Genomic DNA, 72,089 nt, shown 5'->3' on the forward strand with positions numbered 1-72,089 from the left:
GGATGAGGCTGTGCGACAGGCAACATTGTCATACATCGATGATATCTTTGTAAATGAGAGTCTCATGCCTGCCCAGTCAGTCAAAGAGCACTTCAAGAACTTCAGACTGATATGCAAGGAACTGGAGCATGTGTGAGACAGGGCAAAAGTGCAAAAGTGCACGCGAGAGGTGGTGACACTGGAGGAGAGGTGGTGGCATTCCTGGGGTCCGTCCAACATCACTTGTTGGAGTGTTTTTTCTGTTTGTGGAAAACTGGTGGGCCACTTTCCTGTGTGTCAGTGGTGTCCATGAAACAACGTGCAACATTGTATCATCAGGATGGGATGATGAAGTGCACAATGCCACTCTACGGAACATGCTGACAGAGACTGTGGCCAAGATGACTTGTAACGACCCTGTGTGAGGGAAATGGTGCACTCATCAGTAGATAACCGATGCATTGTCTGGAAGAGCATGGCTGACCACATGGGCAGCGAGTGAGATGCTAATACAAAGGCACTTGCCACCCTGGTCGAAACCATCAAAGAGCAGTCCTGATTGTAGACGTAACATTGATCAGGTCTGCGATCAACAGAGCAGGGTTGCTGACATGAGTACCTAAACAGTGGTTGCTGGCTGATACCCGGAGAGGTTCTGAGATTCTGCAATGACAAGTGCAGCAGTCGAGTGCAATGTGGATGTAGATCATATCATGGAGATTCATCAGCAGTGCATGCACCCTGGGATCAAGCGGACCCTATATTTTGCCAAGATGATTGACTCAAAAGTAGGAAAGACAGATGTTAGGAGAACAGTAAAATGTTGCAAGGCATGCCAATCAATCGACTCAGCTCCAATACAGTAGAAGAGGGGGCAGTTGGAAGTGAGCAGTATGTGACAGAGGGGTGAGCATAGATGTCACACATTACGGTGGCAATCACTTCCTCACCCTCATCGACTGTGGACCTACGTGTTTTGCGGTCTGGAGACTACTCAGGCATCAGGGTGCCTTCTACATTATTCACCAGCTGTCATATGTGTTCTTTGAAAGAAGCGCGTCTGAAGAGGTGCTGACCGACAATGACCCAGCCTTCTGCAGCCATCACGTCAGGCAGTTCCTAGAGGAGTAGGAAGTGCGGCTGTGACTGCAATGTGCTTATGTGCCATCTGGCAATGGTATTGCTGAGAGAAGCCATCACAGCATCAAAAGAATTGTGGCCAGGAAGCAGTGCACCATCTTGGAAGCCATGTATTGATACAACATCATGCCGAAGGATGGCATCTCTCCAAGAACAACGCTTACAAACGCAATCTACCAATACTGGGTCTGGGGAAAAGCATACAATAATCCTTTCAGATGGTTTCTTTCAGTGTATGGGATTGCTTTATCAGTCTTCTCATTTCCATGTATGCTCATGTGGCTTGGGGTCCAGCAGAACATGAGATTTCTGTTATGTCTTTTGTTTTTAATGATATTGTTCGGGAGTTATATCCCTTAAATTATATTCAAGTTACCTGTCCGAAATTATACTGGTAAGAGAATGGAGCTCTTTAATTATGATGTTTAGAAAAAAGATATTCATACATGCATAATGCAGAATTGAAAATCGAGGTTTGATCTCATTTTGGTATTGGTCTGAACTGTACATTTTGACATGGTTTTCACGATTGACTTGTTTACAATCAGATGTCCGATTGACGGGTTGCAACTATGGATAGATATTCAACTATGATCGTTTTAGTCATCTCACATCTTAGCAGAGAGAGAGAGAGGGAGAAATATATATATATATATATATATATATATAGAGAGAGAGATGAAGAATAAAAACTGTATAATATAAGCGCCCAAGTGTCAAACAATATAAAGTGGAAGAGGGGGAGAGTAAAAGATGATTGACTTGGTGAGCAAATTAAAAATTACGGCTAATTAGAATCAATCAAAATGAATTAAAAAATAAACATAACTCAATCCCTAAACCAAAGAAAATATTTTTATTGCCACCCACAATGATGCTCACACTTTGAATTGTGACCCATTAAACTCAAGTGCAATAAGATAAAAGCATTGAAACTAGCTAAAGACTTATAAAACTTCATATGTCTTTGAGATGCTAAAAAATATTGCATTTGTGATTTCAATAAATAATATGTTTAGATTTAGTATTAGGGTTGGATTTAGATTAAGGATTGAAATGGCAATGGGAAATTTAGCCTACTTAAACCTTCAGTAATTTCTGTAAATTTTGGAATCACTTTTTAACGTTAATTTTCTCCTAAACATATTTCCCCCATTTAAAATAACTAAATGAATAATAAATAAATAAACAATAAATAAACAAATAAATGAAAATCTGAAATAATAGCAATAAAAATTATCAAGTAATGTTACAGATAAATATGAAATAATAATAATAATAATAATAATAATAATAATAATAATGATGATGTATAAATTAATTTTAAACTTCATAAAGAAAAGTGTGGATTTAAAAAACGGATGGCTGTAAAGAAAGAACCAGGAAATGCTCGTTGGTGCAGCTGTTTCATGGACTTTTGGAGTGGCCATTACAATATCGAAACATAAATTATAATGGATTCAAATTTTTTTATATATATTTATTTTCGCAAGTTTATTTTTATTTTGCAAAACAATTTAGCCAGCTCTCGGACTGCTTAGCCAGAAAGATATCTGATGAAACTGCCTGACGTTCCGAATGTAGGCTTTTTAAAATTTGGTAGTCAAAAACGATTTTCATCAAATTTTAAAATCAAAATCACATTTTATCAAATGTTGAATTATGTATTTAATATTATATGTAGAAGAATCTTAATGTACGATTGAATCAACAAACAATTTATGTTTGAGAAAATAACACTTGCAATGTCTTTCAACATAAACGCTTCAAATCTGTACAATTGACATGTTTTACTGTACATTCATCCGACCTTTATACTACCCATCTGGATTTGTTTTAGGCGTAACATGTCAGTAGAATAGATTGTTCCTAATTGCTTGATTTCATTCTGTATTATAACAATAATAACCTACAATAATGTATAATAATCTATACTATAAATCTCACCTGTTTGTTTAAATGTATGTATGTATGTATGTATGTCTGCTTAAAACTTTCGACAGAGAGGACGGATTTTCACAAGATCAGTATCGTATTGAAGCTCGACCCTTCGGACGACAAATATTGAAAGATTGGCCAAAAATATTAATTCCTTCACCTGCAACTGGGCACTTTTCTTCAAGGAGGAGTTGTTTTTTTCGCCGATATTTTCGAATATCATACTCTCTTTTCGATTGACTAGCCTTAATTTAAACTTTTGCCACTTCCAGTTTGGCGATGGATGCAATGGCAAAGATATCACTTTTTTTCACATTCTTTTCCTCCTTCGTGGTACAGGTTTGAGCCTGTCTGCCTACTACCCCTTATTTTATTTAGTTCTTTATTACATTTTTTGCTCAACACACACCTCCAAACACCAAGGCTAGTATAATATAAGGAATAGAAAATGGATCTTGGGTCTACTTTCGGAAGCCTCGTAACCCTTGCTTCCCTTATTTTGTTCTTTAGTCTTCATATTCCATGAACGATATTTGTATCAAAGGACGAAGAATTGCTGCTATCTGGATTAGAATCTATTCCATGTAACACTTATTGTTGGCTAAATTTTTGATCTTGAAGTAGTATTTTTTAGCTTCTCACATCAAATGGATTCATGAAAAAAAAAAAAAACACTAGAAAAATCTGTTTATGTATTAAAAATAGTTTTATGTTGACATCAGGTCAAATTTAGTTTTTATATTTTTCAAGCGTGATTTTCTCAATTTTAGATGCATAACACTAACTGAAGTTTTAATGGAAGTGATTTCTGTAATGTTTACAATTAAAGGGACATAATCCCGAAGAGTTATCTACCTTACATAAGTGTGCACAGTAAATAAATAAGGCTTGCTAGCCATATTAATGGCAACCGAGCTGTAATCAACATGTGTCTGTATCTTGTCTTGTTTTCACAACTTGACACCCGTGAGCTGGGACACCCACAATATCAAATCTGGCAACGAGGTAAAAGCGAAATCTCTCATAACGAACTCACACCACAAATTTTCGGAAATATTAATAATGACCAGCGGCAGTTTACCAGTTTTCCCAAATTTCAGTGTCCATGCAAACCAGATCACGATCGCCGTTCATAGGAAAAAATGAACAGACAAGCTGGAAAATCTATTCGTTCCTCTGGACATCGACAACAACAAAAAAGAGGAAAGCAACCCTTCTTCATTATGCAGGAGATGAAGTTTTCAATTATTTCATAATTTTACAGATCGGCAAAAAGAAGTAGGCACAACCACCATCTTAGACAATGGTTTGGTAGTATCGAACAAGTATAAAACTACAAAAAAGTCATTGGACGATCATTTTATGCCTCAAAAATATACTTCGTACAAAATTTTCAAGTTTCAACAAGCTATGCAGAACCTGGATAAACGTTTAGACTCCTACCATGCATGGCTACGGACTCTGGCTTCCACGTGCGATTTAAAAAATACCGATAGGATGATCCTAGCCCAAATTCTACAGGGATGTACATCGTCTAAAGTTAGAAGAAATGCTTTAAGAGACAATTCTACAATGAAACAAGTTCTGGACAAAGCTAGAGTGATTGAACTGGCTCATACATGTACTACAGACATGGAACAGAATGAATTACACACTTTATAGCAGTGAGAACTACACGCGTCATACGCACAGGAACAGTGCTGTTTTCTGGGTCAGAATCTATACCATCTAACACTTATCGTTAGCTAGTTTTTGACCTTGAAGTACTATTTTTTGTAGCTCCTTACGTCAAGTGGCTTCATGCCTTGTCTGGAGTGAGTTCCAAAAAAAAAAAATAAAAAATGGATATAAAATAAATCTTCCTGATGTTACAAATATATGCTTTATTAATTTAATAGATGAAAAATATTTTCACAAACTTTTAAATTTAAATCTAATATTCACATTTTGTCAAATGTTGAATGATGTCTTAATTGAATAAATTTATCTATTTATATTGCGACCAACTGAAGAGTCGGGACCCACAGTTTGAAAACCCCCTGTTTAGATGATTTTCATAATAGTTTATCAGGTCAAATAATCTTTGTGTTTCTTTCTTTCTTCCTTCTTTCTTTTTTTTTTTTTGAAAATGATTGGGTTAGTTTTGTCTTTGGTCTATTTGGTTAATTCAATAAACCCAAAGTAAAAGACAAATATTTATTTCAAGAGGCAAGGCAATGCAAAATTCGAGAGGTCCAATAAAAGAACTTATTACTTTAAATTAGGCACCGCCAAAAATGGCCGCAAAATCAAGTTGTTGTTGTTTTTTAAAACTAAATTACATTTATTAAAATCCATTATTTCTGAGTAACTTTTTTTTTTCCAGAAAGATAAAACCCTGAATTTTATCATATAGAAAACAGAATAATGTAAAACTTTTTCTACTATTTGTAATTCAATTTTAAATGTTAAATTTTCCCAAAAAGTTAACAATTGACATTTTTTGTCTTGCACAAAAAACGTATTTAAATATTTAAAAAAAAAGGGTTTTTGAAATAATTAATTAATTTATTTATTGTCTAACTAAGATTTAGGATGATTTTCTAAGAGAATATGCAAAAATATTATAATATAAGTACCGGAATTTCAAATAATTCCACTTATTCATATAGGTAACCAGATATTTCGCATCTACGTAGAGTTCAGATCGACTCTGTTTACGTTTTCGTTTTGATAATAAGAAAACTATGGAAGACCAAACAGGCCAAAAAAACTTATTTTTCAGTGACGAAAATTTCAATGTATTATTAAGCTGAGGCTGGCCAGTACCAGATGGGTGACCATTTGTATGAGTTTGGTTTTTAATGTGTATGTGTGTGGGGGCTAGGCTCCCCAAAATGGGGGGGGGGGCAATTTAAAGCAGAATAAAAAAAAAATATTTCAGCGCGTTTGGTCCACCGTAGTCGAAAGGCGGCAAACGTTTTCAAACGGGATCGAAAAAAATGATGCTATTTTTAACACAAAGGGCACAATATTTATCGAATGTTTTTTTTTTGTATCGATTATTCAAAGCATGCCCTGTTTAATAATGGTCATGCATTATTCGGCTCGCTAAAAAAAAATTGTTAATTTATTTATCAAAAATTTTAAAATGGCTTTTTTCGTATAAATATTAAAAAAAAATTTTTTTTGTTTTGCTTAACTTAAATTAATTATTTTACTTAACATATTCACCGAATTTCACACTTCAAAACTCAAAAGCGGGATAATTAAACACAATCGAAGTTCTGATATTCAGACGTCAAAATAAGGTATGCAAACAATTTTTTTTTTTTTTTTTTTTTAATCTATAATTCTGTCCGTTACAACAACACAATATGTTTTGTTCAGTTTCAGATGATTATTTTAAGCATATTTGTTCCCACTTCAAAACAAGGGGGGGTTTTGTAAGCAAAAAAAAATATATATATAAATATCGTTTATGAAAAATAAGTACACTGTTATAAAGTTCATTCTTCTCGTAACAATCGCTGAAAATTTCGTATTGATCGGATAATTACCTGATTTTTGGTAGATTTTTAAAAAGACGGTCCGTCAAAAAGTACTGACCTGCCCCCCCAGTTTTGGCGGTGCCTACTTTAAATACACGAGACCGTGGTTGCGGTGGGGGTGAGTGTGGAGTGATTGTGATCGAGTTGTACGTTTCTTTCATATTAACCAAACCGTACAAAGTGCCCATCTTGTAAATAATTTAAAAAAGGAGAAGAATGACGTAACTAGGGCTTTCTTGGATGTTTTTTTTTTCTTTTTTAAATGTTCATTCATCATCCCCGCATCAAGAGTGACTCATAAAATATGGAGGAGGGAGAAAAACAATTGTCAGAATATTTACATATAAAATTGATCATTAGCTTAACAAAACAAAATAAAACAAAACGAGAAAAGACATTGTTAAGATGCGTTCATTCATTCTGCGTATTTTGCAGTAAAAATGATATCATCATCATCATCATCATCATCATCATCATCATCTGCTGCTGCTGCTGCAGAGATGGAGACGTGTTCATGTACATCCAGAATTAAAAGACTGTTGTGTTAAAATACAAGGAGCGTCCCAAAAGTAATGCCTCCTGTTTTATTTTGTTTTTTTTTTTGCCTGAATGGATCAGAAGGAATTGCAAAATTTGCATTTTTATAACAACTGAACTCATGCATTCATGACCTGAAGGTTTCATCACTCTGTTGCAGATATTGATGGTGTGAAACTCTAAGAAAGCAACCCATGTCATGGACGTACATCAGAAGCAGAGATGCATCGTTGAGTTGAACTGATCAACATCCACTGGCGCTTATTGAACGTTTACGAAGCCGATGTAGTTGATGTCATCATAGTTAGGAGATGGGTTCGTCGATTTCACACTGGTGAAAGAGATGTGAGTGACAAAGCACTCTCCAGACGCCCATGCAATGCCACCACTCCATCGCTGGCAAAAGAGCATTGAGAATGGTGGCGACTATGTAGAAAAGCACAAAAGATTGCTTGTTTAAATGGTATCACTCTCATCTTTGTAGCTGTTCAACTTTTTCATTTTAGTTAAAAAATAGGACGCATTACTTTTGGAACGATCCTCATATTTAAACCTAGCTATCTATCATATCTATTTATCTATCTACTAAAACTATGTGGATTCTACTTGCTTGTCTTGTGCACATTAAATTATCTTATTATTTCATGACGTCATCATTTTGGTGGATAACAGGGCACGGTTGATGATGTCATCATTTTGTGAGATCATTCTGGAACATAGTCAGACACAGTGATGACGTTACCCATCAAATCAGAGAGTTTTTTTTTTACATGGAGATCACCACTTATCAAGGCCCGAAAGCCACTCGGGGATAAGGGTTATTTTGTGTACAATAATCAATGGGATAATATCATAGTAATAGTTGGTATTGGAGATTTGATAAGGTGTCTTACTTAAGGGGGCGATTAATCAGGAATTTGTTTATGTTGGACTTGAAGACGTCCAAGTTGTAGTCAGATGGGAAACAGGTAAATGGAAGAGAATTCCACAGGCGTGCACTTCTCAGAGAAAAGCTTTGTTCATGGAATCTACGTTTTGATTTAGGCACAGATAAAGAGTGGGGGAAATTATTGACAGTGGTTTTAGCTAGACAGGTGTTTATCATGAAGGGTTGGCGAGGGGGGACCAAAGATTGAAGCTCGGACGAACACTTGCCATGGAAATAACGATAAAACAAAGACAGGCTCACAACGTCTCTTCTGTGGGAGAGAGGTTGCAGGGAAGAGAAGAGGGCATCCCCCACTAAGCCACAAAGTCTATTTTGTACTTTGTCAAGGCAGGATAGACTGTTTTTAGAAGCTCCTGCCCAGATGTGGCAGCAGTACTCCATCTTTGGACGTACTTGGCTTTTATAGAGATAGAGAATTGCATCAGTAGTGAGATATCTTCTGGAGTGGTAGAAGGATCCCACCATTTTCCCAGCGGCCCGGGCAACAGACTTGATGTACATGTTCCATTTCAGATCAGGAGTAAAGGTCAAACCTAGGAGCTTGTCAAAACATGAAGCCTCCCCAAGACGAGAACCATCCATTTCAATTGATGCTAGATGGGGAACAGAGCGTTGATGATGTAAAGTTAGGAGCTTGGTTTTGGATGCATTAAAAGTAACCAGCCATCTCTTCTCCCACTGAACCACACGCTCAAGATCAGAGAGGAGGAAATCAGAGAGGTGGGGCACAAGTCGTATATCTATCTATCTATCTATCTATCTATCTATCTATCTATCTACGTGATCATATCTATCTATCAACTAAAACTCTGTCTATCTTATTTGCCTGTCTTGTATACATGGGGTAATGTTATTATTTCATAATCTTATCATTTTGGTGAATAACTGGGTACAGTGGATGATGGCATCATTTTATGAGATTATTTTGGGCAAAACCAGGCACAGTAGACGACGTCACAAAATGATGACGTCATTCATCAAATCAGAGAGTGGGATAACAGATTGTTTACTAGTTCTGTTTGAGGCTTAACCATGGCATACTGAAGAAAATGCCATTTGAAAATTAATCGTGACAGACCAACGAAACTATTATTTTAAATTTAAGTGTGACAGACTGACCGATATACAGAGAGTCTTATAAATAAAGATGCTAAAATAAGATGTTTCCATTCAATCTGTCCCTGTTTGGTGATGGAAATGCTATTTAAAGCATGACAGAACCATGCAAATACTATTTCAAAATTAAGCATGACAGACCAACTGACACACATAGCCTCTTGTAGAGATGTGTTGAAACATCTATAATATAAATCTCACCTGTCTGTTTAAATGTATGTATGTATGTATGTATGTATGTATGTATGTATGTATGTCTGCCTAAAACTTTCGACAGAGGAGACGAATTTTCACGAGATCGATATCATTTTGAAGCTTGACAAATATAAAAAAAATTGGCTAAAAATATTAATTCCTACATCTTCAACTGGGCACTTTTCTACAAGGAGAGGGTTGCTTTTTTCGCTGATACTTTCGAAATGCATCCCCTCTTTTCGATTGACTAACCTTAATTTATACCTTTGCCACTTCTGGTTTGGCGATGGATGCAACGGTAAAGACGTCATGTTTTTTTTTCACATTATTTTCCTCCTTTGTGGTACGGGTTCGAGCCTACCTGCCTACTACCATTTTTTTTTTTTTTGCTCAACTCACATCTCCAAACACCCGGGCAACGCCGGCCACCCAGGCTAGTATAAATTAAGTTATGTCCATGCAATCCATTCAGTTAGCAATGAAATGTTATTTAAAAAATCTAACAGATTGACAGACTAACCTTTTAACCAGGAGCAAAATGTAGAATCTATTCTGACTATAGACTTCATCTTTTCGGTTAGTGAAGGAGAAATCCTTCTAGATTAAGGCAATTTAATTTTTATCCAAATCAGGTGTAACCTTTTTTGGGGAGCTGGATTTTCCCTACATTGAAGAACCAACTTTGTGTCTAACTAAATCTCGTGGAGAGACAGTTAAATAGGGACCGAGAACCTTCCTTGGCATTTTAGCTAAGAGTAAAGTGTAGTATCAGAACAAATGTCCTCAGTTGGTGAAGGAGAAATCCTTTTAGATCGAGGCAATTTCATTTTTCTCCCAATCCAGAGTAACTCTTTTATGGGGAGTTGGATTTTCCCTACATTAAAAACCGAACTTGTGCTATCTCTCCCTTCCCTCGTAAGGAGACAAGTAAATAGGGACTGACAGACAGAGCCCTTAATATGATTAATTAATAGATGAGATGGCGCATAATTAATTAATAGATGAGACAGACAGAGCCCTTAATATAATTAATAGATGAGACGGACAGAGCCCTTTAATATAATTAATAGATGAGATAGACAGAGCCCTTAATATGATTAATAGATGAGATAGACAGAGCCCTTAATATGATTAATAGATGAGATAGACAGAGCCCTTAATATAATTAATAGATGAGATAGACAGAGCCCTTAATATAATTAATAGATGAGACGGACAGAGTCCTTAATATAATTAATAGATGAGACAGACAGAGCCCTTAATATAATTAATAGATGAGATAGACAGAGCCCTTAATATGATTAATAGATGAGACGGACAGAGCCCTTAATATAATTAATAGATGAGACGGACAGAGCCCTTAATATAATTAATAGATGTGATGGCGCATCTGAAAAGGAAAAAAATATATATGCATTTTGAACGTAAGAACATCGTCCTCCCGATTCACGTATCTTCTTCTTCTTCTTCTTCTTCTTCTTCTTCTTCTTCTTCTTCTTCTTCTTCTAATCAAACATCCCTTTTCTGTCATGTGGTACTCGGCAGAAATCTAAAGAATAGTTTTTATCATACATATACAAGATAAGTCTATAAAAGCAATTTGATGTCTTTGAGATGTCTTTCTTTTTCTTGTTGTTGCTGCTGCTGACGCCGTATTCAGTCTCCTCATCATTCATAGTGAAACATCAAAGTATGAGGATTTATGTTAAAAAAAAAACATAGAATTAATTATGTAGCAAAGTGGCTTAGCAAAAATCCAAGAGTATTTTCAGAAAGAAGGGTAATTTAGAAAAGGTGTGCCTTCTTTTCTTTTTTTTCTATCAATGTTTTATTTTCTTAGTTCTCTTCATTGGAATCCAAAGAGAAAGTTCTCATGAATATATGAATCTGTGTAAAAATGGATTTCAAGGGGGAAAAAAAAAAAAAAAAAAAGAAAAGAAAATATTTTACTTTTCTGCATTGTGGTTTCGATAAAGATTTTCCCTACAAACCAAAATAAAAATAAATTTCACAGCAGCCTACACAAGAATAACAGAATTTTTGGGTTTAAATTATATCTACAAAACTACACAAGTACAAAAAAAACTTCTCAATCACTGATTCCCATAACAAATAGCATCCTATTTGCCATCTCATCAAATACATTAAGTTCATTGCCAAAGCTGCTGCAAAGAAGGTGGGCTTCCTCTACCATGCTAGAAAATTACTAACTCCAGAGAGTATTCTATATCTTTATAAAGCCTCAATTCACCCGTTCATGGAGTATTGTTGCCACATCTGAGTTGGTGCAATGGTGCATTTATCACTAATCTCTCACTCTTAGACAGGGTCCAAGTAAGAACCTCCAATCTGATAAGTCCTACACTATCGACCAAGCTCCAACCTCTGTCCCATCGCTGCAATGTTGCATTCCTGTGCCTGTTTTATAAGTATTTTAATAGAATGTGCTCTGATGAATGTATAGCAATTATGCTCCCTCGATGTACATACTCCCAACTAATGGAACAAGTAGAAAAGTACCACCCCTTCACTTTTGAGGTCCTTAAATGCTGGAAAGTTTTCTACTCTAATAGTCTCCTACTACAAACTGCTAGACTTTGGAATTGCCTTCTTGTTTCCTGCTTCCCTGACTGTATTAACCGGAAGAAGTTTAAATGTAATGTCCTGCACTATCAGCCAAGTTCCAACCTCTGTCCCATCACCACAATGTAACATCTTTGTACTTGCTTTACAAGGACTGTAGCAGAATGTGTTCTGATGAACTCAAAGTACCTCTGCATCCTCGATATACATACTCACGACAAACCCGACAAACTGCAAAATCTCATCCTTTCACTTTTGACGTTCCTAGATGCTAGAAAGCCTTCTTCTCTCAGTCTGCTAGACTTTGGAATCCCCCCACCACTATTTCCTGCTTACCTAACTGTACAAATCTGCAGAAGTTCAAATGTAATATGAACAGACATCTCGCTGCTCAACTCCCCACAATCCCCAGTTAGAAACCATTCCAAATATTAGCTCTTATGTCCAAGTGGAAATATGTCTTATTTAGCTTGAAAAAGAGTAAAAAGAAGAAGAAAAAAGATTGGGTAAATTTTATTCTTGGCAAAAACCAAAGAAATAGCATTATGGCTTAGTTCATTTCAGTACAGCAAATTGGAATATGAATTTCTGGATCATTGGTTGGAATTGTTTTAAAATTAACTCTCCATCCGAAGGTTGTAGCTGATAGTAATGTTTTTCTTGAAAAGGACAATTTATCCCAAGGTTGTAGTTGATAGTAAGGTTTTTCTTGAAAAAGGAGAGTTTCTTCCAAGGCTATTGTTGATAGTAAAGTTTGCTCTGAAAAGAACAGTTCATCCCAAGGTTGTAGTTGATAGTAAGGTTTTTCCTGAAAAGGAAGTTAATCTCAAGGTTATTGTTGATGTTATATAGCGCTCTATATAACGAGTGTATATATAAATACGTTTCTGAGAGTTACACGTGTTCATAGTAGACGGTGTCTAGTGTTGTGCTCGTATATATATATATATATATATATATATATATATATATATATATATATATATATATAATGCGTATATATACGTTTATGTTTTTAGGAGCTCGTTTTATATACCGCCATATAACCGTATGTATACATCAAGATGTATGTGTAATGTGGCGCATGTAGATATTCAAACAACAGTTCAATAGACATAACAGTTCAGTAAACAGACTACTAACCTCAGTTCGCCGTTGGTTGGTACTTGACTTGAAATTCTGCAAATAAATACATCTTCCTCCGAAATAATTCTTAACAACAAGTTATATTTTCTTATAGTTTTGTTTCACTTCCCTCGGAGTTACACATGTCCCTAGAGATCTTACATTTTCTTTTACCCGTGCCCACTGAATCGCTTCCATAAACTGATGGGCAACTCTGATTTCACTCCTCTTGTGAACTGCTACACACTGATCGTCTGACTGACTCTCTCTCTTTCCTCCTCTCCCTCTCTGACTAACCTGCATATATAAAATAACCTCTTCATTGTTAGTTACACACTTTTGCGCAAGCCTTACGCCAAAGCTTGTTATTGTTCTAAAATTCGGCCAATCTTTTTGTTTAATTTAAATACTATTGTTTATGGTAAACTATCATTTTATTTCTTTTTAAAACAAAATTTCAAAATCTTTCATTATAAATATCTAACGCTCACACACACATACAAACATCTTACGGACCTTTTAATAAATCTTCAAAATGAGATCACGAGCTTGGAGTAAAAAAAGAAAAAGTCACATGATGCAAAATCAGATGGTTAAGACGGTTGTTCCGGTACGGTGATTTCTTTTTATTTCTTGTTTTGCGTTTATCATTCAGTTGCAAAAAAAAAAAAAAAAAAAAGAAAAAAAGAAAGATAAATAGATAAAAATCGGCACATCCAATCCCGTTTCTTTTCAGACACATATCGTAATCTTAAGCAAAACAGTGCAAATATACGTTCTCGTGTTTTTGTTTGTTTATACTTTTGTTTACTCCACACCTGAAAGCTTTCAGTGACATATTGCCACTGAAAGTTTTCAGTGCTACAACACAATGCTAAAAACCAATGTAAATCACTCCAAATTTAAACAGAGGAACAAGTTCTCAGCTCATGAAATGAAATAATAAAATGAAACTGTCATCTTTTTATTTAAAAAAAGAAAAACAGGAAAGATTATACTTAAGATGTGTCCATACAATCTGCGTGTTTAAAGATGAGAATGCTCTCTTTTACTAGCCACAAACCATTTAACAAGACTAAAAGCCACTCGAGGATAAGGGTAAATGCTATTTATAACTTAAACGTCACAGACAAACGAAAAAGCTACTTCTAACTTAAGCGTAATAATCAAAATTAAAAGCTACTTCTAACTTCATTTTGACAGACAAACGAAAAATCAGTTTTCAACAAGCTTGATAGATAAAATAAAAAGCTATTTCTAACTTAAGCGTGATAATTAAATAAAAAGCTATTTCTAACTTAAGCCTGATAAACAAAATAAAAAGCCTATTTCTAACTTAAAAGTCGTAGACAAACGGAAAAGCTATGTTTTTAAACTTAAGTGTGATTGTTAAAAAAAAAGAAGCTATTTCTAACTTAAGCGTGATAGTTAAATAAAAAGCTATTTCTAACTTAAGCGTGATAGACAAACTAAAAAGCTGTCTTTAACTTAAGTATTTCAGATTTAAGCACGGTAGACTAGCCTATTTTTTTCTTTCTCTTGTCCATCCCAAACAAGACATATTACTTGGACGTATATGGCTTTTATTTGGGATCATGTTTGCAGGGGACTATATGAAGAGATGAGCAATATGTCTGTTCACATTACATTTAAACTTTTACATGTCAGTACAGTCAGTGAAGCAGGAAACATTGGGGTGGGATTCCAAAGTCTAGCAGTCCGAGGACAGAAACTATTTCAGTCGAAAGCTTTCCGGCCTCTAGGGACCTCAAGTATATATATATATAAGTGTATGTTTTTAGCAGCTTGTTTTATATACCGCAATATAATCGTATGTATTAGGTTGGTGCAAAAATAATGTAATTTTTTGACGTTCAGCTTCAAAAGATCATAACTCCTTTCCTAATAAACTTTATTAATCGAAATAAGGACCATTAGAATCGACACATTTTTGCCAACGAGAAGCAAGTTTATTTATCCCATTAGCATAGAAATCCGGAGTTCTAGAAGCGACGAAGTCATTGAAGACCGATTTAGCTTTTGAAGTATTTTCGCACAGGAAATTGTCGAGATGCTTGAAAAAGTGATAATCGGTGGGTGAGAGGTCCGGTGAATATGGCGGATGAGGCAGAGTCTCGTAGCCCAATTCGTTCAGCTTCTGCAGGATCAGTTGAGCAATATGCGGGCGAGCGTTGTAATGGAGGATAATTGGTCCCTTCATATTGATCAATCTCGGCCGCATACATTGGAGCTTCTGGTGCATTTCACCAATTTGTTGGTAATACTTGGGAGTTCGCTTCTTGGTCGGGGTGCGGTATGTACGTCAAGAAGGCACAAGTACAATGAGTTCATCAGAACCAATTTCATTAAAGCACTTGTAAGACAGGCACAGGGATGCAACATTGCCGTCAAGGTTGTAGTATATACTAAAGGGGAGGGTATTACAAATATAGACTTCAAGTCTACATTTATATCTGTCTGAGTCCTTACGGCAGATTAGGAGGTATCCAGCTGATTGATAGAAAATCTTAAAAAGATGAAAATAAGATGCGTTCATTCAAACGTTTAGGAATGAAAATGCCTCTCATAGAGATGTCAGATAAAACGATAACCTATAAATACATTGGTGAATCAGAAAAACGCGTCTGTAAGCCCGCGGCAAACGGTCTCAGATAAAAAAAATTCGCATTTATATATATATATATATATTTATATATATATATATATATATATATATATATATATATATATATATATATATATATATATATATTCCACTTACTAAATTGGACCTTTTTTTCAAAATATAATATATGAGTAGGGAGACCCGACGTTTCCCGGGATTAAATAGTGATCAACAAATGTTTCAAACTCCCATATTTTTATTTTCATCGAACTCGTCCATTTTTCAATCAAATCGATCGTTGTGCACCATGAGGAAACTCACGTGCCTCCCCATAGTGACTTAGTCCACAATACACGGTAGTCTAGATTGCACTGTAGAGAACCTACTGTTGATTTTATAAAATTATTTTTATATATAATATCTTGGATTAAAGTTTAAAATGCAAAAGTCAAGTATCATGCTTCAATTGTGCTTTAAACAGAAACGTTCATTTCGAACACGTCCCTGCCATATCAAAGAACCCACTGTTAGTTTTATATGCCAAACAATTCCACTTATGTAGTAATAACCCCTCTGAAATGCACTTGTGATGTTATGCTATATAAGGTGTTAACTTTGGTCAAAATTGTCTGTTCTTTCTTTCATCGGATTATTTCAATTATTGATTATTGATACTTATTGGATGAATTCTGATACAAAACCTATCTAAGAACACTGCCAGGCACATAAAGTACCTTTATGTTAAATTTCATAAAAATCGGCCCCGGACGTTTTCGAGTCCATAGAGAACTAACTCACACTATCTTTCTCTCTCTCTCTCTCTCTCACTCATTCACCCCCCCCCCACACACACATTTATGTAATAGTACAGATTTCAATAATACAAAAAACAAAGACAAGAAACGAAACATTAATACAAAAAATAAAAAAACATTAATAAAAAAAATAAAAAAAACATTAATACAAAAACATTTTATTCTATTTTTCTGAAAAAGAATGTTCTTTTTCCAAAAAGAAATAAAGAAACCAATAAATATTTCATAAAGTAAAATATTTTAAAAAATATTTAGAACAAATTCAAAACCGTGAAACAATCACATTTTATTATTTTATGCAAAAAAAAGTCAAGTATTAATTATTTTTGTAAAAGGTATTTTTAGAAATAAAAATGTGTACAAAACTTTTACACATTTTCTTTTATGCCAATTCGATTAATTATCTTTTAAGTAAAACAGCAATTCCAGATTAGTAAGCGAAACATTTTTATATCAATGCGATTTTTCTTTTATTTGCTACCGCTTGCTGCGGACTTCAAGTCGCCTGTTTTTCTGATTCACCAATAAATCTAATTTACGCAGAGAAGTATGATTCTAAATTATAATAAACCCTTTAACATCCGCAAAGACAATAAAATTACATGTTTTTGAACTTTATATTGAGAACACAGAACATGCAAACTGAAACACTATGCCATTCTATTAGGTTGGTGCAAAAGATTTTGCCGATTTAAAATTCTATTTTGAAAATGAAAAACTGCGTTTTCTTCGGACCAAGATCAAAGTCCCGCCTAATTGCGAGGGCCGGGTGATGGAGCAGGAGGTTTTTACTGTGCTGAAGCAGGTCAGCTGTGACAGATCGCCAGGACTCGATGGTCTGCCATACAAACTGTATTTGAGGCTGTCGCCCATGTTTCTGCCTCTTCTGATGGATGTGTTCAACCATTGGTTTGCTCAGGGATCCATCCTGGGGCAAGTCACCAAGTTAGTGATTACATTGCTGAAGAAAGGTGACGGGCATGGAGGGGAAGAGTTAGACGACTACAGGCCCATTACTCTGCTAAACACAGAGTTGAAGATTTTGGCCAAGGTCCTATTGAATCGGCTACAATTTGTTATCGGCGAGTTGGTTGAACCGAAACAGAACTACGGTGTGAAGAGGAGATTGATTCAGAACAACTTGCACCTGATCCGCACAATCCTAGAGGGGGGAATAGATGACGACACAGAAGCCGCGCTGATCAATTTAGATCAATTCAAAGTTTTTGATAGGGTCGACCATCACTTCCTGGCATCTGTCTTAGAGGCCGCTGGTTTTAAACCAGACTTCTTCAAGTGGATCTCTGTGATGTATCGACAGCCCACAGCTGCCATGCAAATCAATGGAAAGCACTCAAAACCCTTTGTTATCTCTCGGTCGGTTCGTCAGGGTTGTCTGCTCCCCTGCTATACATCCTGGTGTTGGAGCCTCTGCTCAGCAAGCTGAGATGTGGGGAGGCAAACTTGGCCCTGCGCGGAATTGCTATACCTGGTGGCTCAGTCGCCAAGGTATCCGCATTTGCTGATGACGTCACAGTCTTTGTGTCGAGCTTCTGAGACATCGAGATTGTGTCAGAGGCGCTCGCTTAGTATGAAATAATTACAGGACCCAACATAAACCATAGCAAGTCGATCGGACTGTGGTTGGGTGTCTGGAGTGGCAACGCAAAACTTCCGGTGCCCTTCAGCTGGACAGATGGCCCAGTTTGGATCCTTGGCATGTGGTTCAGACTCGGGTCTCCAGCTTGATAAAAATTGGTCGGAAGTACGGTCAAAGGTGGAGGCTGCAGTCAACTCGTGGCTTCCTAGAAAACTTTCCTTAAAGGGTAGAGCTGAGGCGTGCACCACGTACGTCTTTCCTCTCTTCTTTTACCGACTGGCCGTACTTCTCCTGCCTGCACAACACTTTAAAGCTCTTGTTGAACTCTTGTCCTCGCTCCTTTGGGACAGAGGAAGACACTGGGTGAATAGACATGTCTGTATTCAACGTCCATGTGAGGGTGGCCTGGGAATGCCGGATTTGAAGTGTCATCGAGACGCCGAGAGACTGGCCTTCCTGAGCCACTATATACAAGATGATCAACAATGGCACCTCACAGTTACTGCCGCCTTTGCTGACCTCATTCTTGACCCTTCTGTTGAGAGCCGTCACAGGCCGTGGAGAGAATCTGCCTTCCTAAAAGAGTGCCAAGCCGCGCTAAAACTACTACCAAGCTCCAGCGATCTTGTGACTGCTACCCATAGGGAACTCCACAGGGATCTAGTGAGGGGGGCTGCCGACAACCTGCTATGTGTGTGTTTGGATTGGAAGCAGAGTGAGATCTGCTCCACGTGGAGTTGGGCGCCAGGTTCGAGTCATCTGAGCAATTCGGAGTTCTCTGTGACCTGGCGATTGACCCGAAATGCACTTCTACTCAACAACATACAATGTAGTTCTGTTTCTTTGGAGTCGCCTGCTTGTCCCCGTTGGGAATAACGGTTGGAGAAACGTCTGATCATGCTTTCTTCGATTACCACGGACTCCATCAGTACTGGTCGTATGTCAGCGAGTTGACGGCTTGCATCAATCCCGAGCATCCTCGCCCGATTACCGTATCCAATGTTGTTGACAACGTGAGGGCGCCGTGAGGCACGGAAAGACAAATGGTCTACATTACGATCCTGGCCGTGGCGAGAATGGTGATTTGGACGTTGCGTATGCAGTGTGGCCAGGGTTTTTTCCTTTTTCTGATCAGGATCTAATCGCTTTCTTTAAACACCAACTACGGGTGAAGATCAAATGTGATGGAAGAAGGCTTTATCATGCTGCATTTGGCAGAAGATGGATACATGTAGCAAGTCTGTGTGTACGAAAAGGAGCCAGATTTGAATATGTGTTCCCCGCCTAGGTGTGGAACATGCAGTTCTGTCAAGTGTAACTTTATCTTTAGCCTCTTAGCTAGCCGAGTGAGTGCTCCATCCATCCCCGATTAGGAAGCCTCCAAGATCCTCACCCCTCCTAATTGCAATTTTTTCTTTTCACGCCTCCCTCTAAATTTTGCCCATCTTGGAGAGGAAGAAATCAATCACAACCCCCACCCCTCCCTCATCTCAAAATTTTCTTTTTCCCATTTCGTCCCATCTAGAGAGCATCCCCACTTAGAGACTGGCCTGCAGGAGGTCAGGTTCCTTTGCAAACCGAAGTGGAACGGGCGGTCTATCAATTAGATGGGGTTGGGAGGGCCCTACTAACCACTGTTTGTATTTTTTCTTCTCCCACCCCCGACACAAATGAATTATTGTATTACGTTTATTGTTATCTTTTTTGTTTTTACACGCTAATATATATAAAAAAAATGTTTTAAAAATTGGGTGCTAAGTACTTCCCCAAGTACGAAAGGGCGAATGCGGTATTATGGTGAAAGAAGATCCTACCTAAGAGAAACTTTTGTTTAGTTTATGGTGAGCTACGATGTTCACTCTTTCGCTGCCGGAAATTCAAGTGCCCCGAGACGTTTTCTGCGCAAGCGGCTAGAGGCGCCCTTTTTCTTTTTACTGAATTGCTCTGGAGGTTCAATGTTTTGATTTTTTTTGACCAATCAGAGAGTTTTCCGGGCTGTCGGAAATTATGTGTCTGGGAGCCGGTGAAAATCTTTAAAAACCTCTGTATTTTCCAAAAAAGTGCAGTTAACAAAAATTCAGAGATAGTGTTGAAAGATATATATATCACTACTGTCTGCAGCTCAAAACTAACGCGACAACACTGTGAACGTAGCAGGCGAGTCGGCTGATAAAACAATGTGGGCAAACACACAGACACAGTAACTAACTTTTGTATTCCCTCTTTTATTATCGCATGCACATTTTTAATTAATTTTATGTAAATAATTATTTTAAAACTTCCTTAATCTCAACTAATTCCCCCCTTTTGTTCACTCATAAATGAACTATTATTTTCATTGAAATATTTCCTAGAAAGTAATAAATCTTTTTTTATAAATTGAGAGTTAACTGTATTTATTTTGTTGATATATTTTCTACGAAAGAACATCGTAAATTCGACTCTCTGTATTGCTCTCTTTACTTCTTTTCCCCACAATAATAGTAAAATTAATTAATAAATAATAAACAAATGTAAGAAACTTTGGAAAAGGCCAAAACTGGCGACCCACCGACGTGATGATTTTGAACACGCAAACATTTCTATAAAAAAAAAAAAAAAAAAAGGGCTATCTTCTGATGCTTCAAGTAACCAATCTTTTGATGTGAATTTCAATGAAACTAAACAAAATGAAAACCCAAGAAATAATTTCACTACAAATTCACCATGGACCAACAAACAAACAAAAAAAAACTGCCTTCTAATACTTCAAATAACCAACTTTTGATGTGAATTTCAACAAAAGTAAATAAAAAACTCAAGAAACAATTTCACCAAGGTCGCGAAAAACTATGGAAATTCAACAAAAATAAAAAAAAAAAATAAAAAAATTTTGTATGAAAATGATAAAACAAATCCTTCTGAATATAAAAATCTACTTTTCAAAAAAAAAAAAAAAAAAAAAATTTTTAGCATAAAAACCTATCTTCATAACAAAATTATAAAAGACAACATACAGCAAAAGTGTGAATAACAAAAAGGAAAACTAAAATGGCAGAAAACGAAGTCGACATGGCAGCAGAACAAGATAAACCAGTGCAGTCAATCGCGATGAAAACTCCGGCATTTATTGATTCAAATGTACTAGCTTGGTTTTCAATAATGGAAGCCCAGTTCAGTATTATGAACATTAAGCAACCAAGACAAAAATTTTATCATATTCTCGCGTCACTACCAACGGATATAGTTGGAAAATTACAAAACAGCATACTGGAATCAAAAGACTTTGATAAGTTAAAAGATGCTGTGATTAATCAGTATGAAAAATCAAAGCCTGAAATGCTGGACAAACTAATGTCATCTTCAATCATGACAGGACGTCCTTCGATTTATTTGAACGAACTCATGTCGTTAGCAGGTAGAATTGGTGTTGGAGAAGACATTGTCCGACATAAGTTCATCCAAGCCCTACCTCATTCGATCAAACCCGTGGTAGCAGCACAAATTGATCTCGATCTGGAAAGACTTGGTAAAATGTCCGATGACCTGCTGTTATATTTTAATAGACAGGAAGCCACGCATATACAACAGATATCATGGAACCAAAACCATCGTAACCAGAGTGATGACGGATCTCAAAGAAAAAGTAATCCGTCACAAAAATCATATAATTGTCCAAATGGAGTTCGTCCTTTTAACAAGGATCAGAGACCCAAAATCTGCCGTTCACATCTATATTTTGCCGAACGTGCAAAATATTGCAAACCATGGTGTAAATGGCCAGACAAACGGAATGTACAAATGCAACCCAGTTCTCGTCCTGCCTCCCCTGCTTTTAGTAAAACATCGGAAAACTAACCCGGCGAAGCGTGATAGCTTCCACATCTTCGCCGCTTCTTGAAGTAGCCGCACGGTTAGGAGCTATAAAATTGAATTTTGTTGTGGATACGGGAGCTGCAATATCTGTAATCCCAAGAAAATATATAAGCGGTATAGTTATATACCCAACAAACATCTCAATTGTGTCAGCTGACGGTCAGAACATTGAATGTTCCGGTCAAGCAGTATTAAACCTGGCAATTCATAACTTGAGGCGTGATTTCACTTGGACCTTTCTCATTGCAGAAACTACCAGACCTCTCCTAGGTTATGATATTCTGAATCATTTTGGGTTAATAGTTGATTGCACAAATAACAAATTGATTGATCAAACAACCAAAAGATATTCAAACGCACAGCCATCACCAATACTTATGAACATTGCTTTATGCTCGGATAACGTTGCCGACACAACAGTTCACACAATTTCGCAAAAATATCCCAACTTAATTTCTCCACATCGCGATTCCAATGCAACAAAACCTAAAGTGTTTCATAGAATTGAAACTGGCAGTAACCCTCCATCTTTCTCTATCAGCCCAGAAATACAACATAGCAAAAGAGGAATTCAGGAAACTCCAGAATGCCGGAATTATATCCCCCTCTAAATCAGAGTGGAGTTCGGCCTTGCACATGGTGAATAAATCTGATGGGACTTATAGACCTGTAGGTGACTACAGGTTACTAAACACTATAACAAAACCCGATCGATACCAAGTGCCAAACATAAATTCCTTGTCATCAAAACTGCACGGTAAGAAAGTTTTTTCAAAAATTGATTTATCTTCTGCTTATCACCAAGTACCAGTCCATCCGGATGATGTATGCAAAACAGCCATCACAACACCCTTCGGTTTATATGAGTACAATTACATGCCTTTCGGTTTGCGGAACGCATCTAGTACTTTCCAAAGGATGATGGACAATATTTTCCGCGACATCGATTGTATTTTTATATACATCGATGATATTCTTATTTTCTCAAATAGTGAAGAAGAGCATTCCAAACACCTCGATACTGTTTTACAGAAACTCAGTGAGTACGACCTTAAAATTTTCCTTTCTAAATGTATTTTCAATGTTTTTCAACTTGAATTTTTGGGATTTCACATATCTGTTGATGGTCTTAAGCCAAGTGACAAGAAAATCCGCGAATTAAATGAATTTCCTCAACCAAACGATTCAAAATCACTGCGTCGATTCCTTGGCATGGCAAATTTTTACAGAAAATAAGTTCCAAATTTCAGTGAAATCAGTTTACCACTCACCGAGTGTATTCGGTTGAATCAAAAATCTAAGAAAATAGATTTTACAAAGGAGGAAGTTGAATCCTTTGAAAGGATAAAAACAAGTTTATCAGGTGTAACCGCTCTACCTTATCCCGATTCAAAAGCTACTAATTATCAGCTTGTTACGGACAGTTCCAGTTACGCTGTTGGAGCAGCACTTCATCAAATGATTGACAATCAACCAATTCCTATTGGATTCTTTTCAAAAAAGTTATCACAAACTCAACAAAAATATTCTACCTTTGACAGAGAATTGCTAGCTGCTTATTTAGCAGTCTTGTATTTTAAACATCAGGTGGAAGGCAGAAACTTGTTGTTATTAACAGATCATAAACCGCTCTGCAGCGCCTTTAAAAGCCAAACACCTTTAAAATCCGATAGACAACAGCGTCACCTTTGTTTCTTGAGTGAATATGTGACTGATATTTCACACATAAAAGGTTCACAGAACATTGTAGCTGATTGCTTATCGCGACCAGCGTATGCAATCACAATTGATATTTGTGACTTACAGGAGATGGCCAATCACCAAACCACTGATGAAGAAACAAAAACTCTATGTGATCAACTGAAGCCGTATCAGATTAATGAACATAATACAATCCTATGTGACGTGTCTTTACCTTTTCCACGACCTTTTGTCACACAAAAGCTCCGGAAATCTGTTTTTGACAGTTTACACAACTTGTCACACCCTGGAATTGCTGCTTCAACTAAAATGATAACTTCCAGATATTTTTGGCCCAAAATGGCCAAGTCAATAAAGGAATGGTGCAAGGAATGTCAGCATTGCCAACAAGCAAAGATAAACAAACACACAAAAAGTGACGTGCATCCATTTGAATTGCCATCCAGCAGATTTCAAACTGTACACATTGACATTGTTGGCCCTCTACCACCAGTCAAGAGCAAAACAGACCCGTATTTCTCTCCCTATCGTTATTTATTAACATGCATCGATAGAAATACGAGATGGGTAGAGGCTTGTCCATTGACCGAAATAACTGCAGCGTCAGTATCAACTGCTTTTGTTGATCTGTGGATATCGCGATTTGGTGTGCCCCTCCATGTCGTTACAGACAGAGGTAGCCAATTCGAGTCTGAGCTGTTCTCAGAACTGTCAAAAATTATAGGGTTTCACAGGCTGAGAACGACTTCGTACCATCCCCAAGCAAACGGAATGATCGAGCGAGCACACAGAACATTAAAGACAGCAATTATTGCCAGAAGAGAATCTTGGTTGTCTGCTCTTCCTATAGTTCTTCTAGGTATCAGGATTACACCCAACGATTCCAATTATTCACCATTTACTGCAGTTACAGGTGCTAATGCACAGATACCTAGATTGTTAATCGATGCGTACGAGGATGCAAACATTGATATAACAGATGCTCACATAAAAGCTCTAGCTGAGGAGATGCGGAAATTTGACACAGACGGATTATCCAGTGGACACCTCCATTCTTTACCTGCTGTGTACATTCCTAAGGATCTTCAAATTTGTGACAGCGTCTGGTTGAGAACAGACAGAATTCGAAAATCTATGGAAGCTCCATATACAGGTCCATTCCAAGTAGTACATCGTCATGGCAAATATTTTACTATTAAAATGTCTGATGATGTACACAGTAACGTTTCCATAGATAGATTGAAGCCTGCATATTCTTCAACAACGTCAAAAGATTTTGTTCCACCCCTTCCAGTATCTGACACTTTTGTATCTTCCTCTGATACAGAGGTTGAAAAGAAACAAACTAAATCAAAGTCCGGGAGAACCATCAGATGGAAAAAGGACAACACATATTTTTATTATTAAAAATAAAAATGATGTAAAAATTTTCTAAACAAAAAAAATTTTTTTTTTTTTTTTCCAACCTACATTTACATGTAAATATACTACCAAACTTTCCTTCACAACCCCCCCCCCCAAAGCTATTTATCATGAACGATGAACCTTTAAACTCCGTTTACTGGGCGGAAAGTTATATGGTGAGCTACGATGTTCACTCTTTCGCTGCCGGAAATTCAAGTGCCCCGAGACGTTTTCTGCGCAAGCGGCTAGAGGCGCCCTTTTTCTTTTTACTGAATTGCTCTGGAGGTTCAATGTTTTGATTTTTTTTGACCAATCAGAGAGTTTTCCGGGCTGTCGGAAATTATGTGTCTGGGAGCCGGTGAAAATCTTTAAAAACCTCTGTATTTTCCAAAAAAGTGCAGTTAACAAAAATTCAGAGATAGTGTTGAAAGATATATATATCACTACTGTCTGCAGCTCAAAACTAACGCGACAACACTGTGAACGTAGCAGGCGAGTCGGCTGATAAAACAATGTGGGCGAACACACAGACACAGTAACTAACTTTTGTATTCCCTCTTTTATTATCGCATGCACATTTTTAATTAATTTTATGTAAATAATTATTTTAAAACTTCCTTAATCTCAACTAATTCCCCCCTTTTGTTCACTCATAAATGAACTATTATTTTCATTGAAATATTTCCTAGAAAGTAATAAATCTTTTTTTATAAATTGAGAGTTAACTGTATTTATTTTGTTGATATATTTTCTACGAAAGAACATCGTAAATTCGACCCTCTGTATTGCTCTCTTTACTTCTTTTCCCCACAATAATAGTAAAATTAATTAATAAATAATAAACAAATGTAAGAAACATTGGAATAGGCCAAAAGTTCTGGAGTGACAAGGATGACCAACGACCCTCATTTTTCTTCCCTTTTGAGTTGGCCTTGTGCCTAAGTTTTTTTGGTCATGTCAATTTTTGCCTGAATAAAAGATTTAATATCTCAAAGTGTAGTATCTGTTCTTCAGATGCTACACTTCAATTTTTTGTTCTCTGTCAGTGAAAGAGAAATCCGTCACGACTGAGACAATTTTTAATTTTTGTTCCATTTCTCCACATTAAAAAAAAAAGACCCTGGTGTCTAACTCTGCCCTTTTGGAGAGGTAAAGTAAATAGGAACACTAATGATGCCCCCCCCCCAATAATTTTTCACAAAAAGAACACTCGTCTAGTCAAAATCACTATTAATAAATTCCCCCACTCTCTATCGGTGCCTAAACCTAAACGTGAATTCCATCAGCAAAGCCTCTTTCCTAGAATTATCCATCTGTAGAAACTCTGTTCCAGCGATCTGCTTTCCAGCTGATTACAATATTGCTGTCTTCAAGTCCAACGTAAACAAGTTCTTATCGAACCGTCCTCTTAAATAATCTAATTATACCAAATTTCCACAACAAACGATTACTACTCTATTTTCCCAATGACTACAATGCACACATTAATCCTTATCCTCGAGTGGTCTTGATATGTGGTGACCCCTTTGTAAAAAATATAAAATAAAATAAAAACAACGGCCTTTGCTCTGTATAACTTGATTTCCTCTGTCAACAAGTTTATAAACGCATCGTTTGTAAATTTTTTTTAGGTTTTAATGTAAAATATTAATCTAATTTATTTGCCCCCCCCCATGATGTTAAGCTAAAGCTGTCTAAATGGTTTTTAATACTTGAAATAAGTGATAATCCGAAGAAACTAGGTCCTGGATATGATCTTAAACTAGATCTGATGGTGAGGCCCCAGCTTGTGGGCTTTGGGGAGTGTGAACCCACCCTTTAATTGCCAACTATGGGTTAAATAGAAACCGATTGAAAAAAACAAAAAACAAATATATGTTGCGGGCGCCGATGGGTTCCCAGCGTGTTAATATCACAAACTCAAAAATAATAATGAATCAGGGTGATACGTGTTGAGCTGAATAATAAGAAACGGGTGAAGAATCAGAAGAAGAATCAAGTGTAAAATGGTGTTGAAATAAGCAAGCAAAGATGACTGAGGCGAATGGATAAATTATTTAAAATTTATTTTTTTTATATAAGATTGTAAATGAAAAGAGAGGATACGAAAATTTCTTCTTGGTCGAAAAGTTTCTCTCAATGTTTTTCCATGTAATAAAAAAGACAGTTCCTCAACTGAGGTCTAAAAAGATCTATATATGATAGGTAATTGAATGTTTTTTTTTACGTATTGAAATTATCCAGGAAAGTCTTCGACTGAATTAATTGAATGCTCTGAAGGAGACAAGTAAGAGTTCTTGGTTAGAAATAACCAGTCTTTTTACAAAGAATTAAACTATAAAAAAACACTGCTTACTTAGCGGGGAGATAGAAAAGGAGAATAAAAAGGTCCATTAGGGTTGCAAGCCCGTATCCACGTGGAGGAATTAATTGAGGGGCACGCGCGTGTTTAACGTCCAAACGCGGACGGGTCGATGTTGATGTTTACGCCATGGTGCCCAAAGGTCGACCCCTGGTGTGGACGAAAAATGCCCTTTTTATACTTGTCTGACCGGCTCCAGGGAGGCATTCAGAAAAAAACATTTTTAAAAATTTTTTTCCCTATAATCTGATTGGATAAAAAGAATAACTTTCTTATGACGTAAGATGCTTTAAATGACGCCCGCACGAATAACTGAAATTTCGTTTAAGGACCACCGAATTTGCGTGGGTGGGTAAAGAAAATGTACGCGCAGCTGAAACGATGTTTATACATCCACGCGCGCGCAACTGGGTTTTACTGTTGAGGCAGCGCGCCAGCCGCGCCATTATTTTGTTTTGGAATAGATTCGACGCGCGTGCGTCGGGGCTACGACATATATTCTATTAAAAAAATTTCTTCAAAATCACTGGAATCAGCATTAAATAACATGAAAAGGATTGATACGCCGTAAAACAAAAACAACCAACCAACCAACCAACCAACCAACCAACCAACCAACCGACCAACCAAAGAAGCTAGGTCAGGAGAATATGAAGGATGAGGCAAGATTTCTTAACCAAATTCTCATAGGAAATCATTGACTAGGAATGCTGTGTGAGGACGAGCAGCATTATCATGGTGGAAGATGACCCTCTTTCTTTTCACTAAAGAAGGTTGTTTTCGTGTCAACATGGGTGAGAATATTGCAGTAAATATGAATAATGCTTTAATAATCTGAAAAAAAAATAACGTTATAAATCGATCATGGTTATATGTTTCACTAATAAAAAATATGAATAAAATAAATTACAATGGTTTAGAATGCTCCTTCTACAAACCGGCAAAAACTTTCGCACCGACCTGATACTAATACTTGATTTTGGTTCAATTACAATGTAATAATTCTCTCCTCAAGCTCATTTTTTTAATATCAAATTTATAAAGAGAATTCAGGTAGATTCTTGGAGTATTTTACTGATATTCCATGTTCTACGAAAACCATGTTTCATTGCAGAAAGCCAATTTTTAATTTTTCTTTCTTAAACCGTGTTCTTTTGCAATAAAAACGTCTTTTTCGCTTTATTTAATACATTGTTAAGCGAACCATTTTCACTAACCACCTTCAGAATTGCTTACAACGTTAATAAAAAGAAAAAAAAAATGAAACATTTCTCTATACCAGCTTTCAGATAACCAAATACGTTTATTGTAAATGCATATTAATCTATTTGTTATAATAACTTGCATGTCGTACTAATTTGATTAAAAAAAAATCTATTTACAATGTTGGCTTAATGAAATCATACAAATCTTCTAGTTTACACCTATCTTCGTGAATATTCGTTTTAATCCTATTGTATACCTAATAAAATTTGAACCCCACTTTATAACTAATGCACATATAGTCACCTATACAAATATTATGGGTACACCTTTAATTTACACTGGTCAGAAACTTTTACATATTAGGTTGGTGCAAAAAATGTTTTTTGACGTTCAACTTCAAGTTAAAAAACGACATTATTTTTGCACCAACCTAATAATTCCCCAAAATTCAAGGTTGGAAAGAAAATAGATAATATTACTCTTTGTCAGTAATTGCATTAGTAGTTTCAATTGATTCGTACATACACGTTTCTTATTATCTGTAAGTGTCCGTTTAGCAATTAAGCAGTTTACGATGGTTGCCATAGCAACTAGTTTTTTACGTACATTTTACAGTATATTAATATTACTGAAATTATTACGGGTTCACTAACTAGGTGCCCTGTTATTGGATGAAAAACAACCAATCACAGGTTATCTTTTAAGATTTTCTCCAAACTCTACGAAAGCGGGTTTTACAAACGCTCTTCCTCTTTTGCTCGTATGAACTCCCAGCGGCAACACGTTCTCGTCTGTTCTCTCCATCATCTAAACATCAGAACACGTGTGATGTTTTCATTCAACCAACTCAAGGCTCTATTTCTTCAACGGAGGCCAAAAGACACAAACAATATAAAACTGTTAAAGGGATGTATATTTCAGATAAGCCCCCCCCCCCGCAAACCGACCGTTTTGCAAACACGGCTCCTTTCTTTTCACTCTTTCTTTGTAAATACAATTTTTCTAACATTTACAACTGTGTTGTGTTTCTTTCTTCTTGTCGGCGTCACAATATTTTGTTACCAAATATAATTGGGAAAATCCCAATAATATTCTAATCGTGTGAATAGCAATTAATCCAATTAAAGTTTTAGATGGTCGCCATTAGTGTGTAAGTGTTAGTACGCCGCAACACAAAACAGACGCTTGCACATGTATTGCGTTGCTGTAATTGGAAACAAGTAAAAATAATGAAATAAAAAATTTTCCGGGATCGGGGGGGGGGGACGAGGGTAAAATATGTATCAAAAAGACAACTTTTTAAAAAAGAAAAGTATAAATACCCCGACAAACTCGACAAGCAGCAAAATCACACCTCTACAATAAAGATCCGCAGATCTAAGAAAGCCTTCTATTCCAAGAGTTTCTTCCTCAGAACTGATAGACTTTGAAACTCTCTTCCGAGATTCCGCTTTCCCAACTGTACTGACTTGCAGAACTTCAAGTGCAATGTGGATAGACATCTTGCTGCTCAACTCCCTACATAGTATCTCTGCAACTTATGTCCCTGATAGTAGCCCCCTACATCAAAGAGGCATCGTGCCTTGTTTGGGTGAAAATTGAAAAAATAAATAAATAAATAAATAAATGAAAATAAATAAATAAAAAAATAAACTTTCGATCTATTTCTTATAACGTATAAAATGCATACCGTTCATTCACGTAACTGTGCTCATCTGGATTGTTGGCATTTGAGGCGTGGATCAAAGTGAAGTATCTTTTCTGTTCACGTTCAGAAGGTTAAGCAGTATCAGTTTGGGTCCCCAATCTTTTTCCTGAGAGTTGCATACTCCTCATCAAAAACTGACCTTACATCATTTACGATTGACCGGTGTTATTTGAAAATATTTATTTCTTATTTAAAATTTAAAATTTTCATTAAGAAATCTTTTTTTTTTTTCATTAAGAAATGTTTTAAAATTCAATGATATTTCTCGCCGTTGACGGTGGCCATGCAGATTTGGTCCTTGCTAATGGACTAAGAGATGGTTCTGTTGCCGGCTTCGAATCTACCCGACCGGCGGTAATCGTGACACTCTACACTGATAATTCCCGAAAGGATGAAACACTAGTGTCTGTAGGTATTTAATAATTATTATAGCAAATAATTATGTCAGCCTCTTTAAAAAACTCGTTTCCTATCGCTGAGCACTTTCAGTTGAAACAAAGTTAGTTACTTTAGCTCGCATGCGAAGATCATGATATTATAATCATTAGATCACTCTGACGGACGTTAAAAACATTTAAAAATAAATGTTTAAATTTCAACGATATTTCTCGCGGTTGACGGCTTGCTAATAGAATCAGAGATGGCTTCGTTGCCGGGTTGAAATCTACTCGACCGGTGGTAATCGTGACACACTGCACCCTGATGATTCCCGAAAAGATGAAACACTATAGGCATTTAATAATTATTATAGCATATATATATATATATATATATATATATATATATATATATATATATATATATATATATATATATATATAAAAGTGTTGTCGGGAATCGAAAAAATTTGAACTTTTTTGGGGGAATCGGAATCGGTATCGGAAAAAATGTGCCTATTTTCTGATGCCAAAAATGACTCCTTCAATGATTTTTATTTATTTTATTTTGTTTAAAACTTGTATTGATTATAAAATAAGAAATATTTATTGATTTTACACTAGTTCATTTTCGGTCCTTGCAAAATGTTTCAGATCGTCTATGTACATCAGGTGGTTCGTTTTTTTCTCTGTATTATAGTACCCGTATCTAGCTTGACACTTTCTCAATATATTGTCCGGGGGCATCATTATATGATGAACAGCAATGGTGATAGTGAATCTCCTTGGAAGATGCTTCTTTGTGTGTTAATTTCTGTTATGTGTTGTCCATAAGCTGTAAATTCCAGTCTCCATGTTCTCATTGCATTTTCTATCATGTTGATGATTCTGCTTGGTATTTATACATTTTAAAGCATTCTATTATCCATGCTTGGAGGATGCTTTTGTGCGCTATTTTGTAATCGATCTATGCCATGGCTAAATTTTTTCTTCCTTTTTACCTCCTTCAGGATCTTTTCATTTATATATAGTAGATCATGCGTACCTCTTTTTCCTTTTTGGCATCCTTTATGTTCCTTAGGAAGAAGTCCTCGGTTATTCAGGGAGTGGTAGATGTGTTTAACGCTTGAGAAAATACATATAAATTTAACGTGTTTTATTGTGATCGGGGAAAATAACAACTTTATAATCAAATATTTAGAGATTTATAAAGAATCAGAAACTGAATCGGTAATTATATCGGAAGGGAAAAATATTTGAATCGTCTTATCATAATATATATATATATATATATATATATATATATATATATATATATATATATATATATATATATATATATAGACTGTTCATTATACAAACATTATTAATTACATATGTGCGTACATATCCCAATTAAAAGATACCACTTCATCAGACCAAAAAAGGGGGCAGTATTGAAACCCATTTTTTAATCTGGTGAAGTGGCCTCTTTGAATTAGGATTCAACTGAAACATGTATGCACATATGTAACCAATAATGTTTGTATAATAAACAGACTATATACCAGCTCTGTACTCCATTGAGCACTCTTTAATAATCACGAGGGTTTCATTGGATTTACATCTAGAAAACTAATCTATACAACCATCACACACACACGCATATATATATATATATATATATATATATATATATATATATATATATATATATATATATATACTGGCAAACGTATCCATCATTGACTGGGTTCAAAAACAGCCTACAGGAAATGGACTCTGATTTATGAAAGTATGATAGGTTATGAAAAGGAAGTGTTGTAAAGAGATAGCTTCGAATTTAGGGGTATCAAAACCAAAGCAAAATATGATGAAAGTAAAAATAAAATAGATAAACCCCATAATTTATTATACCATACCTGTTCACGCTGAAACACTTATCACAATATTCTGTGGATCTATATTAAAAAAACCTTGTTAAACTTTGTGACATAATTTCCATTCTATAGAGGCCAGGTGCGAACGAACACCCAATAATTTTATTATACCATATTTCTTCAAACTGAAACATAATTACCAAAGTATACTTACGCAGATAGATATGAAAAGTCTTTATTAAAATTTGTGTCTATTTCCATTCTATGGAGGCCAGGCACGAACGCAGAGCCAACAATTTTATTATACCATCCCCATTTAAGTTAAAACTTACTTATCAAAGTTTTTTTATGTACATCTATATCAAAAACACCTGTAAAGTTTTTTTTTTTTTAATTTTTAATTTTTTTTATTTCTATACTTTGTGGACCAGGCGCGAACGCAGACCCCACAATTTTAATAAACTACCGTTCTGCCAGGTCAAACATACCAATTCCTGTGTCTCGATACATCTTCTATCATTATATGTAATCAGTTTTTTTTTTTAAATAGTCAACCATATAGGAGCCTATTCGTGACCACACACACACACACACACACACAGCTTTATATATATATATATATATATATATATATATATATATATATATATATATATATATATATATATATATATATATATATGAAGTATTAGTTGCTAGATTTACAAAGATAGTTTTCAATATCAGTAACAGAAGTTACGTTTTACATACTTTTAATTCTCATTCACTATTTGAGAGTCTGTCCAGACCACTTTGGCAACTCATAGTTTGAAGCGATTCAACTTAAAAGTCACGTGACACTAATGCAATAATAAAAAAAAAACCCGCCTTGAACCGACTCAGTTTATTCAGAGATTCTGATGGGTGTGCATATGAATAACAAAGCCATTAACACTTTCTAGCCCGCTGACATTTTACTCTCATCAAAGAAACTTCATGTAATAATAAATGATTTCTATTGAATTGGTTTTATGATAAAAAAAAAAAAAAAATTACAGACGGTCTTGCAGTCAAGACGCCCAACAGATGAACTTCTACTTTATTGGTGGCCAGAAGAGATGCACATGATGTAACAGGATAATTATAATTATCGAGCAAGTGGCATCGACTATAGTAATAACTCTAAGCGGTAATGTTTCCTGGAACCAGATAAAGATTATCGACACGTTTAGATGAAATAGCAGGGTTTGTATTACTGTACACATAGATTCGAAAAAGTTGTCAAAAAACAAATATATAACAAATAAATGTTATCAAAGGCAAGATAAGTTACTTTTCTACCAAACTGGATATATTTTTCGTGTTTTTATTCAATGTAACATGTTTATTCAGCTCGAAAACCATACAGTGTTTACCGATGTATTGGAACGTTCAAGATGGCGTCTTATTCTCTCTTTAACACGGTAATTGTGGGAAAAGATGTTATAAATACTAAACTAGACAAAATACTATTAAAAAACAACCGAATATATGTCAAGGTAACATATATTGAGCGAATTTCTAACAGTCTAGTTTATTATTTATAATAGCTTTTCCCAAACTTACCCTCTCCGAGAGAGAGTCGGCCGCCATTTTGAATTTTCCAATACACACACACACACACACACACACACACACACACACACACACACACACACACACACACACACACACACACACACACACAGAGTAAGTTATTATTATATTTTCATGACTTACTACCTAGCTTTACCTATGTATCGAGCACTGTTGACGTAAATACTGTAAAATTTACGCATACAATTATATCTTCGTATATTAATTTATGTGATTAAATTAAGTAATCGTATATATATATATATATATATATGTATATATATGTATATATATATGTATGTATATATATATATATATATATATATATATATATATATATATATATATATATAGTGGCAAAACCGAAAATGACAAGAAGGAATAACTTCATATTTACATTTTTTTCGGATATTACAATTGTTTCGATATATATATATATATATATATATATATATATATATATATATATATATATATATACACTAGCAAACGTACCCGTCATTGACTGGGTTCAAAAACAGTCTACAGAAAATGGACTCTGATTTATGAAAGCATGATAGGCTATGAAAAGGAATGATTATAAAGAGATAGCTTTGGATTTGGGGGTATCAAAACCAAAGCAAAATACGATGAAAGTAAAAATAAAATAGATAAACTCCATAATTTATTATACCATACCTGTTCACACTGAAACGCTTATCACAATATTCTGTGGATCTATATATATATATATATATATATATATATATATATATATATATATATATATATATATATATATATATATATATATATAAAAGCTTTTTAAACTTTGTGACATATTTCCATTCTATGGAGGTCAGGCGCGAACGAACACCCAATAATTTTATTATACTATATTTCTTCAAACTGAAACATAATTATCAAAGTATACTTACGCAGATAGATATGAAAAGTCTTTATTAAAGTTTGTGCCTATTTCCATTCTATAGAGGCCAGGCGCGAACACAGACCCCACAATTTTATTATACCATCCCTATTTAAGTTAAAACATACTTATCAAAGTATTATTATGTACATCTATATCAAAAACACTTGTAAAGGTTTATTTTTAATTTTCAAATTTTTTATTTCCTTACTTTGTGGATCAAGCGCGTATGCAGACCCCACAATTTTAATGAATCATCATTATGCCAGATCAAACATACTCATTCCTGTGTCTCGATAATCTTCTATCATTATATGTTATAAGTTTTCTATAATAGTCAACCATATAGGAGCCTATTCGTGACCACACACACACACACACACACACACACACACACACACACACACACACACACACACACACACACACACACACACACAAACGTTCAGCTTTATATTATAGATGTGTGTGTGTGTGTGTGTGCGTGTGTGTGTGTGTGCGTGTGTGTGCGTGTGTCTTTCCTGTCTGTCCACGTGAGGAACAGTCCCAACTAAACTACTCTGCCAATTTTTGGTCTACAGACTTGAAACTTGATGTATAAATAATTTGGACCTGTGGAACAAATTCGATTTAGTTTTTAGCTGCTAATAAGAGCGGTTAAGAATTAAAAATTAAAAAAAAAAAAAAAAATGGAACATGGCAGGCGTAAGTCGAGTTAATGTGGTTCTGTTAATGTTAGTTCATTTTACAATTTTTATATTTATGTGTTTTTAGCTCAGATAGTAATGAATAAGGCCGGAACACTAAATGTTTTGGTTTCGATTCTAGCAGATGGCACACAAATCATATAATTTTTAAACTTTTCTAATCACTACTATATATTGTTTACAATATAATAATCAACGGAACATTCGCTCTATAATCTATATATATAAAAATATGAAACTCTTCGTATGTTCGTAATTGATAATCTAAATAACCACTGGCCGGATTTGTTCGACATTTTGGTATAATAATTTCATCGTACTCATGCGTGTTTTTATGTATCTCTTTTTAATTATAACATTATACTCAATTTTTCTTTGAAACGATGTGACTATTTTTTTATTTGGAGAAATCTAATTATCACCGCCCAATGTCACGTGACATCACAAAAAAGAACTTTTGGTCTCGCCACGGTCTACTAATAAACATTGTTTATGTAAAAAAAAAAAAATAACAAAAAAAGATATACAAACTGACTTTTTCGTTTAAAAATTAAATTATTTTCCTTTTGTTAATAAAATTGCTTTTTTTTTTTTAAAATCTTTCGTTTTTTTATATATAAAAGGTACAATTGTTGAATGTTATTCTTTTGATTACATTCGTTTGGGGGCACAATAATAAAAAAGATTAAACGGAACGAAATTTAAATTTCCATTCCATTTTTACAACAACCGTAAAACAGTACATACTTCGCAAGTTTTATCGTAAGTTATAAACATCTAGATATACTTACATTATATTAGAAACCGAGTGACCCATAAGAATCTAGTAGCTGAGTGTCAGATCTACTTAAAATATTGAAAAAAGAGAAAAAAAAAGAAAAATAGAACCTCTCCCAAACATACTGGCAATAATTTGGTTTCGTCCTTTCCTTGAGTGTTTTCGTGTTTCCAATAAGAAGGATTGATGTACTAGGATTTGTATTAGAAACTGAGCACTTATTAAAATTCTTTAATTGTTGAGTTTTTTGCATTTTGGTTAAATTTGATTGTTTGCAATCGCTGACAGTCCACTCCAAAAATTGAACAAAAGACGAAATTAAAAAGAATGGTAGTCATGCAGAATTTGACCTGAATCGTCGGGATTTCGATTATGGTTAAGGTTGTTCAAATGTTGAAACAGTAAATCAACATTTTATTTGCTTTTTTTGCATAATTAATTAATTAATGATGGAGGTATTTTTTCTGCTTATTTTCTTAACATCTGTTGACCAAAAATAATTTGTACATTCTCTTGAAAAAAAATTTAAACTTTTCTCTACTTTCACCTAACTATTTACAGTTTTTATATAACGTATTCATCCTTTTTTTTTAAAATAAAAATTCTGTTTTCAAAAAGAAACGTTTACTGCCAATTTTCTTTAAAAATAAAAAAATGTAACTTTTCTTGAAAAACAACTTTCATGTAACAATTTATGGTAAAAATTAATCTTTTCTTGAAAATAAAACTCACAAAAAACAACTTTCATTAATGTAAAAATTGCAAAAAATAATAAAAGTATATAATCAATACAAAATGCAGTCTTTCTTGAGGAATATATATATATATATATATATATATATATATATATATATATATATATATATATATATATATATATATTCAATAAATTTAGATTTCTATTTTATTTTTCCGGTTTGTTTGTTTTGCAATTCGTCCGCGTCTGTTACTTTACTCGGCTTAATTCGGTGACTGCCGGTCGAGCCAGAACCATGTCCATTGTACAGGTTGGCCGATAAAAAGGGTGCTTCTACAATGTAATGAAATCGGCCAGACGAAAAGTTGATATTTAATTTAAAAAACTATGATAACTCCTTATATTTTTTGTCAATTTCAACAAAAAGCAATGTTATCTACCTAATTGTCATGTCACAATTATTTCGGTCTTTCATAATTACACGAAAAAATGATTTTGGCTATGTTTGTTTTGTCACATGACCTATGACGTAAACACAAGGGAAATAGCTAAAATTTCTAATTTTGTCGATAACTATTTCCTTTAATCCTTAATTTCTCCCTCATCGTGTTTCATAAGTTTTGGCTATTTTCATTAATGTGACATGACAATTCTTTCAAAATATCGCAACAATAAAGAAAAAGCACTAAAATGTTTACGAATATTTTCATTAATAATATTTGAAAGCAATATATTTTCTTTGAATAAAAAAACAACAGTTTACTAAACTATTTCCATTTTTTTTAAAACTTATCCTTCAACATTTGTACATTCTTTTTTCTATTTTTCTTCATTCTGAATTATCATTGGTCTCCCACTTACTTTGTTGGTTTATTCTTTAAAGTTTCTTTTCAATTTTTCCATCGATTTATTTTTGATAAAACACTATACTTACATACAAAAAGAAAATCGGCAATTTTTTTTTAGTATACAAGATTTTTCAGTGCGTGTTAACATACATGTTTATAGTAAAATTAAATCCTCATGTTTTCCCCTCTGTCACCCTCAGGAAGAACGGACAGTGGATGTGCATTGAATGATTTAAACGGATATACCATTTAAACTTAAAATATTGCACTTGACAATTCGCTTGGCGTTTGCAATAACCATTAACAAGATTAAGGGACAATTTTTACAATTATTGACAACATAAATATAAGACATATATTTTGTCTCTTTTGTTTTCGTATTACAATTTAATAAACAGAGCAACAGCAACATGTGACCGGGTACAACTAGTATACATATATATATATATATATATATATATATATATATATATATATATATATATATATATATATGTGTGTGTGTATATATATATATATATATATATATATATAAAGTGACTTTGTGTGCAGAATGATCTCTACCAAACTACTCCATCAATTTTCGATTTACATACTAGAAACTTGGTATATAAGGCATTAGGATCTGTGGAACAAATTAGATTTGTTTTTTAGCCGGAAAAATTATTGCTAAGTTATCAAAATTGAAAAATCAAAACTTATACTGCTGATTTCTATGCGCAGGTATACATTTATATATTAAAGTCGGATAAATTTTAAAATTTTGATATCCGTCTCTCGTTAACTCAGATAGTAACAAATAGCACTGGAGCGCTAAATGTTTTGGTTTCGATTCTAACTAATAGCAAACAAATCATATTTTTTAAACTTTTGAAATCATCTATAAGATAAATCTCACCTGTCTCTTTAAATGTATGTATGTATTTATGTATATATTCCTTAAACTTTCGACTGAGGCGACGGATTTTCACGAGATCGGTATCGTTTTGAAGATCGACGCTTTGGACGATAAATATCGAAAAATTGGCTAAAAACTCTCCACCCTGAACTGGGCACTTTTCTACAGGGACGGGTCGCTTTTTTTGCCCATATTTCCGGAAGTCATTCTCTCATTTCGACTGATTAGCCTTAATTTAAACTTACGTCACTTCCGCTTTGGTGATGGGCGCAACAGAAAAGATGTCACGTTTTTTTCCACATTCTTTTCCTCCTTCGCGGTACAGGTTCAAGCCTGCCTACCTACTTCAACTTTTATTTTTTGCTCACCCCCCCCATACACCTGGGCAACGCCGAACACCCATGCTAGTTACTATATATTGGAGACAATATAATAATCAACAGAGAACTGGCTCTATAACAATAAATACGAAATTTCCATGAATTAAAATATCATATTCAAGTGTATTTTACAACAGTTTTTAGTTTTAATAAAAATAAATTTTACTTAATTATTCTGTCGACATTACATTTAAAGACAACCCTATTGAAATCTGCCAGGAACCAGTCCCATGACAATATGTTCCGCAGGTGGGAACCCTTGTGAATAAACTGTGTATAGGAAAATTTTACCTGATGCTAGGCAAGTAAGTTTTCATGGGGACGTGTTTACTAAAAGTACTTTGAACCAATGAGCCCCCCTCCAAAGTAACAAATCTATATCAAAATAGTAAGCCGACAGGAAGTTAGAACTCCTATAAAACAAAAAGGCAAAATCTAGAAACACAGAAACTTAATGCACGGAAGAACCCAAGAACGTTGCTCACTCTTCTCCATTCCTTTCGACTTCAAGAGGCAAGTTGCAAAAAGAAAAGAAATCAATGACTTGTGTACCATCCTTCATCAACTCGCACACATCTATATATTCAATAGGAAAAATAAGGTAAGCCTACACACACATACACAATGTCACGTTGTCAAATACTCATATGCATATCTCACACACACATATTCACACTAATGGAGAAGAACCTGAAGTCCTACCTAACTAATATTCCTGGTGAACCAAGTGCAAAAGAGATTCAGACAATTCCACTTAAGGGAACAGCGAGGATACTAAAAAGAGCTCTCGGTTGGTTTCAATAAAAAAGCGGGGCAATGTTGGCAGCTGGTTTGGCTGCCCCATACCCGGCATTACAATCTTCAAAGGAAGAAAAATAAACATATTAACCTATACCTTTATAAGACTTCCGACTACTAACCGAACTTTATTCCTCAGACGCGTGCTCTATAAACATGAAAATGTAACATAGCTTTTATACCAAATTTATATTAAATGTCGATGTGTTCTTGGATAAATCAAAAGACACTATTGTCGTCCAAAATGGCCGCTACCAAGGCTAGGAACCACACCACAAGATCTTCAATGACTATAAAATTTAAATTTAAAACAGTCGGTATAATTATTCTTCTATTGATGAAGAACTTTAATGTTCTCAGTTTGAATTCTTTTATTTTGCACAGAAATATGATTTTAATACAAATTTTCTTCTTTATTTGTTTGCCAAGCAAATTGTTACTTCTGTCAACTAAGGAAAGAATTTATCAAACACAGAGGGAGGTGGGTGCAGTGTAATGATGTATGGAAGTGAAACTTGGCTAGAGAAGGCTGAGGATATGCGTTACATAGAGAGAAATGATATGACGATGATATGATTGATGTGTAAGGTGAGTCTTAAAGGAAGATTTAGATCTGATGACTTCAGAGGGAGATTAAATCTGGATTGTATAGGGAGATACGTGCAAATCAGAAAACTTTGTTGGTTTAGTATCATTGAAATAACGGATGATAGTTATTGTGTGAATAGATGTAGAACAGTTAAGGCAGCAAGGTCATTTAGCAGGGAAAGACCAATTAACACACACGCAAAGCTGGTCCTGGATATGACCTTAAACTATATCCGGTGGTGAGGCCTCAGCTTGCGGGCTTTGGGGAGTGTGGAGCCACCCTTTAATTGCCATTGCTTCCAGATCCACTCTGACCTGGAGTGGTAGTACCTGTTAGGCTCACAACTATGGGTTGAATAGAAACCGACGTGAAAACAACAAATATATTCTATTTAAATTTTTTTTTTCAAAATCTTTGGATTCAGCGTTAAATAACCCGAAAAGGGTTGATATGCCGTAAAACTAAAACAACCAACCAACCAACCAACCAACACGCGCAAAGCAAAAAAACAAAAAACAAAACAACAACAAAAATCAAAGAAACGATTTTCTTCTACAAAACAACCAAACCAAATACTATGAATAAATATTTGAAGATCTAAAGAACCTGAAACATAAACCCTTTTTCCAAAATGATCGCATTTGACATTAAATAACCCGACAAGGGTTTATATGCTGTAAAATAAAGCAATCAAATCAATGTTGATTTATTTTCTACGTTGATGACTGCGATTAGCTTAAGACCAATATAGAATATTAAACAAATGCAAAACACATGAAGTCCTTCTAAGGTGGAAGTAGTCTTTGTTTTTATTTCTAATAATCACACATGATAAACGGAAATGAGTTTATTCTGGGCATCATCAGATAATCTTGCTAAAGTCAAAACATTTCTTTCCAAACATAAATAGGTGAAGGCAGATGCAAGCAATAGTCTTTCAACCATCGGCAAAATATTGGCAGAAACTGAATCACGTAATGAATAAAAGATAAAACGAGAAAAGATAATCTTACTCCTCCTCATCCCCTTCTTCTTCTTCTTCTTCTTCTTCTTCTTCTTCTTCTTCTTCTTCGTCGTCGTCGTCGTCATCATCGTCCATATGTGATGTTGTCTGTGCTCATCTTAAAAACCGACACCAAGAGTCGCACACGTTTCTATGACTTCAAGAAACTACGCAAAGAAGTCTCAGGATTTCTTTTGGTAAAATCGAAAGAATTCTCTTCTTCCATTCCATCAACGTGTCACTTACATCATTTTTGCCATTTTCCCCCTTTTTAAGGTCGGCATTATTGACCGTTCTTCGACTTTCCTCACAATATCTTTGAATTTCATCAAATTCTTACCATTCACTGTACGCACGTATGATACCTGAATATCTTGCAGACATTTTTGGTCAGAGATTTCAAAGCATGAAAATGAAAGGTTATATACTCTTCCGGCGTTGAAGAATACATTTCCATCTTTGGCGTCGAGGTAGGTTCAGATAAAGTAATGTAGAATTCCCAAGAAGTAGTGAACTTATGGTGCCCGCTCTAATGTATAAAATTTGTCGATTCTTTTCTGAAACATAAAGAGATGTGTTGCATGGAGAGAAACGATATGAGAATGAGAATATGGATGTATGATGTGTTTCTTAAAGGCAGGTTTAGATCTGATGAACCCAGAGGTAGATTACATATTGACAGTATAGGTAGATGTGTGCAGAACAGGAGAGTTTCTTGAAAAAAAAATGGAGATAAGTGCTTGAGTTAGTAGATGTGGAACGGTTGAGGTAGTAGGGTAAGTTAACGGGCGAAGGCCAAGAAAAACACAGAAAGAAATTATAAGAATAGACTTGTAAGAAAGAGGGATAAATAAAGACTTGTCCAAAGATATCTGTTAGTTTAGAAGTCAATTTTCTAAAAGCCGTCCAACACATGCCAGTATACAAAGCGGACGTTAAACTGATGATGATGATGATGATGATGATGATTGATTGATTGGTTAGATCCTCTAAATTAATATCATGCAATTCAGCATTTTCTATAAGTAATAGACCTATTACTGCATTTGTAGACATTGGTAAATTCAATGATGGAAAATTTCAGTAGTTATCTCCCTTTGTTCTAGATTTTCTAAATACTTGCTGATGATAGTTAACCCTAATCCCTGCTTCAAGGTCATTTTTTTTTTTACAAAGGAGTCACCACTTATCAAGGCCCGGAGACCGCTCGAAGAGTTAGCTACAAATTAATAATACAATAAGCAGAAAAATAGAATGCTCGGATTTTTCTGGTAAATACTGGAAATGTGAAACTCTGCTACGTCATTTCTTTACCAATGCGACGGACGCGATGAGGTTTAATTTGAAAAAAAAATCATTAATTTGTTTGAAATATTTGTTAAGATGATTTGCATTCAAGATGGAAACCAATGCTTGATTCCATGTATTTACACGTTATTTATATTTTTGAAAAGTTTATTTTTTATTGTACTTTTTTAAATGGCAAAGTTGATCAGGTCGAAAGAATAGATGAGAGCTATTAGGTTAGTACATGCAGAACAGTTGAAGTAGCAGGTTCAGTTCACTGGGGAGGGCCAAGGAAAACGAGTAAATAAAGATAGATTTGTAAGGAAGAGGAATAAAAACCTGTCAAAAGATCGGTTAATTTAGAAGTCCGTTTCTAAAAGCCATCCAACATATGCTAACATGTAAAACAAAAGTTGAACCGATGATGATGATGATGATGATGATGACAATGACAACATTGATGATGATGATGATGATGATGACAACGACAACACCGATGATGATGATAATGATGATTGTAGTGGTAGTTGTAGTGGTGGTGATGATGATAGTGGTGGTGGTAATGATTATAATGATTGTAGTGGTGGTGGTTGTAGTGGTAGTGGTGGTGGTGGTGATAATGATTGTAGTGGTGGTGGTGATAATGATGGTGGTGTTCGTAGTGGGGATAATGAAGATAATGATTGTAGTGGTGATGGTGGTGATGATGATGGTGGTAGGGGTGGTGCTAGTGATGATAATAGTGGTGGTGATAGTTATGATAGTAGTGGTGATGGTGATGATGATGATAATGATGATGATGAGGAGGAGGAGGAGGAGGAGGAGGAGAAGAAGGAGGATGAGGATGATTGCATACTCTAAATCAGTCTTATGTAACTCATCCGCTTCTATAGATAGTAGAGATTTGTGTCCCCTTAGTAAATCCAACAACAGAAAATCTCGGTAGTACTTTCTTATTTCCTTTATTTCTTAAACACGTCTGCTGCTTAATAATCATTTTTGGACAGAGCTTTCAAAGAGGAACATAACAATCTATATATTCTTCAAATACTGAAGGATATATTTCTACATTTAACTATGAGATAATTTAAGCTTAAATGAATATTGTAATAGTGTATGCAATCCATCCACTCTTAATTTTTACTATAAAAAAGTCCCAGTCCCAGAACCAGCACCTACCTGCATTTTAATGATATCACTAAGATATGCTCCATTTAAATATTTTGTAAGGCTTAACTTTCAATAATTCTTTTGTCAGATGAAAAAATGAATTCTAATGATTTCAATAAGAACATTTTTTTCCCAATAATAATGGACGTATTGTGCTGGCTTTCTATACGTTAGCTCACCATTCATTTTTAATATTTGCATGATTACATCCGATGTTCATGTGGCGGTTATGATAATCCAAAACCTGTATCAAGTGATGAAAGTTGACAGACGATGTTTTAGCACTCAAAGGGCTAAGATCATTGAACAATAAAGATCTGCGGTGAAAACAGTGTTGTTAGAGAAAAGTCTACTATGTGATAAAAACTTATCGGCAAACACGTTGTTGCATTGTATCTCGAGTAAGCAAATATAGAGAATATAATCATGCTGACACACCGGTTTTCGTTAAATCCATGATATTGTTGCATTGTATATGGGGCACCGGAAAAAATATTCCACGCAACAAAATTATAATAGTGTTGTGGGGAACCACCCTCCAAATGGCCTAATCCATCGTCTATATAATCTTTACGCATGACGGTCCCAGGGTGGATCTAATTCCAGAGTGACTCTCGCATGCTCGGTGAATTACCTACAGTTTGTAACTTTTCCGTTTTTCATGTAATACATGTTTAAACTGTTCTCCGTTTTGTTCTTCTTTGTGGCTACTTGCGAGCCATAACACTGGCGACATTGAATTCGATATACATACTCACGTCTAAAACAGTGTTCCCATAACACTGACGACATTGGATTCGAAATACATACTCATGTCTAAAACAATGTTCCCAAAAACACTGGCGACATGGGATTCGAGATACATACTCACGTCTAAAACAGTGTTCTCATAACACTAACGGCATTGGATTCAAGGAACATAGTCACGTCTAAAATAATGTTCTGAAAACATTAACGACGTTGAACTCAAATGTTTATCGCGCTTAAGAAAGTGTAGGATAACACTTGCGACTGAAGAACTCGCGGAAATTAAAAAAAAAATCAGATTAACAACTGTTAATTGACCTTAAAAACCCCAAACAATTACGGATCAAAAAGGAGTTGGGAAAAAAGTTCGTCGCTACTAAAAAGGTACTTTGCAAAAAAATACGTTCGCCGCTGTTTTTCTCTACTAAAAAGTAAATCGTTGCTTTATCTTTTTTTTTTTTTCAAAGGGAAATACACACTTGATTTTTTTTTTGGTTTGAACTATTAAACTGCTTCCCTAGATTAAGATATATTTTTGCCTTGTTTTATTGTCCCGAGAGGAAAAATCAAAACGTTTTGTTAAGTCCAACCAGACAAACGTTTTTTTTTTTAACCAGACAACGAACGTTTTAAAATTGCTAAATCCAACCAGACAAAAGGGACGAACTAAAATTAGCGTTAGCACATTTGACTAAGTTGCAAATTGAAGCAGCCGACGTCAACAACGAAAAGATGACCAGCAAAAGGAATTTCAAAAACAAGCAGTCGGAGCTCAAAAACAGTTGGCCGAATATCAATTACGAACAGAAACTATTTGCAGAACATTAATTACGAACAGAAATCGCAAAGAATAACGCGCACTCTGAAAGCGATTCAGCTTTTTCTAAAAAAAAAAAAAAATGGTTCGCAATAGATAATTTTAAGTACGAGGAAGATGAAAAATTATTTGCAGCTTATTTCGGGAGATATGAGGATTTTTTCAATATCGACTGCGGTAACTGGTCTGATCAGAAGACCAGACTGCTGCTACGAAAACTTGAAACGGCTGAACATGACAAATTCGTGGATTACATCTTGCCACGGAAAACTGCGGATTTATCGTTCAATGACACGGTAAATCTTAACAGAACTGTTCTCCCCGAAAACATCTTTTTTTTTCTTAAGCGATGGAGATGTTTGAATGTGACCAAAGACGATAATTACGACTTTGCCACCTACGCAGCAGTAGTGAACAAGCATTGTGATGACTTTAAGTTGTCTGAATTAACAGACAATTTTAAATGCCTTGTTTTTGCACAAGGTTTAATCTTGGGAAAAGATGCGAAAATCAGGCGCAGAGTTCTTACGAAGTTAGAAAACGAACCGAACTTAACACTGCAAAAATTGACTGAGGATTATCAAAGTTGAAATAATAATAAAAAAAGATGCGAGAAATAGCGAAGCAGGCATCGCAAATATAAAAAAAAAAGTAAAGAAAAAAAAAACCGCCGAGAGGGTACACAGAGAATTACCCCCAAAAGTTGGAAAAATCAAAAGCACCGAGCCCTTGCTTCAGATGTGGTGGAAAACACTGGGTAAAGGATTACCCATTTTTAACAAAAAGATGCCTTATATGTAATAAAATCAGACATAAAAGTTCTCACTGAAGGAAAAATCAGAACAAAAGACGCGTACGTCAAACAATAACTAGAGACGTCGTAGATGAAAACCTACGCAAATAGGTAACCGTCAACATTCTCGGCAAATATATTAAATTTCAATTAGACAGTGGGTCGGATCTTTCAATTATAAATTTCAAAACATGGAAGAAATTACGAAAACCGACTATGCTAAGAACCAACAGAACGGCGACGGCCGTCCATGTTACAAAAATTAATTTTGAGAGCGAATTAATCACCAACATCACCTTGCTGGGAAAAACGAAAAAACTAAAAATTTATATCTAAAAGAAATAGTGAGAACCTGTTTGGTTTCGATAGCATGGATGAATTTCATTTGTGGGATCTTCCTATATCCACATTTTGCAAAAAAAAAAAAAAAAAAAAAAAAAAAAAAAAAAATAGGAATCCATCCAGCTAAAACTGAGAAACTTATAACCTGTTTTAAAAAATAATTCCCAAATGTATTTTCTCCTGGCCTTGGGAGATGCACAAAAATGGCCGCTGATTTTAAGCTAAAACCGGGCACACAACCGGTGTTAAAAAAAAAACAAAACGTAATGTCCCGTTCGCATCTCTGAACAAGATAACTCAGGAACTGGATAAATTGGAAACATCTGTATACTGGCTAAAGTTGAATATAGTGAGTGGGCTGTTCCCAGCAGTCTACGTAAAAAAAGGGTCCGGAGAAATCCGCGTTTGCGCTGACTTCTCGACTGGACTCAACGGGTCGTTAGAAGGCTTTCACTATTAATTACCCAGCCCAGACGAAGTGTTCACGAAATTAAATGGCGGCAAGTTTTTCTCTAAGATCGACCTGAGCGACGCTTACTTACAAATTCCTGTAAATGACAAAAGCGCCAACCTCTTCTCATCGGGGTTTGTACAGATACGAAAGGCTCGCGTTTGACGTCAAGGTAGCACCCGCGATATTCCAGCAAGTGATGGATACCATGCTGAGCGACCTGGACAATGCCACTGCATATCTAGACGACATCATTATAGCGAGCAAAAGCAGGGAGGAACACGCAAACCATATCAGACAAGTTTTCAGTCGAATACAAAATTATGGGTTTAAGATCAAAGAAGACAAGTGTGAATTCTTTTTACAAAAACTAAAGTACCTAGGACATTCTTTTGATAAAGATGGCAGCCGCCCAGATCCGGACAGGGCTCCCGTTATTAGAGAAATGCCGGCTCCAGAAAAGAGGAAAAAATATGTTCAATTTCAGTATAAAACAAAGGGTTATTTCTATAAAAAGAAAAGTGAAAATGGCAAACTAATGTCAAAACTGTTCCAAACTTGGCCGAAAATGAAAAAAAATAGTCAGACAATATTTACCGAAAAGACTGACGAGAATTTATGCAAAGATAATTAAAAAAAGACAAAAACTGTAAAGTTAGCATGTACAATGTTTGGAAATAAAATTGATTTTATTGTGCAAATAATTTTGTCAGTAAGATTTAAACGGGATTATTAAAAAGTTAAAGGGCGTATGTTATAAAAATCTTAAAATCTATTTAGTTTGAATTGAATAAACTGCTGCCCAAAACGAAAAGATACTGATTTCACACCCGGAGAAATCAGCTTGGGAGAGGGGTGTTGTGAGGAACCTCCCTCCAAATAAACTTTACGCATGACGGTCCCAGGGGGGGTCTAATTCCAGAACGACTCTCGCATGCTCGGTGAAGTACCTACACTGTTTGTAACATTTCCTTTGTAACTTTTCTGTTTTTCATGTAATACATGTTTAAACTGTTCTCCGTTATTTTGTTATTCTTGTGCTTACTTGCGAGCCATAACAAATTGCGAGCACGTTGTTTTCATCAACAGAGACCATATGTTCCTTTTTGTTTTTACTTGTGAGTCACCACTTATCAAGGCCCGAAGGCCATTCAAAGATAAGGATTAATGAATGTAAGATGGTAGTGTAGTAATCGTTAATGGTATAAATTGAGTAGAATTTGATTTATGGAAATGGCTCAACAAGTACTTATTTAGATTGGATTTGAAGACTACCACGTTGTATTAAACCGGGAAGCAGACAAGCGGAACAGTATTCCACTGGTGGGCAGTCCTGTTTTTTTCTTATTCCAATATGATTAAAATAATTCATAGCTGTATGTTCTTCCTATGATATAACTACCAATATGGAATATTTATTAGCAACCGCATTTAAAGTAACATCGTTACGAAACTCAAAATTCTTGACAACGGGGTTTTATTAGTCAAAATAGCTTGGAGAAATCTATAAGCCAAAATCGATTTTAGGAAATATCAAAAGAAAAGAAAAACAGAAATAAGTATAGGGTGGAACGATAAAATTGTCGCCATAGAAAAGATGACGATTCCATTTCCGTTTGATGCAAACCGGTTTTCTTTTTTGTTACAGACCATCTATTAGTTGGCCAGTTGTGTACAAATTCCAAAAGCGATAGAAGCCTTTTATCATATCTGAAAGTGACACAATGTTCAACAAGCGAGATCAGAATTGTGCTGCTGTACAACTGATCCACGTTATGACAACAGGACCATTGCCAGCATCCTCAAATGCAAATCCAGACGGTTCAATGCGTGAGGACACATTTCAATGAAGTTTCCGACCACAGTTATGGTCTTTGGTGTGGTTTCAAGTGAGTGCCACACCATGCCACTTCACATCTTCGAAGTCAACTTGAAAGCCAACACCAAAGTGTGCCTGGTGTGCTGAAGAGTGGAGATCCCCTGATGCATTCAAACCCTTGGTGTGGCAAAGAGACACGGGAGTGCTACAACTTTGTACCCTTCTTTTGCTGGCCCGTCTCCTCCCATGACCTCTCACAACACCAAAGACAGCCTGATGTCTGCCATTCATTGAGTATTCGCCGAGCTCCCACTAGCACACATGGAAAAGGCATACTGCCAGTTGTAGACCCGTATCGAGGTGGTGATTGAGGTTGAAGGCAGCTACATTGAATACATATCAGTTCTACTACATAATCAAGTTACCTGAATTGATTTTTTTCAATAAAAGTTTAAAAATAAAGCTGTAGTATTGTTGTTTTCGTTAGGGCGACACTTTTATCATTTCACCCTATAGCATCTCTCAACGGGCAAAAAAACAACAAAACAAATGCTCAAATATTTTGCAACATTTAACTTCACATAGGTGGAAAGCGTTCTACTCACAATAGAAAAACTGTCATTTTTTATAATTGTTCTTTAGGTTCGTCTCACGTGAGAAATATAAATCTCACGCCTACATAAGTTTCAACTTGGCTGATACGCCATCCACACCAACATGGCCTTGCCAAAATTCGTTTGACTGAATCCTGCTGTAACATAGTCCGAAAGTCAACACATTGCAGTTTTCAGTCACAAAACAAAGAATAGAAAAGAACTTCAATTCGTTTGTTTCTTTGTAACAGCAACATTTATTTCATCATAGTTACGACCATGATGTCACCCACATGATCTTGAATGTCATCCACACCTCTAACGTGATCATTCTCTTTCTTTTTTTGTAGTCTTTTTTCTTTATCGGTGACGTCATTTTGCATACATTTGCACAAGCGCATTACATTGCTTTCTCCATGAAAAGAAGAAAAATAATGAGTGCTCTTTATCTGAATGAAACTAAGAGTTAAAATTATTAATAATAAATATTCGTCCAAACTCCTCCTAGCCAACTCTCGACTTCAACTGTAATCTTCACTGACCATCCTCACTGTCTCTCTCTCAACTCTCAAAAAGAAAAAAAGAAAAGATTATCCTGTGCTTTTCCCATTCATTCTTTTTCATAGCCGTCATACTCTTCTCATATGCAAATTAATGCCATATGTATATTAATAAACTGTCTATAGACGAAAGTTTTTATTTTCTCTTTCCTTGATTCCGTCACCCGACAGGATAGACAGAGGTGCCGTCGCTTGTGTAAGTCACGTTTTTCATAACTTGCACCACATTATCACACCAAGATAAATCCCCATTTATATCCTCCCGCCCCATAAGGGCATAGTTAGACATAAGGTCTGTTTATATTGTGGGATAAATCTAGCTCCCCCAAAATGGCACACTGGATTAGAAAAAAAAAAAAACAACTAATAATTGCCTTAGTTTAATACAATTTCTCCTTCACTGACCCGGCCCTGTCGTTGGGGCATTAGAATACGCCGACTGCCTCCTTGCAGAGGGTAAAAGTCCCTCAATGAGGGTCCTGGATATGACCTTAAACTATATCCAGTGGTGAGGGCCCCAGCTTGTGGGCTTTGGGGAGTGTGGAGCCACCCTTTAATTGCCATTGCTCCCAGGTCCACTCTGACCCGGAGTGGTAGTACCTGTTAGGGTCCCAACTATGGGTTAAATAGAAACCGACGTGAAAACAAATATATTCTATTAAAAAAAAATTTTTCTTCAAAATCTTTGGATTCGGCATTAAATAACCCGAAAAGGGTTGATATGCCGTAAAACTAAAACAACCAACAACCTTCACTGACCAAAGTGTAGCATCAGAAGAGAATTTAGTAGGAAATACGGTGAAGGTCAAACTCCAAAGTAAATTATTATCGTCTCTTTCACAACTACACGACTACTAATTGATTGGTTAAATCCTTTAAATTAATCTCATGAAATCCACACCTGTTGCATTGAAGCTTGGGTAAGTAAATACAGAGAGCATAATCATGCTGACAAACCGTTAAATCCATGAAGTTAAGCAACGTTGAGCTTGGTTAGTACAGACTGCTTCCCTGCTTATTGGTTGATGACTGTTGATATGTCGTTAGAAAGGAAAACCAAACATTGTTAGCACATTGTATCTAATAGATTTCAAGGAGTCAATCGGAAGCATCCAGAGTCAGGTCGGGTTGCTGTTTGAGCTGATACGATGCGAAATTGGTAATGAGGGCAGTGTATCACTGAAGATCTCCCTACAGGCGTCTGAAGATTGTCTTTCACGATTACCCTCTATCACAGTCGATGACTGTAAGAGAAAAAGAGAGAAGAAAAGTGAGGAAAACAGACTGAAAAGTATTGGTTGGGAAGTTCCAAATGTTTCTAGACTGACTAGAGAAAGAAATCCAAGACAAACAATAGTTCCTAGTAGAGAATAAATGCACTTAAAGAATAGAATAAATAACTGTTTGAGGGTTAGGGTTAAGAATTATGAAAGTCAAAGAGAGAAAATGCGGGAGTCTACGGTTGGGTTTTCTGTTCTCTCATACCGAATCCTGAATAATTAATTAGTTACTTGCAAACACCAAACCACCAATTTGCAAACTGTTGGTAGTCTATTCGTGACTAGCGTACGGCTTACTAACTCCAAAAATAGTATAACAATAATTACTAGTTGTATTATCATAAAACTCATTTAGTATCTACTGAGGAGGTGGCTGTGGTTCAATGGTTAATGAAACGAACTGGCAACTTGGATGTGCCAAGTTCGAATCCAGTTCGTTTCACAGAAACACTTTTACCAAGAGATGTTGACAACATTCATATGGTCCTTCCTGTAAGTATCTGATGTTTTTCTGCAAATAATTCTAACTAGAAAGATATTGGGGGAACGAATGCCAACGATAGAATAATTTGATTCATACAAAATAAATGAATGTGTATCTAGTAGATGCGCTGTGGAAACCATGTTCAACAAATTCCAGACCACAAGATTTTAAAATTTTTTTTAATACACCAAAAGACTTATTACAATATCAGAGAAGCTTGGAAATTCTATGCCCTTTAAATAGAAACACTATGTGATTGATGTGGACATGTGATAAAGTTGAGAATCGTCCCGGCAAGAGAAAAGCTCACGAAGGAAAGAACATATTACAAGGGCCTCATATTTTGAACTCCAAAGCAAAAACGTTGTAGAGCTATGAAGACGGTAGAGGTACTACTAAAACGAGGAATACTGCTGCCACATTTCAGAAGTTGGTGCATAGAGCACTTTTTCCTGTTTGGATAGAATACAGAAGACTTCTTCGAAATCTAGTGAGTGAAGAAAGGATATCTTCTTTTCCCTAAAACGCCTTTTATCACAAAAGTAACGTTGCCATTCTTTCTCTATTCCATCGTTATTTTCATGGAAAATGCTCAACTGAGCTCCTCATTGTCAGACATTCACAGCAAGAACTTGTGTTTCTATCATAAAGAAAATAATATTTCCTTTCTCTCTCCATGAGCCTAGTATCAGGCGGAATTTCCATGGACAGAGCTTCTTTGCAAAGACTTCTCACCTGCAAGACTGCTTCCCCGTTGATTACAACTTGGTCGTCTTCAAATCCAATGTTAACAGATTGGACTGCCCTTAAATTATTTAAATGGCACCCTCATAATATTTTTCAATGTCGACACTCCCATGGTGCTCCTCATCTTTCGGCTGGTATTCATTTCCGTCTCATTACCCGTTATCTTCGAGCAGCTTTTGGCCTTAATGAGTAGTGAGTCTAATATTAGAAAAACATGATGAGCAAAGAGTTGACATGACTGCCACACTATGTTCATTTACCCTTAATTCAAACTCCTCCACCATACCAATCAATCAGTTGATATCGCGCATACATACATACATACATACATACATACATACATACATACATACAAGAACCAATTGTGAAGGAAATCAAAGGCATGTTTGGATTATTGTTATATACATGTGGCGCGGGGGGAATGACGTGTATATATTCTTGAGTATGTATATTCCTTAGGTTCGATCTTTTGTAGTGATGCCACGAATTAGTCTTGAAACCAAATCGTATCTGTTACGTGGGGGGAAAGAGTCTGCCTATTTTGCGTGTCAATGTTCACATTTACGGCACATCAACCCTTTTGAAGGGTTTATAAAAACGAAGCAGAACGTGCCTTTTATCTCGTCTCCGCATCTCTTAACCATGTCGGCTCACCCGGAAAACAAGCTTTCTCATACTTAGACACAAGTCTCAATTCTCTGGACAATCGGAACTTTATTCAGTTTCACGGTCGAATATCACGCCACTCTTTTCTCATCCTTACAAGGATGGCGGGATTTTTTCTATCGATTTATCTGCCATACATCACTATCTCTCGCCGCTTCCACGAAAAATCTTTCATCTTCTCGGAATCGCGACAGATTCTAAGCTGTAGACTGTCGAGCTTGAACTGTGGACTCTAAACTGTGGACTCGAACTGACTACCAAAATGCATGTGCGTCGCCTATTTATTTTAAGGAGTATGTGTGTGTGGGGGTGCGGTAACTCTCGTTAACCGGCTTGCACTCAAGATACACTCACTGACCTTGTCAATCTCCCATGCAACCTGGAGTCAACAAGTCTGATCTATGTCACCGGCAACCTTTTTTGACCCCTTTGCACTCAACTTGACACAAGCAAGCTGAATTCAAACCAGTACCGCATTAACCGCGTTATTGACACGCAACATTATTTTAACTACAGTTCTCATGTTGCAACGTTTCGGCCGATGTGATCTCCGATCTTCTTCAGGTGTATTTTGTCAAACCCGGGAATCTTTCTGTTGAACTTGGGAATTTGCATGGTGATACTGAGAATACAACTGGAATTACTTTAAATTTCTATACGGACCGAACACGAGCATGCTACCCTCCTCCGTGGATTAAATAAAGGGTTCTGTCCGAAATTCCTTGCATATTCCTGAGTTCAACAGAAAGATTACCGAGTTTGACAAAATATTCCTCGAGAAGGTCGGAGATTATATCGTCCGAAACGTTGTAAGAATAAAACTTAAGATGAGAACAATAGTCTGAATAGTCCAAATAATCCAAATAATCAAATAATCAAATAATCCAATCTTCATCTGAAAAATTAAAAAAACAAGACATGTTTATTCTGGCCATCAGTTTGGTTATTTTCCAAAGAGACTCCTCAAGAATTCTAATCTCTTAACCCTCTGAGCGAGGAATCATTTTTAATGTAGAAAAATGATTTTTTACACGTATTTTAAAAATGGCTTTGTAAGCTTCACCTTTCATTGCATGCACAAACGTAACGTATAAGTAGGACTATCAAAAATAAATTGTAAAATTGAACTAATTTGCATATCATGATAGCGGCCATCTTGAATTTATCATGAGGTTGACCATCCACACCTGAAAAATTGTCATTTTCTTATGCATGTATTAGTCAGTTATGAAATTCATTGTGTAGGTTTATGCTGTTGTGTCTTTATATTGCAAATTATAGAATTGCTATCAGAGATGGTAGACTTGTCACAATTTTGCAACAGATACACTAAGAGAGTTAACCACTCCCCGATTACGAAAGAAGGCAAGCAAAATAGATCCTGCTTCGTTATGTGTACAGTTAGGGGGTACAATAATAAGATATGCAAGAATGTGTCGCTCACCATTCGGCCCCAATCCTTTCGGCAAGAACGGTTGTAAGTTTTCTTGTACGGATATCAGCATTATTTTCAGTTTTTAGCTGAGATTCTCTTATGAGGCTTCGGAATTCATTTTTTTTTCCATTTCTTTTTTTTTTGTTAGGAAATCAGAAACGATGGGAGAATTCTTGGAATTGCGCTAAAACAAAACAAAAGATTTCCTTTTATTGTAGCAAAATAAAAAAATAAAATAGAGAGAGAAAAGAAATCAAAAGGACTAAAATACTATAACTAGAAATCCAGCAGCACATATCTATCTATCTATCTTCTATCTATATCTTCTATACTCCTATAAATTCGTTTTTTCAAGCGTGTGTATTGATAGTCATATTAAAATCCCTTTTTTTTTATTTATTTAAAAAAAAAATACAATTTTGTTATGTATGGGGCGTGGAATTGCATTCACTAGCAGAAGATCTAGCTAATTTGCATATTCTTTTAAACACTCATTTTTATTAATTCCCTATTAGTTTCTTCGGGTTTCTCATAGGATAATAACCTTTAGTTAACTATTACGCGTAATTATATTAATGTAAATATTCTACATGATTTATACTTGCATAATATTTGCGTAAAAAGTTTATAGTAAACACAAAATTATTTCCATATATATTTATGTATACGTATATATTTTTGTTTAAAAAATTTTGCCTACCAAACTTTTCCTAGAGTTTTATGTCTACAGACATGAAACTTCATATATAAGGTATTTGAATCCATGCGAAACTTTATGCTTGGATTTTAGCCTGGAAAAATCGGTGCAAAAGTGTGAAAATTAAAAAAAAAATAAAATTTGCCAGGTGAAGGTCGAACGCCGCCATTACGAACGCATTACGTAGTAGCTATTGGTTCATGTTTTAATTTGTAGCCTTGCAGTAAATATGTCTTCATGGCCCAATGATTGGCGGCAGAGGCAAAAATAAGTCGTAAGCTGAAGGGTTTGGTTTCGATTCTCGGTGGTGGCGCACGAGTCTTTTTTTTTTTTTTTTTAAATCATAACTATATATTGCGTCCAATATAATCAAAACATAAATCTTCCCTGTTTGTTTAAATGTATGTATATATGTATGTATGTTTGCCTGCCTAAAACTTTCGACAGGCGACGGATGTTCACAAGATTGGTATCGTTGTGAAGCCGACCCTTCGGACGACAAATACGGAAAAATTGGCTAAAAACATTATTCACTCCACCCTCAACTGGGCGTTTTTTGCCGATGTTTTCGAAAGCCATACTCTCTTTTCGATTGACTAGCCTTAATTTAAACCTACATCTTTTCCGGTTTGGCGATGAGCAAAACAGACGTCACGTTTTTTTTTCATGTTCTTTTCCTCCTTCGCGGTACGAGTTCGAGCCTGCCTTCTTACTACCACTATAGTTTTTGTTCAATAGGCACATCCAAACACGCGGGCAACGCCGGGCACCCATGCTAGTATATCTATAAAAGTGAACGTATCTGTGTGTGTGTGTGTGTGTAAATTTCCCTACGCAATAACTCTCTCAATTTTAATTTATTCACCCTCAACTGGCCATTTTTCTACATGGAGGGGTCGATTTTTTCGCCAACATTGACGAAAGTCATCCTCTCTTTTCGATTGTCTAGCCTTAATTTAAACCTACGTCACTTCCGGTTTGGCGGTGGTCGTAACAGCATAGACGTCACGTTTTTTCCACATTCTTTTCCTCCTTCCATTCCTGTGTCTCGATACATCTTATATCATTATATGAGATCAGTTTTCTATAATAGTCAACCATATAGAAGCCTATTCGTGACCAGACACACACACAGACGTCCAGCTTTATATTATAGATATAGTATGTTAATTTACACAAATATTATTAGCTACATACGTGCATACATGTTTCCGCTGCAACTCCTTAAGAGAAGTAACTTATTCAGGCCAGATCTTCTTAGAAAATAAGATAAAAAGAAGATCTAGCCTAAAGATACTGCTTCTTTATCGGATTTTCAGCAGGAACGTATGGCAATAATTTTTGTATAAATAAATATCATAGAAAAACGTCCCGTTTATCATTCAGCACTTTTTGATAATCACTGGAGTTTCAGTAGATTCACATCTAGGAAACTACACCGATACAACAAGTATAATATATATATATATATATATATATATATATATATATATATATATATATATATATATATATATATATAGTGCAAAATTTTGTTGAAAATTTAGACTCACGTTTTCATTTTTATAACCTTCGTTGATTTCCTGGATTTTTTTTTCATTACAGCTGTTTCATTGATAAGTTGGCAATTTTACGATTTATGTTTCCATAAAAATATCCTGTCCCCACCAAGTTCTTCAGATGTTTATCCATTAGATTTTTACCAGAAAAGGTATATTTTTAACATGGTGGACATCGTATTCGGGTAAAAGGATTTCCACATCCATGCTTCCTCATTTCCTCCATCTTTTGGTGTTATGTAAAGATAGTTTTCCGTTTTAACCCGTACTTTAGTATTTTTATTTTTTCTTTCTTTCTTTCTTTTTTTTTACATGGGGGTCACCACTTATCAAGGCCCGGAGGCCACTCATGGATAACGGTTATTGTAGTCAGGTGGGAAATAGGCAAACGGAAGAGAGTTCCACAAACTTCTGAGAAAAAAGCTCTGCTCATGGAATCTACGTTTGGATTTAGGCACAGATAAAGAGTGGGGAAAATTATTGACAGTAGTTTTAGCCAGACGGGTGCTTCTCGTGAAAGATTGGCGAGGGGGGGGACGAGAGATTGGAGCTCAGACGAGCACTTGCTATGGAAATAACGATAAAACAAAGACAGGCTCGCAACGTCTCTTCTGTGGGAGAGAGGCTCAGGGAAGAGAAAAGGGCATCCCACCAAACTACGAAGTCTATTTTGTACTCTGTCTAGAGGCAGGATAGGCTGTTTTTAGCAGCTCCTGCCCAGATGTGGCAGCAGTACTCCATCCTTGGGCGTACTTGGCGTAGAAGGATCCTACCATTTTCCTAGCGTCCCTGGCAACAGATTTGATGTACGTGTTCCATTTCAGATCAGGAGTAAAGGTCAAACCCAGAAGCTTGTCAAAACATGAAGCCTCCTCAAGACGAGAGCCACCCATTTCAATTGATGCGAGATGGAGATCAGATAATTATATAATCTCTAACACTTTCTGAACATATATATATATATATATATATATGTTCAGAAAGTGTTAGAGATTATATAATTATTTCCACAGCCAAACCAACGTCGCAGCTCACAAGAACTAAAAAAGCCAACAAACCGGAAGTTCAAGACTCGAGTTTCGCCCTTATTTGGGCTCATCAGTTAGACACATCCAGATTCGGAATTTTAAATCCGACCTCTTGCATGCTAGGCGAGCACCCTACCAACTGAGCGAACACGCCACACACAAATTCCTACTGGTGAGACGTCGGCTTGGGTTAAAGCTGGTTTGATACCTCGTCTCTTGTTCAATATGATGTAGGTTATTTTCACTGTCGGATCTGTGCCGCGGGTTGCTTGATCTGTGCAAGTTAATAGACATTCTTGTGTGTTGCGTGTTTGCTCAGTTGGTAGAGTGCTCGCCTAGCATGCAAGAGGCTCGGGTTTCAAATTCCGAGTCCGATGTGTCTAACTGATGAGCCCAAATAAGGGTGAAACTCGAGTCTTGGACTTCCAGTTTGTAGGCTTATTGGCTCTTGTGGGTTGCGACGTTGGTTCGGCTGTGGAAATAAATAATAACATATATATATATATATATATATATATATATATATATATATATATATATATAAATATAGTAAGTTATAAAATATATATGGCGATTAAACTACACAGAATATTCTGCATTTCATCCATGCTAGGATTTCTTAGGCATATGCGAGAATTTTGTGGTTGTCTCGCGTTTTTATATACGCACCTTCTATTGAGTTATTAGTAAGCCAATTAGCTTTCTAGTTTCCACGTCACCCTTCCTAATCAGCCAATGAGCAGACATTTACAGGACACATACCCAGTTGACCCCCGGTTGACCCGTTCTTTTGTGTGTACTGTTTTAGCGAGGAGCGTCAATATCTAGTGAACTGACCGATTTTAAATCTAGGTTAAATTTTTTTATATGCTTGTTTATATATATATATATATATATATATATATATATATATATATATATATATGTGTGTGTGTGTGTGTGTGTGTGCGCGTGTGTGTATATGTATATATAAGTGTGTATATATATATGTGTGTGTGTGTGTGATAGTTTATGTATGTGTATGTTTATTTATTTATTTTTTGTTATTGTTAGTTTTAAAATTATTTTGTATCTCTATCCTAAAGTAAATTTTATCCTGTGAACACAGTTGTTCGCTATTTCTCTCCTACAGTTTAATAAATGTTGGGGTTCTTTAAAGTAAGGGATAGCAAATTTTTCATGAAGGCATAATCTTCATGGATCGTCTAGGTCTCTAGATGTGCTTACTTGTCTTACTATTTTCCATTCGACTACGGCGAACGTCCGTTTTCCTTAAGTTCCCAGTATTTGTTTGCTAGGGCTGTTTTCATTCGGTGTTTCTTATTATTGAATGCCCTTTTGTGGTCATAAAATCGAGTTTTAAAATCTAAGGAAGTCATACCTACGTAATATTTCTTGTTATTTTGGGGTTTTCTTTCGCAAATATTGTGGCCTGGTAAACTATGCTTTTGATTAAACATTTACTTTGGAGTGGGCCAAGTGTGCGGTATCTCCAGTTGCATTTATCTTGTTCATTATTGGTCTTTTTATTTTTATTTCTAGTATGGTTGTCTTTGTCTGGTGTTTGTTTATTATTATTATTATTATTATTATTATTATTATTATTATTATTATTATTTCTACTAGTTAAATATGTGTCCTTTGTGTTAGTTTTATTTTTGTCATAGTGTTCAATTTTTTATTGTTTATTTTGTTGTTGTTTTCATTGCTTTTATTTAATATTTTGTTATTATGTGCTTTAATTATCATCTCTAAATTTTCGCAGCAGCTGTAGGGTAGCTATATATATATATATATATATATATATATATATATATATATAAACAAGTATATAAAAAAATAATAAACCTAGATTTAAAATAGGTCAGTTCACTAGATATCGATGCTCCTCGCTAAAACAGTACACACAAAAGAACGGGTCAACCGGGGGTCAACTGGGTATTTGTCCTGTAAATGCCTGCTCATTGGCTGATTAGGAAGGGTTATGTAGAAACTAGAAAGCTGATTGTCTAACTAAAATATTCAATAGAAGGTGCGTATATAAAAATGCGAGACAACCCCAAAATTCTCGCATAATCCTGAGGAATCCTAGCATGGATGAAACGCGAAATATTCTGTGTAGCTTAATCGCCATATATATTTTATAACTTACAACCAAGCTCTACATACGTATTGAGCACTGTTGAAGTAAATACTTAAAGTTTACGCATAAATTTATATTTTAGTATATTAATTTATGAGTAAACGAAGTAGTTATATATATATATATATATATATATATATATATATATATATATATATATATAGCGTGTGTTTAGGCAGAATTTTCTCTATTCAGGCAGATATAGTTAAAAACAACAAAACGCTTCTGTTTAGTAATACATTTTTTTTTCAATTTTTCGTACTATCATTTTTGTATATATATCAAACATACGGATGTATGGTCCAAGCATTTTTTCTTCTCGAAGTGTCCGCGGTTATAACTTTTCATGGAATCGTCTTCACACCAGCAGGAATGTGAGTTAGTCTTGGTAAGGAATTATGGGAAGATTTATTTAAATATTAATTGGGGTGCCAGCGAAGTTCATTGGGACTGCTGACAGCATTAGGGGCGTTGGTGTGGTAGGGGAAAGTGAGGAGAGCATGCCTGTTCTAGAGTCTGTAGCGAGAACGGGTGGGTGTGGGGGGAGGGGAGAGGGGAGAGGAGTTTTGCGAAGCATGAATGTATTGGTACTATTCTGAAATGTGACCTGATTCAGGCTAGGTTTTTGCATTTTAATATGAATAGCTTCAAAGATTTTAAGTTTCTTTACATTCGTTTCGTGGTGTAGTATTTTGGTGTTGTTAACTAGAATTCCTTTGGATGTAAAGAAACTTAAAATTTTGAAGCTAACAAATAAAAATACGATGATCCTCACGTATCAAGTTTTCAATTTTGACCCCTTAACAGCCCTATTGTCCGGATTAAACCCCATTAAAAAAGTTTTACACATGTCTGAATATCTTATACACTAAATTTCAAGTCAGTAAATAAAAAATTCGTTGAGTATATAGGTTGAGAAGTGTCACACATAATTCTCACTTATATATATATATATATATATATATATATATATATATATATATATATATCTGTGTGTGTGTGTGTTTTGTTAAACAATAAGGATGATTCCCATTTGTTTTTCTTGAAAATTTTTTTCCGTGTGGCAGGCCAATATTCGAACGATCTGTTCGAGTGTAAAATGAAATTTGTCAAGTCACAACATTTTCGACTTTCACGAGTCATCTTCAGGCGAATGATAGATTAAAAATTGCGTTTGGTGAATTTATTGAAAAGTCAATTAAAATCGTTTAAAATCATTAAAAACACTTAAGCGTATTTCCCCCCTCATATTGAACCTGATTGATAGTCGGTTTGTTTATGCGAATGGGTAGGGCTTCAATGATTGGGAGGCACAGGTTACAATATGAGATGGCTAAAATGGCGGTGTTTTGCATTAATATGTTTCTAAATTCATTTTAGGGGGTGTCATGTCCCGGAAGCTGTTAGTAGATGGAGCTGCTGGGGGAAGACAGGTGACATGTTAACCGGCGAAATATACTGATTTTAGTTATGCCAATGTACGAGTTGTTTTTGAAGACACGTTCTCCTATAGAACATTTAAAAACATACACGGTATTGCTAGTTTTTAGTAAATTGTCGTCGGGTGTAGAGTTATTGCTTATTAGTAAATGAGTTGTTTTAAATTTTTAATAATAAATGATGAATCTAAGTTAAGCATTTTTTTTTATGGTAGAAATGTGTTTATATACGATTTAAAATTTTTTTTATTTATTTTACGTCGATTTTATAAATAGCGTGTATCTGGTTACAGTAGAATATGTTGTTGTTGTTGTTGTTGTTGCTATCATCATCATCATCATCATCATCATCATCATCATTATTATTATTGGCGGCTTACAAAGAGCTTTCACGCAGGTCTTCAGAGATCTTTCCCTGAAAACAGCCTGTGGTGTTCCCTGGAAGCTGAGTGACAACAAGTCTCCCCAGATTTCCAGTACTCTCCACCTCTTTCGATAACATTTGCAAATAAATTTGCATTATCGCAACAGCTACTTGCCATTGATTTCTCGTTGGCAGCAACTATTGGTCTTTGCTGGGATTTCAGTGGCAGTAAGCCTCCCTAAGGTCCCAGTTCTCTTCGCAATTATTCGGCTGAGGTCTGGTCAGTTCATCGGTCTTATTATTATTATTATTATTATTATTATTATTATTATTATTATTATTATTGTTGTTGTTGTTGTTTTTATAATGACGGCTAAAGTGTGTTTGATTTGTTGATCGACGATATAATTTGTGAAGTTGTTATTAATAAGGGTTTGTTTTATATTAGAGAGTGCCTTATAAAATATATCGTTTGTGGATGAATTGCATTTGGCTCGATAGATGAACGCTTTCATTACGGCCATTTTATATATATAGGGACATTATCTTTTAAAATTGAAAAGACACGATTCTTCATTGGCAGGTTTTTGTATAGGTAAATAATAGATCTATCGATGTCGGCTTTAATTTCTATATTGTAGGGAAAATCGGCCGCTTATCCGATAAGCGTAGGTGTCGTGTTAATTCGCTTAAGGAAAAAATAGTAATAAATTATAAACTAAAATAGCGACGTCGCTTTTGCATTTAACGATCACGTGTGAGGAACGCAAACTCTATGCAAATTAGATTATGCAATACAAATGCATAAAAGAAGCGGCAAAAGAAACAACCGGCGGACGTGTCAGGATTATTGAAGCTGACTCAAAAGATTGTAGGCGGGACAAAACATGACTTTACAACTTCACTGAAATAAAATTTTCAAACTAGATATATCAAGGAAGGGAATCGTGATATTTATATTTATTTCATGCGTAGAATTTAGTGCGAAATTATTTTTAAGTTTTGGTTTTTATTAGTTCATCTGTTAATAAGAGATGCAGTGGTACTCAGCTCTGATTAGGTCTCTTTTCCAACACAAATAAATAAATAAAAAAAATCAACATGTGAAATAAAGTTTATTTGCATAAAAGTAACAAGTAAAAACGAATCATTTTTTTAGTGTCCAAAAAGTGTCTTGGTAGACAGTTCTTATAAATATGAAAGTTATTTGGACTGTTCGTTGCATTGACAGAAAAAGACAGATGTTCTTTGTTTTCTCACTAAGAAAACAGGCTTACTTTTTCTGTGTGATATGAGAAAGAAAGAGGAAAGTAAATGTCTTTGTGCGCGGCTGAATATCTGCAATATTCTGTGTGTGTGTGTGTGTGTGTGTGTGTGTGCGCTTGCGTGCGCGCGTGTGAATAGGCGTGTTTTGTCATGCTGACGAGAAAATAGCAACGAAGACGTTAACGAGAGAAAGTGAAAAGAGTGAGTGGGTGAGTGAGTGAGTGAGTTCGCTCATCGTTTATATATTTTTCGATAGGCTCCCAGGCGAGTTGGGAAAAACGGTTAAAAATTAAGCCTTTCCTTGAGCGGTGATTGGTTAAAAAATGCACGTTTTTGTCACGTGCTATGCTTTCAACTACATCCGCAGAACAAAACACATTTTAAGTTTCCTTCCCCGAAGAATTTGCGTCGGCGTATTTTGTGAAATCTTTGCTACACTGAAATTTATCCATTTCGTTTTGCGCGCGTAATTGGGTTTTAATTTATTTATTTGTTATTTTTAAAACAAGAAACGAATGCATTTTAAGTGTGTTTACTCGCACAGAGTATGTCACCAACGTACCTAACTTAAATGGATGGTTTAAGAATGATATTAAAGATTTTAGTTTTCAGGTTAGTCATATAAAATTTGGAAAACAACGGACTCAGAGCCGAACCCATTGAAACTCCGACGGCCAATAAGGTTCCATTGGGGCCATAGAAAGGGACCTCAGCGGTGCAGGAGAGTAATAATTTTCTTAGTGTGTTAGGGCTCATTTTAAGTGGAGATTACTATATATAATTATTATCTCTATAGTTTCATGAACACGGACGTCTGTAAAGAGACTTTCAACGACAAGTTGCGATTAATTTGTTAATATTTATTTGAGTTGTTCAGTAGGATTTCTACTTATTTCTTTGAATTTAGATGGATCGGACAGAATTTCTTCTAATTTATTGATATATATTTCGGTGGGCATTAGGACGAATATATTAGATTTATCGGCGCGTTTAATGATTATGCCTGGGTTATTTTTTTTAGTTCAATGGCGGCTGTTCTGAGTTTTTTAGTCAGTAATTGTATTTTTGGAATAATGCTTCGTTTTTCTTTCTTTTTTTTTAATATAGATTCAGCTTTAAGGATGTCACGAATGTTCGGATGTACTTTGATTTTGTTTTCATCTGATAGTTTTGCAATGGTTTGGTATAAATGTTCTGTTTCAACTTTTTTTCTTTTGACTGAATTAACTTTCTTTTGGAGATGATAACTAATGTCAAGATTTATGAGTTTTTTTTTTTAAATGGGAACTCAATTGTATTTGAGCTAAATTGATGTACAATCCTTGGGGACAAGGAAGATTAATTTTTTCTTTGTATAATCTATTTAGTTTCTATAGAATAGTTTGTTTGTGTTCAATGTAATGTTAAGTGCGAAGTTTGTTGCGGGACTAGTGGTATAGAAGGAAATGCGTGTTCATCTCACGTCGGGTCACCAATTTGTGGTGGTGTGGCAAAATAGGAAAAATGAATTGAATTGAGAAAGAGACGAACGACGTGTTAAATTACGTGAACTAGAATTTATTTCGTGAAGAAACAAATGAAAGAAAAAGGTACAGCACGTGTTTAGTTTGGCGTGCGTCTCTCGCTGCTAACTGGTGGGAAGGAAAGTCTATTGTTGTAGAGAGAGAGAGAGAGAGAGAGAGAGAGAGAGAGAGAGAGAGAGAGAGAGAGAGAGAGAAAGAGAGAGAAAGTCAATCCAGTTTGGCGCGCGTCTCTTGCTGTTAGCAGGTGAGAGGGAAAGTCTATTGTTGTAGAGAGAGAGAGAGACAGAGATAGAGAAAATCGATCCAGGTCATGGAGATAGAAAACGTGTAAAGTGTACGTACTGTCTGTTGACTCTTGCCCCACGCATAGTAGCAGGTGGCGTGAGGTGCGCGGGCACGCGCGTCCCGAAAGGGAGGCGGCTGATCCGTCGACCTCTCAGGTCAGAAGCCGAACTGAAAAGAAAGAAACCAGGTCAGGTCTCTTGCTTTTATAGTTGTCTCCGGTGGTCTTTTGTGCATGTGTGGATTTCCTTCAAAGAGGAAGTGACGTTGTCCATGTGTGCGAACGTGTGCGCGTATGTGTGCGTACATGTGTGTACGTTAGCGTGTGTGTGTATGCACGTGAATGTGGATGTATGTACGTGAACGTGAATATATGTACGTGTGTGTACGTGCGCGCGTATGTTTATGTGCGCGTATGTGTATGACAAGAAAATTGGCTTGAGATGTGAACGCGTGTTTTTGTGCGAAACTAGAAAGGGCTCGTACAAGTTTGAAAAGCAATTCTTGGATTTGGTTGAAACTGTTCAGCTGTAGTCTCCGATTGTAATCTGTGTATAAGTTTTTCGATTTTCCTCGTGGTTTCCTCAACTTTCACTTTGCAAATTTTAACATCGCGTTCGACATTGTCGAACCTGTAATTATTGGTGATAGATTCATTTTTTTTTGCTGGTGGTTCGTAAAGTCTGAAATTAGTATATTTGGGCAGCATTTTTTTTCTCTTATGCGTGTTTCATTGAACAGCAGTGATAATTCCTGTTTGTTTTTCTTGGAATTCGTTCTTTCCATGTGGCGGGCCAATGTTCGAACGTTCTGTTCGAGTGTTATTCAATAAATTCATCAAACGCAATTTTTAATTCATCACTCGCCTGAAGACGACTCATGGAAGTAAAAAAAAAAAAAAAAACGTTAGCGACTATGGCAAATTTCTTTTTATACTCGAACAGAACGTCCGAACGTTGACCCGCCACATGGAAAGAACGGATTGCAAGAAAAACAAACAGGAATTATCACTGCTGTTCAACGAAACATGCATAAAAGAAAATATGCTGCCCAAATCTCTTTTTCTCTCTCTCACTCACTCTCTCTCTCTCTCTCTCTCTATATATATATATATATATATATATATATATACACACACACACACACACACACACACACACACACACACACACACATATATATATATATATATATATATATATATATATATATATATATAATGGAGTGATTTTGTATAGCGATTGTGGTTTGATATGCCAGGTTCGATTTCTGCTGGGGCTACTGCATCACTTTTACTACTACTCTTGCAAAGAGTATAGATCCATATAGCCCCTCTCGAACTATGGATTGAATAGTAGGGTAGGTTTCACTCTCAAGCTTTATTGGTTGCGCAACTCATTTAGGAGAAGGAAAACTCCAAACTAACACAAATCTTTCTCTGCTTATCCCGGCGTTGTTTTATTCGTAGTCGACTTCTTGCCACTTGAACTGGAGCAATGTGGAGAGATGGGGTTAGATATTATGCAACCCTTTCTTCATTGTATACTCCTACTCGGGTACTCTTATAGAGGACATCCCCTATCACCTGAGACTGAAAGAATGCCTTTTATATATATTGTATAATTAGACGACATTTGTTCAGACAGGCGTATTTAATTGAATAAGATTGGAATTCTGCATCTGTAACCAAGGTTTAAGACTTTCGTCTGAAAATTCTTGCGCATTATTGGACACGAATTATTATCAATATTAAATTGTCTTCATTTGGATTCTTCAGATTACTGTTCTCATCTTGAGTGTCATTTTTCACAGCGTTTCGATTGATATAATTTCTGACCTTCTTCAGGTGTATCTTGTCGAACTCGGGAATTTGGATGGGATTTCAAACCCTTTATTTACTTCACGGGGGTAGCATGTTATCGATCTATTAGCCATGGTTGGATAGAAATCTTGCAATGATATATTTTTTTTTGGTAAAAGTGACATTTTCCTGAAGGTTGAAGGTTCAATTCTCAGTGTGGGCAACGGAAAAATATAATTGCGAATTGCTTAGGACCTCTACCCAGTCATGGCTAATGGATTGAAATCATGCTATCCCCGTGAAATAAATAAAGTACACACACGCACACACACACACACACACACACACACACACACACACACACACACACACACACACACACACACACACACACACACATATATATATATATATATGTGTGTGTGTGTGTGTATGTGTGTGTGTGCGTGTGTACTTTTTATTTGTTTTACATAAGCATTAATATGTCGCTAAACATTCATGAGCATGTTTCAGTCAGCCAGTTACAAGTCACTAAAGAACTCTTCAGACGATATTGCTTATACAAAACTTTAGAAGCAATATTGTCCGAAGAGGTCTCTAGTTACTTGTAACTGGCTGACCGAAACATACTCATGAATTTGTAGCGACATATTAATGATTATGTAAAACAAATAAAAAATATATCTTGCCTTACTATTGAGCACTCTTGTTTTAAGCTCGTTAAAACTTCATTGGTTGCTTTACCTCTGGAAAATATTAACCTGGAATTTATATATATATATATATATATATATATATATATATATATATATATATATATATATATATATTAGTTTTTAGATTTTCATAGCTAGGTTTCCTTACTATTTTCTAATGTCATGTCTGGTATCAAAGGTAATGAAACCTTTTTTAAATAAATTTTTATTGCATTTTATTCCTATATAATTTTGTACGCTAATTAACATATTGTAGTATAGTTTTTAAAATGGTATTAAACTCCGGGCACCATAATAACATATGGGTAACGTAACAGTCAATAATTTAGGACGGCATATACTTATACTCTTCAACAGTTCAACAATATGGCAATTCCGCCAGTTAAGCATGTAATGGCCGTTTGGTAACGGGATACTAACCTTAGTTCGCGGGTTCTCTTTTTCTCGCTGGCACTGAAAGAAAAGCACTTCCTATCATGCAATAATAATGCTAGACATTTTTTTTATTCCCTGTTTATTGCCATTTTTACAGTTATGTGTTTTCATCAGAGATTTGCAACGCTTTTCTCTTTTGGTTCTTACAATTTCTTTAGTCGCTCAATAAACCGCTTGCGTGGGCTGATGAGACCAAAATCATTCCAGGAGCCCAAACTTCATCCGCTAAATAACCCTAACCCTAACCCAACTCTGACTCAATCTCTTGGATGACGTCTCCATTCTCTTTCTTTGTTTTTCTCTGACATCACCTTCCCATCGCCCTTTGTTTTGGTAAAACTATGAAACGTATTCCAATCTGGTTTATTATTTATGGCATTAAATTCGATGACTTTATGACAAATCGTTGTTACTTGGGATCCCATTATTCAACACTAAATTTGTAGAATATTTATTAACTGTGATACTTACTTCTAAAATTTCACAAAATCGGAGTTATCAAAAATTTCACAAAAGTCTTCCGCCTCTATTGTACGAAAGCAAATTCAAGTAAATATAGCTAACGTTACGACCCCTTACGCTTAGTGCGCCAAAGTTCATGATGATTGGTCAATTAGTTTAGGAGTGAATCCTGTACATAGAAATATATAAACATATATGCATATCTAACTTTATACAGTGATGTACATGTCTGTGTATAAATGTATACATTTACACTCACATTTATAAATTAGTATAAAATATACTTATGGCAAGCGAGTTAGATAGACACATTTGTGTTTCATTCCATTAAGGGAATTCGTCAGTCTAACAGCAAAATTTAAAATTTTACCATCTCTTTTATGAGCAAATATATGCATATATATATATATATATATATATATATATATATATATATATATATATATATATATATATATATATATATATATGCATATATATACATATATATGCATATATATATATATATATATGCATATATATATATACAAACACACACACACACACACACACACACACACACACACACACATATATATATATATATATATATATATATATATATATATATATATTCAGTTCCTGTTGCTTAACACTATTTCATTTTTATTATCTGTTCAAAACGTTCACATCTATTTCCACTCACTCTTATCGGTCATTCCAGTTCAACTTATATAAAATACTCACACTCAAATTTTCCTCCACTCCAATCGGTCATTACAGTTTAAGTAAAACCATTGGTTTTTATTTATTTATTTATTTTTATTTTTATTTTTTATTCTTTTTTAATTATTATTATTATTATTATTATTATTATTATTATTATTATTATTATTATTATTATTATTATTATTATTATTATTATTATTATTATTATTTTTTTTTTTAAGTAAAGCTATTGGTTTTTATTTCATTATTATTATTTAAGTAAAGCTATTGGTTTTTATCTACTATTATATAAAAGGAACACGTTTACGCAAACACCATTATGCATTCAGCACGAGTTATACATACATATAAATGTATATACCCACGAGATATAGACTCCCGCAATAAATATAAGTTACTTTTAGAATTATTGGGAAGCATAATATGGACAGAACCTTTCATTTGAAAAATTCAAATATTTCAGAATTACAGTAAATTTCATACATAGTTATTAGACATCAATCAAGTAAGATTCTCTGAATTTCAATTTCATTTAAGACTCCGTAAGCTTAAGCCTAAAAAATCTTTGGCATTTTCAACAATCAAACCACGTCATAGATTTTGAAAAAAAAATTGGAATAAGGATTCTAGACACAAACAGCATTAAATTTCGCGCTTAATCTTCGTAACGACACATTAACACATTAAATGGTGCAACACTGTTCTGCTTATGAAATTCATTTGAGAGAAATTTGAATAAAAGATATTCCTTGGATACCCCCCCCAAAAAAAAAGAAGAAAACTAATACTTACATTTTCAAAATGTAAAATAAAATAACTAAAAAAAAAAAAAAAAAAAATCGATGAAAGCGAAAAGAAAGAAACTTCTATTTTTGTGAGGGAGGGGGTTAGTAGATAAGATTCTTATTCCAAAGAATCCGTGATTTCATCGAAAATGTCTCTTTCGTTTGCAGTACTTTTGAACTCTACCGTTATTCTATCTTTAGATGCGATTGGTGAAATCTGTTTTTTGTTTTTGCATAATACCAGAGAAAGTCTAGGAACCAAATTAAACACCGTTTTATTCCTAGCACGTAAAACATGATTATTTTATCACACGACAATAAGTTTGCACAGGGCTTTAAAAAAATGGTGATAGCCTAAGAGTTCAGCTAAATTTGTGTGTATGACACACTTAAACACGCTTCATATTCTTCGCACAAACGTCTCCATCGATCTCAATGATTATTATGTAGCAGGAAATACGGTAAGTACTTATTCGATAAATTTTGTCTGAATTTTCGAAATGAAAATTTATCGTTACTTATATTTATGTTTATTTATATATTTAAAGAGTCACAGGATCGATTTTTTAAAAAATATATATAGTTTTAATAAAAAAACAAAACAACAGTACTTACTTGTCATGTTGAAAATAGTAATATATCCAAAATACACGAAAATTCATCGAATATAAAATTATTTATAATTAAAACTAATTTTTACAGAAAAATGGAGGGAAATTGCATTTTCCCTAGATGTGAACTTGAAGATTGCAAATACAGGGGACATACTTATCTCCCTTTTCTCCATTTTAATGGCTGACGTACTGTTTTAGACTATAGCGATAAACTTTTTTTTTTTTTACTAAAAACACAATAGCAGTTGTTCTACTCGATGACTTTTCGTAATTTTTGGATATATTACTATTTTCAACATGACAAGTAAGTACTGTTGCTTTTGATCGATCTGTAGACTTTATCTTAACAAGCACCTTTATTTTTCTTCGGACTATTGTCGTCATCAATGTTGATTCTATGCTTTGGCCTATGTGTTCTTTGACCTTTTTTTTTCAGTTTCATTCGCCGTGATGTTTTTCCAATATTTAAATATAATTGTTGTTAAATGTTTGCCTACATTGATATTTCTTATGTACTTGAAAACCAAAGAATTGATGATTTTGACGTTTATTATTTTTAATTAATGAACATTCATACATAAAACATCCATTATTGATAGGGAACCACACTGGAAAGCAAAACGTTGGAAAGGGTATTGTCATATGCAAGGCTGATCAGATTTTACCAGTCAATTTAATATGTTCAATATTGTAACTGAGGGATAATACGAGTTGCCTACCCTTTCCACAAATGTGACGTCAGAACAAAAAAGTAGTGATCTTTGTTTTCTTCTTGTTCTGTATTTTTCCCTTTTTGGATTTCGTAAGAGTTAGACACGTTTATTCACAGCTAGTATCTAGACGGTTGGAGGCACGTCCTTTTCTCCCTGGGCTTCTTAAAGCAACCATAGTTAATTAGAGTAGTTTTCGGGGTGGGGGGTTACAATAAAGGATTTAATCGTAACGGTGTTGTTTGTTATTTGATATTTAATTTTTATGTCACTTTATTTAGCTTCACCATCGTGCTTCAAATACAAGGTGGCGAACTGGAATAAAATATATTATACATCACATTAAACATAAATGTTAGAGTGTTCGCTAATGGGTTGGGAGACGAAGATTCAATTCTCGGTAAAGTTACACCAAAGATTAAAAAAATGTTACCTCATGCCCCTTGCTGGAACATTCAGCATTATAAGGTGAAAAATCAAGGGTATGTGAAGTAAGCCTGGGAAGAAGTGGCACTCTTCTTTACAGCTTGGTGTAGTAGCTAATGAAAAGGGAACCTTCAGGT

Source organism: Euprymna scolopes, chromosome 11 (assembly GCF_053919585.1).
Source record: "Euprymna scolopes isolate OS-2025 chromosome 11, ASM5391958v1, whole genome shotgun sequence".
NCBI classification, from domain to species: domain Eukaryota; kingdom Metazoa; phylum Mollusca; class Cephalopoda; order Sepiida; family Sepiolidae; genus Euprymna; species Euprymna scolopes.